The sequence below is a fragment of the Lycium ferocissimum genome, unplaced genomic scaffold (genome assembly GCF_029784015.1).
Source record: "Lycium ferocissimum isolate CSIRO_LF1 unplaced genomic scaffold, AGI_CSIRO_Lferr_CH_V1 ctg60, whole genome shotgun sequence".
NCBI lineage: Eukaryota > Viridiplantae > Streptophyta > Magnoliopsida > Solanales > Solanaceae > Lycium > Lycium ferocissimum.
In genome coordinates this window covers 492,414-564,502 of record NW_026726189.1, presented here as the reverse complement: position 1 = coordinate 564,502, position 72,089 = coordinate 492,414, and the positions used below count along the sequence as shown (strand labels likewise).

At 35.1% G+C, this 72,089-nt stretch overlaps 4 protein-coding genes across 6 annotated transcripts; 2 read left to right on the top strand and 2 right to left on the bottom strand.

Moving 5' to 3' along the window:
• Positions 1-36,574: 36,574 nt before the first annotated feature.
• Positions 36,575-46,528, top strand: LOC132045102 (uncharacterized). Of its 2 annotated transcripts, XM_059435631.1 has the most exons (12): positions 36,575-37,852; positions 38,053-38,187; positions 38,328-38,472; positions 39,025-39,327; positions 40,891-41,149; positions 42,970-43,136; positions 43,222-43,332; positions 43,891-43,942; positions 44,035-44,141; positions 44,221-44,349; positions 44,523-44,612; positions 45,714-46,528. In XM_059435631.1, the coding sequence occupies exons 1-12, from the start codon at positions 36,645-36,647 to the stop codon at positions 46,242-46,244; spliced, it is 3,237 nt and encodes a 1,078-aa protein (XP_059291614.1). In that variant the 5' UTR covers positions 36,575-36,644; the 3' UTR covers positions 46,245-46,528. The 2 variants fall into 2 exon arrangements, with proteins under 2 accessions (XP_059291614.1, XP_059291615.1); XM_059435632.1 differs by lacking the exon at positions 44,523-44,612.
• A 1,851-nt stretch (positions 46,529-48,379) lies between these two features.
• LOC132045092 (chaperone protein ClpD, chloroplastic) lies at positions 48,380-59,231 on the top strand. 2 transcript variants are annotated; one of them, XM_059435618.1, is made up of 12 exons: positions 48,380-49,355; positions 51,013-51,170; positions 51,247-51,476; positions 51,596-51,704; positions 51,778-51,908; positions 55,503-55,604; positions 55,693-55,974; positions 56,085-56,188; positions 56,268-56,562; positions 57,854-58,087; positions 58,244-58,480; positions 58,654-59,231. In XM_059435618.1, the coding sequence occupies exons 1-12, from the start codon at positions 48,694-48,696 to the stop codon at positions 58,978-58,980; spliced, it is 2,871 nt and encodes a 956-aa protein (XP_059291601.1). In that variant the 5' UTR covers positions 48,380-48,693; the 3' UTR covers positions 58,981-59,231. The 2 variants fall into 2 exon arrangements, with proteins under 2 accessions (XP_059291601.1, XP_059291600.1); XM_059435617.1 differs by having other exon boundaries at positions 48,381-49,355; positions 51,244-51,476.
• A 132-nt stretch (positions 59,232-59,363) lies between these two features.
• Positions 59,364-63,785, bottom strand: LOC132045093 (U2 small nuclear ribonucleoprotein A'). The gene is made up of 8 exons (XM_059435619.1): positions 63,622-63,785; positions 63,491-63,531; positions 63,273-63,402; positions 62,966-63,171; positions 61,516-61,683; positions 60,357-60,407; positions 60,052-60,225; positions 59,364-59,683 (listed from the first exon to the last, which is right to left on the bottom strand). Exons 1-8 carry the CDS (start codon positions 63,701-63,703, stop codon positions 59,678-59,680), a joined length of 858 nt encoding a protein of 285 aa, XP_059291602.1. The 5' UTR covers positions 63,704-63,785; the 3' UTR covers positions 59,364-59,677.
• Positions 63,786-65,856: 2,071 nt separating this feature from the next.
• LOC132045091 (protein FRIGIDA-like) lies at positions 65,857-70,809 on the bottom strand. Its single transcript, XM_059435615.1, has 3 exons — positions 69,773-70,809; positions 66,997-67,172; positions 65,857-66,900 (listed from the first exon to the last, which is right to left on the bottom strand). The coding sequence occupies exons 1-3, from the start codon at positions 70,662-70,664 to the stop codon at positions 66,124-66,126; spliced, it is 1,845 nt and encodes a 614-aa protein (XP_059291598.1). The 5' UTR covers positions 70,665-70,809; the 3' UTR covers positions 65,857-66,123.
• Positions 70,810-72,089: the final 1,280 nt, after the last annotated feature.

Genomic DNA, 72,089 nt, shown 5'->3' with positions numbered 1-72,089 from the left:
TTGGCCAAACAGGTTATTAGATTATCAGTTACGGTATGGCCAAACAGGTTATTAGATTATCAGTTACGGTACGCAATTGAATCAGTTCTTTTGGCTAAGATTTAGCATGGGAATTGTGTTGTCGAGCATAGGGATTAGGGCGTAGAGGAATTTGGTGTTGCAGGTTTGATGACCATGAGAAGGGTTATGAAAAGTTATTGGTGTTTGTGTAAATATATAAATATCTTAACATATAGTTACGGAATTACCTATTTAAAACTGCACAGTTGAACCAGAAAAACTTCTTTATAATGTGTGTATATTATAGTGCAGCCAAAAATTAATTCTTATTTTTCAGCAATAAACTAGAAAACCAGATTCCTTAAGTAGTTGGAGAACTCTTCATCGAACTCAAAGAAAATTTATCCTGAATTATTTAAGAAGAATAAGTCAACTTGTCAATTAAAAATGGTGGAGAGAAATACCCCTTTGTCATACTAAATTGAGTATTTTATATAAAAAAAATAAAATCGAATCTGTTTATTGTTCCATATGTGTTGACTAAGTCTTTAAAGAAAACATCATAATGCAAAATAATTGCAACCAAGGCTATTTACAGAGCACTAAATTCAATAAAAATACGTGTAACATGGAGGGTGGTTCATAGTGCAATTTTGGAGGGTGATAATTCATGTTGGTAGAAAATTACTAGAACCTTTCCCAAAGCAGCTTCATGTATCCACATATTTTGTTACTTTGAGGAACGGATGAGAAGGGTCAAAGAAAATGACCCGCAGATATACTTCTAAGATGAGAACTGGAGAACGGATAATGAATTTCACATTGAGTGACCTGAGGTAGGATAAAGTGAAAAATATCACAAGTCGACTACCTCAGGTTCAAAATAAGCGTCAACTTTGCACGCTCAAGAAAATCTTCATTTTAAAAAAATAGATATTTTGATTAAATCAATTTTAATTAAATATTACCTAATACTATAGTTTCTTGATTACATAAAAATTCATCTATCTAAATAGGGGTAAATTTGAAAGAAAATAATTCCTTCTTAATTATGTAAGTAGACACTTATTTTGAATTAAAATAAAAGAGCTAAGTGAACACTTATATGAACTAGAGTGAATATAAAATACAACACAAATTCACATGGTACACGAACTTTTAAAAATTGGGATAGATAATATGCCCAAGGGACAAATCTGTAAGGCCTATTGGGCCAAGGGGAGAACACGTGTCATGGATCTGGATCGAAACAAGTTGATATCAGAGCCGAATGCTCCTTTAATACGGTAGTCGGGTAAACCTCAATGAGGACGTTAAGTCCTTAAGGAGGGGTAGTATATATGGACAAGGCGGGGCCAACTAGAACGTGTTAAAAAGAAGGATTGGCAGACGTCTTAACTAATAATCAGAAGGAAATATACATAACATCTTAAGCGAATTTCATATCAAAATAAGAATAGGAATGAAAAGTAAAAGCCTTATACGATGTAGCCCAAATTAACCATGTACGATGTCCGATAATAGTGCTGTTTAGAATAAATACAATATTTGTCGAATGAAATTATAAGTGCAAGTTGATAAAAAGATAGCCTTTAAACAAAGACATTCATCACGTGTCCTAATTGGGAACACGGTTATGGTTTTGTCATCTTCCATCAAAATGTTGTAAGGAATTTTCTTACTGCTTTATTGGACTTTTCGTATGGGTTTGACCTATATCCAAATAATGATAAAGCTACCTCCCTCCATTTTGTAATTTTACCCAAGATAATAGCAAAAAAGACGCAACAAAAATGGATTCGACAAATTTTCAACGATAAATTAATGCTTTATGGACAGCTTAGGGGCAAGAACGTCCTATAATTCTGTCAAAAGCAGCCGCCTCGCTAATTCATCCACCTAATCCATTAATTTAATGTGAACATTCACTTTTTACTGTTGGTCGTCGTAAAATTGACAACTATTTTAGAAGTTGACCTATTATATTATCTTGGTTTTGAATTCTTGGATGGCGATATGCTTGCCAGTTGAGGATTGTGAACTTTGACGTTAAAACTTATATATTGATAGTATATTTTTTTAAAAAAAAATATCCATATGTTACCAAATATAGATAATCGTCCATAATAAATAGAATTAGTAATTTACAAAATTACGTATATAACCTGTTAAAATATATTAATAGTGCAATAAGACATTATATGACTTAATGCATAGCGGCCCTCTAAATTTGCCCTTTTTTTCTATTTTGATACTGCACTAAAAGTATTGTTTATTGAGCGCTTGCTTGCCGCTGTGTGTCACAATACTGTTATGCAGTTATGAAAAATATTACACTTATCATTATAATAGACCAATCGTAGCAAGCAATCTTATCATCTATTTTAGATTAACATATTAAAAAAATACGTTTTTTAAAAAAAATAATCTAATATTGTATAAGAAATTATAATGTTAACTAAGAAAAATATCCAGAATTGAAGTGATATGTCCAAAATAGAAATGCTTCTGGAAAGTGGAAACAACTAACTGAATAGGACGCACTCTGGTTAGTTTTGTACTGGTGAATGAGTGGGGTAATTCATGGAGACAGAGATTGCAACTTGGGTTATAGGGTCAAATAATGTGTACCCACTTGTTTAACGGCATTATATTTTGTTTGTCTGATCCGCCGCCCTATTTGCTAGAATAATTGAGATAATTTTATTGGAATTGAGTTACAGTGTAACGATTTGTTATACTATTACCGACTTTATGTGATAGCAAATTAATTGATGTTTCATTAATTTATTCGTAATTACTTAATAAATATTTTGATGATGTATATATTTTTTACATCATCAGGACATAGGGCTGAAACTCAATCAGCGTTTGGCCATACATTTCCAAAAAAAAAAAATGGATTTGAGTGAAATTTTTCAAGTTTTGATAATGTGTGTGGTCATAATTTTTCAAAACATATTTTACTTTTTGTTTTGGAAAACATGAAACATTACTTATACCCATAAGTTCTAAAAACTATCAAGAATACCCAATCGTACAAAACTTACATACTTGTTAATCCCAAATTATGCAGAATATGAAATTTTAATAACAACTGCTAGGGGTGTACATGGATCGGGTTGGTTCGGATTTTTTAAAAACCAAACCAAACCAATTTCATCGGGTTTTTAAATCTATAAACCAAACCAAACCAACAAAAGTCGGATTTTTCAACCTCGAGTTTTCTTGGTTTTTTTTAGTTGCTACGGAAAGTTTTCGGGTTTTTTAAGTAAGTCTTCATACAAAACATATAACTTATATTTCAAATATTTCTTTAGTCCTACTAAGATACGACTATTTAATTAAGATATTTATTAAGAAAATAACACAAAACGTGATGAGAGATGACATCGTACTAAAATATTCAACGAAAAAAATTAATTAAATTACATAAAATAAAATGATCATAATCTAAAAGTACTAAGTCATACTAAAATAAGTTCGGCTAATTAGTATTAATTACATGACTAGATATTAAATAAAAAATTAAAATTAAGTTATTTATTTTCACTTTCTAAACTAATATAAATATAAAGAATAGATATCAAAATTATTGTCATTCCAGTGTTAGATATAAATTTCTTTTGTTAGCATTAGTATTGATTTGATTTTTGTTGAGTTTTATTTGAGTTACTAATATCACTGGGCTATAAAACTTATTAGACCATTCAAAATTCGAATTCCAAGCTTGAAATAATATGTTAAAAGACAAAAAACTATGAAAAAGTTAAAAAAATATTTATAAATAAATATTTTTATATATAAAATATGTTTGAAATCTTTTAAATGTAATGCGGGTTGGTTTGATTCGGTTTGACTTTTTTTAGTTAAAACCAAACCAATCCAATAGTGTTTGGGTTTTTCTTTTTAAAACCAAATCAAGTCAAACCAAACCACTAGTCGGGTTTTTTTTCTCAGTTTGGTTCAGATTAACGGTTTAGTGCGGTTTGTCGGTCTGCTTTGTACACCCCTAACAACTGCTAATAAAACATTTACTAGCTACTACAATTCAAATTACAATATAAAGATCCATTTTTACCATGTTCCTCCATTAAAATCGTACTTACCATTTCCACAATTACTTATACAATACAAAGCAATATCTTCTTCTATTGTTTGAGCACAGCTTAGCTTGTTTCTCTATAGAAGATACTGCTTTAATTGTGGAAATATGGTAAATACGATTTGAATGGAGGAACATGGTAGATAGAATTAGTTGGGTCATAATTAGATGGGGGCTTTTGTATAAAATACAAAAGTTTTGAGTAGTTTTTAGAAGTTTTGAAAAAACCAAAACATATATCTTGGGCCAAAAACATATTTGAGCTAGAATTTGGGATTCGAAAATTTATTTTCAAAATCTGTTAAAAATTTTATGGCCAAAAAAAAAAAAATCTTCAAAATATGGTCCCAAAATTTATGACCAGGCGGGACCATAGTTCCATGAAAGTTACGTTTTTGGCAAATACTGTGACCTACAAACAGCATGTACTTATGTTATTGTGAATACCCTTTCATGAAGTCAGTGTTACTGAACTGTGTGACACCAAAAAAATGTTAGGTATACCTAAACGGAATCTTGACATGAATTAAAAATAATTCTTAGACTATCCTAAATAATGTTCTAATATATCACACACTCCTTGATCCTATCTCTTGGGTATTCCCCGCTGTTTCGTTATAGAGTAAAGAGAAAAGTAGTAAATAGTCACTGAATCTATGGGAGTAGGCTTAAATATTCACCAAAGTTATCTGTTTTCTAGGTTTAGTCTTTTTATTCAAAAAACATCGAATTTGGTCTCGCGTCTATTTTTTTTTATACAAACAAACGTACAAACTCATAAGCTATCAAAGTGAGATTAATCGTTAAACCATTCATCGACCTATATTTCTCTCTCCTGCTTCCTTTTCCTCAAGTTTGTTCTCTAACCTCAACTTTTTTCCTCAAGATCTCTCTCGCGTTTTGTAACCGACGGACCGCGTTGGTTAAAACCGATAAAACCGACCTAGTAGGTCGGTTTTGTTAAAAAAAAAAAAATTAAAAAATTGATCGGTCTCATTTTAAAAAACCGACGGTCTCATAAACTCACGAAGGTTTATGAGTTTGTTATTGTTTGTATAAAAAAATAGACGGAGACGAATTTGATAAGTTAATTTGAATAGTTAACTAAAAATAGAAATGTATAGTTCAGGGACCATTTTAGACCTACTCCCATAGTTCAGGGACTATTTATGGCCTTTTCTCTAGAGTAAACCAGCTAGTTTCTTACTTCATCTTTGTCAGTTTTTCCTTGAAATTATGAAAAAGTAAAAAGAAATTAGTTGAGAGAAGGGACAGTTTTAAGGTGATACTCTTATCTTTTCACCTAACTAATCCAACTAATCCTTTCTTTTTACTATCACATATTTTACTTTTTCAGTACATTATCATGCGATTTTAAATTTCTGATTGATTTCACGAGAGGTTACACTTTATAATAACTATCATATATATGAACAAAATTTCCTGTTTTTGGATATAAGGTTATCCATCTTTTATTACTTTTTTTTTTTTTTTTTTTTTGAGGAGTTCAATTCGAAAAGCTCCAGTTGAATATTTGCTATCGATCATTAAGTCTATTGATACGTTCTATAGCTACTTTCAAAGGCAGATTCAGAATTTGAACTTTATGAGTTGAGACAGATGCCACTGAATCCACTAACCGTTTTAGTTACTGGGTTCAAAATTTTACGTTTAAATATATTTGGTAAATTTCTTAATATTAATATTGGATTTAAATTAAAGTTATAAGGTTCGGTTGGACTCGTAGGTTCTACTCTGCATCCACTTCTATCAACTTCCATCTGAACTTTAAGCTTTAAGTTCTATGATGTTAAAATTTAAAAATATTGACACAAGCAAGTCATTTGTATGATAATTATAGGTAAATATTATTGGTAAGCAATAATTAGTAATATGGTAAAAATGACAGTAATTAATACTGTAGTTATTATATGTTAAAATAGTTACACAATCAATTTATGTAACTAAAAGTTCTAAATAATAATTTACGGTATCTGTTTTGGTCAAGAATGTGAAATTATAAGAAATAGTAGTACTTTAAACTTTCGTTCCACGATATCATATGACGACTACATATCCATAATCGAGATTTTTTGCTTTTCAATGTGTTTGAGTCAAAATTCGTATTTTACCCAAATAGTTAAATTTGTTTTAAGGTTAATCACAGTTGGTAGTAATTTGATACAGATGTTTGAATTAATGTAAAGATCAATAAAGAATAAGTAAATAAAAGGAAAAAGTAAACTTATGCCAATTGTAGATGAACAAATGGATTTCTTCGTTCCCCACAGAATGAATAAAAACTTGATGATAAAAGAATAATAATACTGCTAATGATAATGATAATAGTAATAAGCAGAGAATAATCAATAATCGTATATTTTTCAGTCAGTGTTGGCAGTGGCGGCTCCAGGATTTTCATTCAGGGTGTTCGGAAAAAAGAAGAAGCTAAATATAATTTATTCAGGGTGTTCAAAAGTTAATATATGCACATAAACACAAAAAATCTACCTTATATATATATACTGTAATTTGTTGCCGAGGGTGTTCGGGTGAACACCCTCGAAAACATATAGATCCGCCCCTGAGTGTTGGATGCCTAGATATATACAAGTGAAAGTCCTATTTATAGGTATCTGGTCCTATCTGGGGTTCTTCTTATATATATACGTATAAAGAATCATTAATTCTTAATTAATGATTGTCATTTAATTCCGACTGTCGTTAAAACCATTTTCGTCGATACTGTATTAACTCTATTTAATGCGCAATCAACAGGGTCTTGTGTGTTGTTTCCGTTGATGCTCTCTTCATTGATCACATCTTCGGTGTCAGCTACCTTTCCGCAAATGCTTTACTCGGCATTACCATCAGATTTCTTTGTCATTATATAAACTGACACGTGTCGACTACATGTTGGTCCATGTGTTAAGTGCGATTTTTTATTCATACACAATGTTAAATGAGAATATAGTTTAAAAAAAAAAAAAAGGAACAAGAGTTACATCATGAGCCCAAGCACTCACTAATCCGTTAACAGCTAGTGCAGTAACTTTTGAGGATATTTTCCGCCTCTTAACTTTAATACCTAATTGATTGTCATTCTGAGACCGTGTATACATCAATGACAATATTATATATTATCTAAGACCAGTAGAGCAACTTTTCTACCGCCTTAATATTTATACATAGTTATTACATTTCTTAACATGAATACATAGTCCAAGTCAAAGCTATTGTTAGGGGTGTACAAAGTAAACCAACAAATGAGAAAAAAACCCGATTAGTAATTTGATTTGACTTGATTTGGTGTTGAAAAAAAAAGAGAAAATTACACCATAGGTCACTATATAAAAATTAAGAACATAAATAGCACAACTTTTCATATTCTACAAAAAGAACACTATTTATTACATTTATAACATTTAAAAAATAAATATGTGACAATGGGAATGTCCCTAAATTAGGGAGTGATATCTTGTTTTCTTTATTTTCATTTATCCATCATTTAATAGACAAACCATCATTTATCTTTCTGATTTAAGGATAAACATCTACCAACTTATCTATCTTCTTCAACCAATATATCCTCCATCTCCTATTGCTCATTCCTCCATTCTTTCATTTTATTTATAAAAAACATATCCGAAAAATAATTATTATATGAGGTATTACTGCATATCACTATTATTTAGTTCACACAAAAAACTATACGAGGTAGATAAAATTAATTATACAAGGTATATAAGATTATTATACAAGGTATAACAAAAATTTACGAATATTATTCTATGTATATTATTAATTATACTATATCAATAATATTATGAGAATAATTATAATAATGTATATTATAATTATACCAGTAATATTTATGATTATAATAATCTATATTACTAATTATACCACTAATATTATGAGTATAATAATAATGATTGAAAAAAAGATGAACATATATTAAAGAGAGAGAAGGTTGAAAGAAGAGAAAGAAGGTAAAAATACAACTGTAAATAAAAATAGTCATCTCTCTGCAAGATTCTTTAGAAGAGAGAGAGAGAGATAATTCCATTGTACACAAAATCAGGGACAAACGAGGAAATTGGAGTCATTGCAATTTGTTTACAATAGAACTCTTATTTAATGTGTCATAGAATGTTAATTATATTTTCCTGCTAACAATATGTAAATATTATCATATTTTTGTCTACTTAAGTTTTTTTCCCAAAAAAAAAATCGACCATAATTGGTTTGATTTGGTTTTAACTAAAAAAAGTCAAATCGAACCAAACCAACCCGACATTACATGTATTCAATTTTTAAAATATTTTATACATAAAAATATTTATTTGTAATGTAGTTTATAAATATTTCTTAAATATTTTTGTAGTTTTTTTTTTATCTATTATCATATTATTAAAGCTTGAACTTAGAATTTTGAATGTCAATAAGTTTTATATCTTATGGATGTTAGTAACTCAAATAAAGTCCAAACCAAAACCAACTCAACACTAATGCTAACAAAAGAAATTCAATTTACCACTAGGAATGACAATAATGTTGGATATCTATTCTTTAGTTTTGCATAATTGATTTAGAGAGTGAAAATATATAACTTAAGTTTTTTTTGTTTGTCATGTAATTAATATTTATTAGCCGTACTTATTTTAGCATGACTTAGTATTTTTAGATTATAGTCATTTTCTTTATGGCTTGTTAATTAGCAATATTTATTTTAACTGATTTTATTAGCTTTTGTTGAATATTTTATACAACGTCATCACTATTCTCACATTTTGTGTTATTTTTTTAAAAACACCTTAATTATACATAGATTGTATCTTCACTAATTAAGAAATATTGAAGTAGAAGTTATATGTTTTGTATCAAGACTATTCCGAAAAAAACCCGAAAAATCTGAGAAAATCGAATAACCCGAGAAAATACGAGGTTGAAAAACCCGAATTTTATTGGTTTGGTTTGGTGTATAAATTTAAAAACCCGACGCAATTGGTTTGATTTGGTGTTTAAAAAATCCGAACCAACCTGATCCATGCACACCCCTAGCTATTGTATATGGCCAAATTCGTCGGTACTACGGATTACACTAAATATTTACAATATTGTGGTCACTGGTAACGATATAGGAGTATGAAATTGCAAGATTGTTCTACTATGCACGCCTGTGTCAACTTCCATATGAATTTTAGTTTTATGCGTTGATGGTATTAACAATATTTACACAATGAGACCACTAGCTAATATAACAATTACAGGTAAATAATATTTGTAAGCACTAATATCGGTAATATGATAAAAATAATAATAACAGTTATGAACACAGTTGGTATAAAAATATGTATAATTAAAAATCGTAAACAATTTACTGTATCTGTTTTGGTCAAGAACGTAAAATTATAAAGAAACAGTACTAGCAGTCAAAACTTTCTTTCCACTCTATAATCTATATATATCAATAAGGATTTTTTTCATTCTTCCCCGATATCATATGACGATTGTCTATTCAGCTTTTTTGCTTTTAAATGCTAAATGAGAATATACTCAAAGAAAAAGAAACACAATTTACATCATTAGCTCAGTTTATTAACACGTTAATTGCTAGTGCGGTACCTATTAAGAACATTTTCTTCCCCTAATGTTAAGTAGCTAGCTGTTGGTCATTTTTCTGCAGAATGTACACATCAATAACTATATTATCTCGACAAGTACTAGTACAACTTTTCTACCGCCTTAATTTGTTAATTAACCATAAACAAGAGAAAATCTTCAAAGGTTTTACGACAGATTGTCAGGTCTATTTTTGAAAAGGTTGGACACAATTGTCAAAAGTGCTGGTAGGTGAATTTCAAGGAAATTTCTTAGGGCTAGTAGCTCTACTCCTGTGTGGTCGTATTACTAAGAGAAGGAAGTAAAGAAAGAAGTTCTAATTTACTTTGGTTTCTATTCTCTTATTGCAAATACACCTAATAATTAATTAACGACAGTTGACTTTAATGGTCCTATTCTATTTTTCTAACTGACCCAACAAGTTGAGCTCATTTATCAATGTTTTTTGGATTGACCAGAAGAGGTGGCTGTCCTTAGAATTAATTAGAAGCCTTTTAGGGCTCTTTCGAACGGGCGCTAGCATTGTTGACCAGTGGTGTATGAGGAGTCCGGAATCAAAAGGATATAAAAATACACGGTATAAACTAAAAGGGGGTGACAAAAAATTTATATACCAAAAGAGGTATAACGTGGATCAGCCCACGTTATACCCCAACCTTTTTTTTTTTTTTTTAATTTGTCAGATTCACAAACAGAAAAAAAAAAAAAAAAAATTTACGTAAAACGTGGATCCCTCCCCGACTCTCATTCAGTTGTTGCCCTAAATTTTTCATCGTCTCCTCCGCCTCTTCCTCCATCTAATTCTAAACTTACAGAATTTTGATCTCCTTCTCCTTTTCCTTCTCCTCCATTTATTTTCTTTTAAAACCTTGATTTGATCTAATTTTTCAAAAACTTGTTCATTCTTATCTTTTGTTGCTATCTAAATTAAGGTATTTTTTCTAGCTCATATAATTGTATATTTCTAGTAGATGTAGAATATTTGTTTGTCTTATATATCTTAATTGTTATTTTTTATTTGTGTTATTTTAATACGTATAAGATATATGTTTGTCTTATTTGTGTTATTTTAATTTGAACTTAAGATATGATTGTTAGAAGCATTATTATATAAAAGGTCCGATTTGTTTAGTAGCACTTTTGAAGAAATTTGTTGTTATGTTACTTATTTTTGTGGATTGTTATATAAAATTTGGCTGATTTGGTGACACTCTTATCTGATAATACATGTGTTTCTTTTTCAATGCTCAACTGAATACTTATTTTCTCCAATTAAAAATTAGTGCGCTTAGATATTTACATAAGAGTTTTAGGAAGATCTACTCCTAAGTGGCTAACATTATCAACGGTCCAACATTATTTTTATGGATTGTTATACCTTTAATGTGATATTTATATAGTCAGAAAAGTGAAATTTAATTGATGCCTCAGTAGCCCAAAATAAAGATACTTAAAATGTCATGATAATGCTTTATTATATGGGACCTAAGTCTAAGTGGGTGGATAATTATTTTGTCTATACCTTATAGGCATTAATGTGGTCTACTATCCGTGGTTTCTAAATAAGGCGAATGGAAGTCGACTTTATCTAGCCAGTGCATATTTGTTCTGCTAAAATTGGAATAATAATTTTTTTTTTAATAGTAAGTTACTCCAAATAGCTTGCTGCGGACTTTAATTTTTTTTTTATCTAAGGTATGGAGCTTCCGCGGGTATGCGTACATCGGGCCGAGAATGTATGATGTGTTAACACTCCAGGAGAAGCATCGATCACAGGCTGTGTGGGATGGTGCCTTACCGACCGGATGCCTATTTCCACGCCGCGCGGATATCGAATTTTGGAAGCACGCGAAGCGTCATCCTTTTCATCCTCGCATCCTTGACTACTTTAGCCTGTGTGGATTTAGGGGAGTAGTAGAGGTAGGATGTGTATCATATGATGGCGATCATCACCGCACTTATGAGAGATGGCGTCTGAGACGCACACATTTCATGCGTACGGGTGAGGCGACCATCACATTACAAGATATTGAGATCATGTTTGGCATGGTTGTTGATGGTAATCCCTTGAATGATGTTAATGCTAGAAATATAGGTATTGTTGGGTGGCAACAATTAATCCACGTAGCTTATTGGTTGGGCACCGATGCAGATTGTTTTAATGGTGTTAGTAGGTTAGAACTAAATAAATTAATTGAATATGTTAGAGGCTTAGATGACATTACGGATCGGACCCCGAAATTTTTGTGCGGCAAGTTAGGTTGTACTTACTATGGCTTTGTGGCGGCACGATATTTCCCCGGATAAGTCGGTGGGACTTACTTAATTTAGACTATTTGCTTGACACGCGTGACCTTAGAGCAATGAGTAGACAAGCTTGGGAGCGATGCATTGTCATTGTTACATCCGTATTTTGTACCCTCGGGTAAGTCGAGAGCAAGTGACACAGTTGCGTATGGAAAATTGTAAAGTGGGAATATTAAGGAAGGCAGTGGGTAAAATGGTAAATTTGTAAAACGACTCATGGAAATATGGCGAAAGGCTAGGGGCAAATTTGGAACAAGGGAAAATATTTTCATGAAATTGGATGAAATTTGCTAGAATCTTCAAGAAAAAGGCCACTTGGCCATGGGCCCCACTTGCAAAACATGGCCAAATGAAAGCAAGCCAAGTTAAGGGGCTATATGCTCAATTTCAATTGGAAGGAGGCTAAGTATATAAGGAAAGATGACTTGATTCATCTTATTTTCCTAGAGTTTTCAAGAAACAAAGAACAAGAGAGAAAGAGGAAAAATTCTGTAGCCGTTCGGCCTTAAGAGAAAAACAAAACCGAAGGAGAAAAAAAAAAGAAAGGAAAGAGAGAAAGTTTCCAACTTGTTCTTCATAGCCAAACAACTCCTTGAAGGGCTCTTAACATAGTAAGGTGTATTTGGAGCAAGGAAAACACAAGTCTTGGCAAGACTTTAGTTGGAAGACAAGTGAAGAAGTAAGGGAAAAAGGTAAGGTTTAATTCTTTTCTTATATGTTATGCATGGTAGAGTATGTTGTGTGCATAGAAATGGATAAAAATTCACATGTTGTGGAAGAGTGAGTGTGTGCCGTGAGGGTGTGTGTGTGTGTTGTGTGTTGTGTTGTGTTGTGTTGTGTTGGTAGTTGTAATGTATGGAAAATATGGAAATTCATGAAAAATAGGTATATGGGGTGTGTTGGCCGAATTCAAGGTAGTGGAAGAGTGTAGTGAATTGATTTTATTTAGAATGGAAATTGTTGTTATGATGGGTTTTATGATGTTAGAATAAAGATTTAATGGTTTAGAAGAATGAAAAAAATTGGATTGTCGTGCTTGAATTTGAAAGAAGGAAGAAAATGTTGTTGTTGTCTCATAAATTGGAAGATGTGAGCAAGTAGTATGTTGATGGTATTGTTGGAATATTATGCGAATTATATTGTATTAAATTATATCGAATTGTATGGAAATTGTTGGAATTGTTGAATATTGGATATATAGTTTGAAATGCTCTTGGCTTATGTTTGAACGACCTTAAATTAGTATGTGAATATGAACATATTGATATTGGATTGTAAGTGTAAAGTTGGATTTGAAGTTGTTGGGTTATTCGGAAAATAAGACTATTTGCGCTAGAATGCGTTTTAGTCGATTGTTGATGTTGCTTATATTGTTGTTGGTATTGTTGGTTGATAGTTTGGCGGGTTTTGAATTCCCCGGATTGTTGTTGTTTGATATGGGCCAAGTTGAACTTGGTGGGATGGAGTATTTATAGGGAGAGTGTTTCCGAAATCTCGGTAGCCAAGTTTTATTTTAAGAATCCAATTCCAAAGGCACTAATCATGTTTGGTAAACATGACCAATTTGTAGATTTTGGCGAACTTGGAGCTTGAGTTTGGAGACGTGGATAAGGCGTAAAAGGTATGTAAAGCCTACCTCTCCTTAGATTTGGCATGTCCTAGTTAGTATAGGTCAAAATCCGACTCTCGGGAAAAGTCCTACTCCCCAAATGACACCTAAATTTATTCACTATTCATTCGATAGAATTGAACCCAAAACTTGTGCTTTAAGGTAAAATGAAGTTCAAACGTCCGAAACCTTTGGAAATGAACTTGAAACCTTCGTGGATGACCCAATGGGGTATAATGACCGTGTTTTCATGTTTGTCACTCGAGTCTCGATATACGTGCATACCGGATTCCCATCACTTGTTTTATTGAAACTTTATAATCTTATTTTATGTTTTCTTATGGTGTTGCTATTCATTGATAGTCTCGCCTTATAATGATTGTTCCTTCAAGGCGAGACGAGCCGACCGTGGTTATTCCATAAGGCAATCGAGGCTGACTCACCACCCTTACGTCACCCGATACACACGTGACTTTCTTTGGGTTCTTATGCATGCGCTATGTGATATGTATATGACATGTATATGATATGTATATGAAAATGGGGGAATTTTGGGGAATGGATACATTGCGCTATAGACGCATTGCCACCGGTCGGTGGCGTAATTCCATCCCGGACGCGGGATGCCGGACGCGGGACACATGTGGGAAGCCGACGTATTTCGGCGACATGACTTGTTATTTTCTCATGTATATGACACGAATTGTTTTGAATAAAAATATATGATAAGCAAGCATGACATCCGCCGAAAGCGCACTTTGCTGGTGCGCATTGTTCTTTTATCTCGTTATATGATCTTTGTACCCACATGTTATTATTGCCCGTATGTTACATGTTTCATTGTATTATTTCCATGGCTTACATACTCGGTACTTTACTCGTCATGACCCTTTTCTTCGGGGGGGGCTGCGTCTCGTGCCCGCAAAGCGGGTCGACGGTGTCGACGGACTCGATCACTAGGAGCTTTCCCATTTTATATCGAAAGGCGCTCCGGTTGTTTCGGAGCTTCTATTTTGGGTACTACTTTTATGTATATATTTGGACACAAGAAAATCGCTTACTTGTAATTATATGTATCGTGTTTAGAGGCTCGTAGACATGATGTGTACGGTCGATGTTCATAACCTAGTTGTCTTTGTCGCTTGTGGATATGTCAGTGCGGATCATTACTACTCGTTTTACATGTATGTTATTATCGGCGATGTTGTGGAACAAAAAGTGCCGTTGTTCATACGGCCCACTTAGTAATAAGAACGGAGACATATGACGGGGGGTGCCCGGTACAAGTATCGGTACTCGTCGCGGCCCATAGTTGGGTCGTGACAAACATATTTGTATATTTGTTTATGCCGCTTCGTTGAAGAAAGCCAAGGATGTGTGTGGATTCATTTCCTTATTGCGACGTGACCTTTAAAATTATATAATTTTATTTGGTTGTCCTATTTGGGAGTTATAAGGTTTTTATGTATTTATTTTAAATTTTTAATATAGGTTTGAGCTTGGGAGCGAATTATACCGACATGCGGCCACCACCCGAGTGTTCTTCGACCACACACGGCTCTTGCACGAAAGTGGACTCATCGTAAAGCTCGCGAAAATGAGGCACGTGTTGTGCTACCCATATGTAGGGATGTATTGGACAACCTAACGTACGGTCAGGTATTTTATCATAATTATGGTTGTTAATGGCGTTTTGATATAATTGTTACGCTTATGTGTAATTTATTTATTTTATTATCATGTAATTTTATGTTCTTTCTATAGTAGTTTGTGTGGCAGCCTTATTCAGAGGCCATCATTAATGGACTCCCCCGAGTGCGTCGAATTGTGGCCAAGATATTTGGATGGCGCGAGTTCCCCTTATTTGTGGGATCTATCGAGAGTGGCACATGCCGACGCGTTCTCGGATCGGTTCGGTAGGAAGCAACATATTCCTGGACCATGTGCTGAGATTGATCCTTCTCATTACAAACGTGACAAACGGTATGCTATAACAGTGGAGGATCAACAAAATTTTGCACACACGGAGCTTTTGTGGGAAAATCGTCGAGAAAGGGTAATTACGCCGAGTATGAAACTGAAGACCCAGAGTCATTATCAGAGTATTTTTGTTGGTATCGACGTCACTCGCGCACTTTTATAGGAAATCCTGCGCATAATGTGCATAGAGGATACCAACACATGGCAGGCAGGCATGAGGCACTGGTACGTACATTACATTCCATTAGATGTTTGATGTCTTTATAGGTGTCTTAGACCACTATCAAATTTTGTTATTTAATTCTTTTTTTTTTTTTTAGGCTTTAGGACATCAAGAATCGTACAGGTTGGCTGAGCAGACTATCCAAGATCCAACTAAGTCTAATGAAGTGAAGGAAGTAGCACAGATGTTTAGCCGCATTAGTACAGGGTCCATGGTCGTCGCTCTTCCTCTCGGAAAAAAAAACCGACATTTATTTGGTTTGATTTGGTTTGATTTTTAAATTTAAAAACCGACTATATTTGGTTTGGTTTTGGTTTCAAGTCTAAAAAAACGAAAAAAACCGAACCAAACCGACTTTATATATTATTTTAAAAATTAAATTTGTATATATATGTGTATGTATTTTAATTTTTTTATGAAAACATTACAATTTATATTATGTTTTTATACTCTTGGGCCATGCTTTTGAATTAAACTAATTGCTCTCTTTTCTTGGCAATACTACCAATTTGTTTTGTGCTTGCTCTCTTGTTCTTGGCAATACTACCCATTGCTAAGAATAAGTATGCTCCTGAGTTTAGTTTCAGGGGTGAGTGTTCTTGGCAATACTATTTCACATGAGTTTAAATTTAGATAGTGATTACAATGTATTTTAAAAAACCGACAAAAAAAATCGAAAAAATCGATAAAAACCGAATAGTAAAAACCGATATAGTTTGGTTTGGTTTGGTTTGACAATTTGAATAACCGACTCAATTGGTTTGGTTATTTTTTAAATAAAAACCGATCCAAACCGAACCGTGAGCACCCCTACTCACAATGTTCTCAAATAGTAAATATGCAATACTCCGACTTGTTATTTGAGCTACACTCAATCTTCTTATTTCTATAGATGAAAAACTATTTAGTACCATTCATTTGTTATAGAATTACGAGGGTCAACAATTTTAATTAAGGAATTTAACATATAATTTGTGTAAGAACGATTAGGCGAGCCCGAGCGTTGGGCGTTAGACGCGTTTAAGGCGTACAGTCGGGCGCTTAGGGAATAAGCCTCACGGGAACTAAGCCCCGCACGTGAGCCCCGGGGCGTTTTGTCAGTGCCTTGCCCCGAAGCGAGCCCTGAGGCGAGTCCTGAAATTTCCTTTTAAAACACTGGTTTCATCAAGCACCTTAAGTTTTGCATTGGGATTCACCATGTTCATCCAATCAACACCCATATTATACCCTTTTGTGAATGATGTAATAATAGATCCAAACCTTGGATCAGTTGCAACTAGGGGTGTACATGGACCGGGTTGGTTCGGATTTTTCAAATACCAAACCAAACCAACTGTATCGGGTTTTTAAATCGATAAACCAAACCAAACCAACAAAAGTCGGGTTTTTCACTCTTGGTTTTTCTCGGATTTTTCGGGTTTTTTCGGGTTTTTTTTTTGGTTCAATACGAAGCATCTTATAATAGCATTTGCTTGACCAAAAATAAGCATCTTACCCTTCTATTTCTAAATATGTAAAATGAAAAATGTGTGGTGAATTCATTGACTCATTAAATAAAAAATTCATAACAATTGAATCAAATAAGTATAGAACATGCATGTGATGTATAACTATAACAATCAAACAGAATGTAGTAACAAACAACTTGAATATTGTTTCGTAAAATGAGTTTTAGTTAGCTTTTAAACATTTACTTAAAAAGCCTATCGCTAAATGAACAAAAAGATTATAACTCAAACCTAGCGTTAAGAATTAATTATACACCACAAATACTTACAAGGAGGATCATACAAGAGGTGTTTGTTAGAGGTTCCCAGCGGACAACACTCACAAAAAAATTGGATGAGCTGATTTTCTACCCTTAGTCTACCAGTTTTGTTACTAGTTTTGTTTATTGTTTGAGTTGTTTTGATGTGATAAAGGCTAGTTTTGATCACTGCTGGGCTGTTCTGCCATATTAGTGTTTTGACATTGGTCAACAATAGCTATTTGTAATGAAAAAGTCTCTTTTAATTGCCAAAAAAGAATTAATTATACAATCGGATGGGGTACCAATTCTTAAACGGATTGCACCACGAACGAAGCTGACTAATCAATGCTTAAAAGTGATAAAGTTATACACGTATTTATAAATTATATATGTATAAAAATATTTATAAATTGTATATATATAATCGGATCGGTTTGGTCTCGGTTTGACTTTTTTTTAGTTAAAACCAAACCAAATCTATTATGATCGGGTTTTTTTATCCAACACCAAATCACTACTCGGGTTTTTTTTTCCGGTTTGGTTCGGTTTGTCGGTTTGGTGCGGTTTGTCGGTTTTCATTGTACAACCCTAGTTGCAACCATTTTTTCAATTTCTTTAGCAATTAGTTTAGTTAATTACGGTTTTATAGGTGTATTTCCACACATCATTAACCAACTTCATTTTGATTTGCTGATTTGTTTAAGAAGAGGAACGGGTTTATATGGGTTAGGGTTGGGGTAGAGTATTCAATTTTTGATTTGATGAAGAAGAGGGCAATGGGTTTATATTTTGTAATGGTTTAGGATTGGGTCAATATTTGTGTAGTTCACCACTAAATGAGTGAATTCCCTTTCCGGGCAAAAAACATATATGTACATGGTAAGAGGGTATATTTACAGAATATGTCGATATTTTTCAGTATACAAAATATATCAATAGACTTGTTACAAAATCTATACGAATTAGGTAAATTAAAAAGAAGCAAATAAAACACATTAAATAAGGTAAGGAAATCGTTTTACTTATTTTATCTGCTTTTCTCTCTCCATTCAAAATTTAGAGATATAGTTCCCTGATTTTCTCCAACTTTAGCTTCGTTTTTTCATCCACTTTTCTCTCTCCATTCAAAATTAATAGATATAGTTACCTAATTTTCTCCAACTTTTACTCAAAAAGTCCATTACATAATATTAATTTAGAGGTGAATTAGGACACCTATCAATTACATAATATTATCTCCGTTTAAAATCTACTAAACCTGATTCAAGGTAAGGGTTCAATTAATCTAAAGGGAAGGTGTCAAGCACACTTTAAGATCCACATTAAAACGGTTAACCAACCGGACTTAAATTAATGAAAACTAAGTGTGAGCACTTTTATAATATTGATACTAGATATATTCATTGGAATCTTACAAGTGTAAATATATAAGTAACAAAAAAAAAATACAAAGTAAAATAGCTAAGATATATAGGTTAGGAATTAGTATAAGGACAGTTAAGGATAGTGCCTAATGTAAGAAAAATCTCAACGTAGAAAGCTTCAAAGTTAGAACTACTCACCCAAATTTGAGTCTTTAAAAATATTTGACCAGATGAGAAACCAACTTGACTTAAAAGAAGTTGAATAAAGCAAGCAGAAAAATTATTCCTCTGCCAAATTCTAGAAAAAAGGCATTTTAGAATTTTCATAAAAATAAATTTGAACTTCAAATTTGACTAAAAATAAGTCATTGTTTGGACAAAAAGTTTGTTTATCAACTAAGAAGACTTACGAGATTTAGTTACCGATTTAAACTCTTAATTAGACATGGATCCTAAACACTAAGTAGCCAAAAGGTGTTCTAAATTAAGACACACACCAAGTACTAACTTATCCCAAGCAAACGTGAGAGTAGGGATGGGGAATATTTCCACTATTTTTGGTATCTTTTACATAGCTAAGCCAAAAGGAAATAATGGTTCCAAGAAAGTGAGTCCAAGTTCATGCTCGGGAAGAGTCTTGCGTTAAGACTCTATGTTTGCTTTCACGGGACCAATGAACTGAGGCTTTGAGGTTTGAGATCCACCACTACTCCACCAACAAAATGAGAACTAGAACTTGTAAATAACTAAGAAATAGACAAGAGTTGAAAGATATTTTATGGTTTCAAAAACTTGGTTTCGGCTGGAGCATTAAGTGACTATTTATAGGAAAAATATACGGTTCTTGAGGCTTTGAAATTCAACTTTTTTTTATGGGAAGAGTCACGGGTTGGGCTCTCTAAATGGCCAGAACAGTGGCAGCATATGGGTGGTGATTTTGCCTCTGGTAGTAGTCGTTAATTTCACCAAAATGACGAAGCCAATCTGCAGCTTGGGAAAGACAAGGGGAAAGTGATTAGAAAATGGAAACTTTTTGAAGTTTTTGTCAAAGTCACGTGAGAGAGAGAGTTTTTGGTCAAGGGTTGATTTTGAAAATAATAAATGAGGGCAATTAAATCATTTTGCCGATTTGGAGGGTTCTAGAATTGGGCTAGAGGGTTGAATTTCGGATCTGGGCCTATCTTAAAAGGGAGTAAGAGTGGGCTTCAGATGGCAGAGCCTTTTCTTCCTCTCAGTTAACTTCTTTTGGCTTCTTGTCAACAGCTTGGACTCAATACTCTGTATAATATTATATAGAAAATATGTAGTCAATTATAATGGTATTAATTAGCATAATAGCTATTATAATAGTAATAATACCAAAAAATAATACAAACATATAATGATAACAATAATTAATGTAACTATACTAATAGTAATACTATTATTTTATTATTAATAAGAGTAATGATAATAGTACTACCAATATATTTAATAGTAGTAAAATAGTAATAATCATAATAGTAGGTAAAAATACATTATTTATGACTAGTAAGCGTAAAGAAATTAATTGGAGGAAAAAGGGGATAAAATTGGGTGTCAACCCTCCTCAAAGCGTTGACCAAGCTTATGTGGCGTTTATTTTGCTGAGTCGGATAGAATGCATGGTTACACACGTTTAAAAGCAAGTGAGTACAAAAAATCTAATTTAAAAAAATATTAAAATTAAAAATAAAAGATAATAATAAAAAAGAAAATCCCCTCCCCACCTCCTTTCTCTCTTTTCTTCAATTTCCCTCCCCCAACCTCCCTCTTCTCTTCTTCTTCTTATTCTTCTTTCCCCACCCCATTCGACCCCCACCCACCCCTGACCCCCTTTCTTCTTCTTCTTCTTCTTCAGTTTCTCTCACCCACCCGACTCGACCCCATACATCCCTCCTCCTCTCTTCTTCTTCTTCTTCTTCTTCTTCTTCACTTTCCCTCCCCCACCAGGCTCTAACCCCTTCCTCTGTTCTTCTTCTTCTTTTTCTTCAGATCTGGCCCACTTAGATCTTGAAGTAGGTAAGGAAAACAGATTTTTTTATATATATATTTTGATTTGTTCATTCATAGAGGTGAAGGAACAATGGAGAGACGAAAATGGAGAAAATGGAGTGTTTGTGTCTTTGAAGATCTGTTTGTTGTGGGGGGGTTTACAGCCGGTGAGGTGACGAAGATGTGGTGGTCTTGGATTTTTTGTTGGCGGAGCTATCACTAGAAAAAATGGTTAATTTTTCTAGCCACTTTTTAACTTTTTTTTTTTTCATATGAAATTAAATTTTGAAAAGAAAATAGATAATAAAAATGTTTTTTGGCAGATGAATATAAAAATGACGTGGCCAATGATGTGAATATGATGTGGCATTACTTTTTCTGATGTTTCATCCATATCAGAGCAAGTGAGGAACACCTAGTGACAGATGGGTTTAAAATGCTCATTTTTTAAGGGTTTTTAGTTGGCAAACTCATGAGTACAAATACCGGCATGACAAAAGTGAACAAGTACAGGAGTCTCCCAGGCTATTGCGCCTTATTTTATACTTAATAATATGAAATAACGACCCCAAATCAACATCATGTCCAGGTTATGGGAAGATCGTCCCCAAATGATAAGCTCTTGCTTGGTCAAGCACTAAGAAGTAACAGCCATATTGTAGCTGTAACTAGAGATGGTACTAATGATGCTCCTACTCAATGATAAATCAATTTAAATTCATTCCAAATTAGTTAAGATTTTTAAATGTATCCAATACGTCATCACAAATTTTCATTCGAGCTTGATAGTTTGCTTTGACCATTGCAGTTAGGGAATAGAAAACAGTTGAACAAAATCAAAAACAGTTTGTTCTTCAAGTTTTTGTGAACAATGAGGCTATCCCTGAGACAAAAGACTTGTCACCCAAAAAAAGGAACCAAAAGTAAAAAGAAACATTAGACTATTAATTCTGAAAATGGGCATCGACTCTCCTTCTACTCCGTCTTCATCATCATCATCCAAGCGTAGATATCCTCCTTTTCAAATCTTGGCGTGTTCCAGTCATATAAGTCTAGTGGAACTCCCCTAGGCTTGTATGCCAATTTTATTTTCCACCCGTCAACCAATTCTTGAGTTGTGGACATCTTTATCTCTGGAAACAACTCTTTCTTGGTCATCGTTTCTTCTAGGTTATCCATCCTGTCCTCCATGTGGTGCATCCAGGATCTATCTTTTCTTATTTTGGCCATGATATCTTCTTTCATTGCTTCCCTACTTGCCTTCTGCTCTAATTTAGATTCTTCTCTTATTTTGGCCATGATATCTTCTTTCATTGCTTCCTGTTTGCCTTCTGCTCTAATTCGTCTTTATCTTTTTTACGGTCAAATTGTGCTTTACTGGCCTGCACAATAAATCAGTTCAGTCTTTTTATAGAGCAAAATTCAGATATGGCACAAAGCATATGCTAATGTTGATACATGGTCTTTTAGTTGGCAATCTAAGTTCTAAACAGATCTCACCTTTCTTTAAATTTGTGGCAATTCAAAGTAGTAGGTAGCCATTTTCCAATTCACTTTATCGCGTCGTTATTATGTATTCTAAGATGGCCTTGTGGTACTTGAGAGTAGCACACTAATTTGCAGCAATACAATAAATGAGAAATTTAATATGAACTAGTAGTAATCTATCCTCATGTCTAATCTGGATTATGCATTACCAGGATATTTCAATTGTCAGTGACGTTATCTTGTCAGTTGGATTTTTAAATAGAGATTAAGTGATATAGACTGTGAATTGAGTGAGCAGTAACTTAATTACTTTTTGTTTTCCTTGACATTACTGAATTAGACACACAAACTTGTGGAAACAGTCAAATAACTCTTAATTTTTCTTCTCTTTGTTAGGTTGAAAACTAGGAAGGTGTAGCAAATTTTGATGAAATTCTTGCCAACTCTGATGCATTTATGGTGGCAAGAGGTGACCTGGGAATGGAAATTCCAATTGAAAAGATATTTTTGGCTCAAAAGGGTAATAATTTACAAGTGCAACATCCAAGGGAAACCTGTTGTTAATTAGTTAGGTCTTTGTTGTCTATTTTCTGGTTATGATTGGTTGTTGAATAATGTATTCATTGGGTTACGTTCAATTGGTGAATTATTTTATACTTAATAATATGGAATAACAATACATGGGTTAAACATCAAAAGGCAAAATCACCATTTATCTTTACCTCAAATCCATCAGTAACACCCTTCCAATTCTATTAAGTTCAAAAAATTAAAACCACTCCTAAATATTTTAATTGAATCAGTTTAAATAATAATAATAAAAAAATAGATCTGATTCACACTAATCACAAATCATTAAAAAGGAAAGCTAAAATTGGAAGTGGGCTTACCATAACGATGAAAAGATCGACAATGAAACCAGTCCGAGAAGCTTTCTCTATTGCTTTTGTTTCATCCAGTGTTTTAAAAGACGGGGGCGTAAGGCGGGGTGTTTTACATTTGCCTCGGCGAGGCGTAAACCCTGAGGCACAGGGCGTAAGCCCCATGGGTATTTATTTTTAGTATTTCATAAAATATTATAATTACAATAAATATTTTTTAATTAGGTAAAATTACATAAAAAATAAAAGAAAACTGCAAATAAATGATATATAGTAACATTAGTATTTATAGTAGTGAGGATTAATTCAAGTTAATAAGATATTAGCCATGTGTTTTAAAGACATTACCTAGGATGTTATTGTAAAAACTTTATTTAATAATATGAAGATTTGAGTAATTTAGTTCAAAGCTTTAAAATATTGCTCTTAAAATGCAGATAGTGTTGTTTCTTTCTTTTGTTATATATATGTTGTAGTTCTTTTTACAATCTTCAATATTATCTAAGAGAAACTTAAAACATAAAATTCATCGGTAAAAATTTTTGGGGCTTCAAAAGTTTGATGGTCTAAAACAAAAGCTTTATTAGCTACAACTTGTAATTATATATAACATAATTTTGCAAGTATAAATAATCCAATGAAATAAAAGCTATTACGGAATACAAATCAACTCTAACATCTTAACTTTCAAACAATGAAATAATCACAATTTCTTAAAACAATATTGCTATCAGACTATTCATTTTATATCAATAAATTTTATTAGTATTATAATTAAAATGTAATTCCTTCATGAATAAAATTAAAATTACTTTTAAATAGCGAAATAATAAAATATGATAACTTTGATATATAGGACAAAAGACCAATGACAAGTGAAAATGTACAGTTCGGCTATGTATTTTAAAAAAAAACATTAAGTGATATTCACCCTCACAATTAGGGCTGAACACGAAAAACCGAAAAACCGATAACCAAACCGAACCGGAAAAAAAAACCGACATTTATTTGGTTTGATTTGGTTTGGTTTTTAAATTTAAAAACCGACTATATTTGGTTTGGTTTTGGTTTCAAGTCTAAAAAAACCGAAAAAAACCGAACCAAACCGACTTTATATATTATTTTAAAAATTAAATTTGTATATATATGTGTATGTATTTTAATTTTTTTATGAAAACATTACAATTTATATTATGTTTTTATACTCTTGGGCCATGCTTTTGAATTAAACTAATTGCTCTCTTCGTTCTTGGCAATACTACCAATTTGTTTTGTGCTTGCTCTACTGTTCTTGGCAATACTATCCATTGCTAAGAATAAGTATGCTCCTGAGTTTAGTTTCAGGGGTGAGTGTTCTTGGCAATACTATTTCACATGAGTTTAAATTTAGATAGTGATTACAATGTATTTTAAAAAACCGACAAAAACCGAATAGTAAAAATCGATATAGTTTGGTTTGGTTTGGTTTGACAATTTGAATAACCGACTCAATTGGTTTGGTTATTTTTTAAATAAAAACCGATCCAAACACGGTGATGATGCATATTACCCCGATAATGGATTTTGGTATGCCCGGCTCATCGACGTACGCTCCCGAGGGTCCCGATCACAGCCGAATCGGAAGTGAGGGGCTTTTTTTCGCTTAAACTAGAGACTTCTAACTAATTGTTTTACGAGATTTGAACCCTTGAATTTTCCTATGTTTGTAGATGTAACGATTTTGAAGAAAATCCGTATTAACTCGGCTCACACAAATTGTTAGCAATATTGATGTAGCTAATGATCACTCAGTGAGTCGGATAGTGATATCCCATTAGATCGCGCGAGAAACGAGACGATAATCACTCGTTTGATGATGATGGTCATTCTTGTGAGACATTCTTGCTCGAAGTGATGGTAACGTTAGCTACCATTCTAATGCGATTGTATTTGGATAACACGACGAAGAAGGCCGGATGATTTTGCTTTCATAAGAGATGACGGTCCGATTCGATGCACTTTGGGATTGTAAAAAACCTGAATTTATTAGATCGAGTTAGTATGGTGGCAATGAATAATCTTTTTATTTGTTGGCCCGTTTTTTAGGGGGTTGATAATTTTCCTTGTATTATGCAATTAGGTATGTTATTTCGGAACAAGCGAAATGAAAGGCGCGATGAGACAATATTGTCTCGAAAGAAAAAGAAAGAGTTCATTTGTGATCGATCAAGGTAAATTTTGGAGGGTTATTTGCAAGCGTCATATGTTGGGATGTGAGTGGATGATGCATTTTAGAGAAATTTCAAGTGGTATGTGGAAGGCGAGGCAAGCGGATCTCCACCACGGTTGTCTCACGGATGATTACGAAAAGGATCATTTCAATTTGAACGATCACCTAATTCTTCACTACGTTGATACCGTATATTATGGAAGATCCATACATCGGTATTAAGTCAGTTCAGGAAAAAATAAAAGGATTGCATTTGTTTACTCCTAGGTATAGAAAAGCACAAAAGGGGCGTAAGAAAGCTATTGAAATGGTACTTGGTGATTTTGAAACCTCTTTCAAGACATTGCCCCGATACATGGCTGCCTTAAAATATTTCAATCAAGGGGACCGTTGTTGAGTGGGAGCACGAATCAACTACAATGCGAGGTGAACACATCTTGAAGTTTCTTTTACGGGCTTATAAACCAAGCATCGATGGATTCAAAAGTTGCGAGGCCTATTATCTCGATAGACGGTACTCATACGTACGGTAAGTATGAGATGAAAGCGCTAATTGTTGTTGGAATTGATGCGAACAATAACATTTTTCCACTTGCATATGCTATTGTTGCACGTGAGAGCTTTGAGTCTTGGACGTGGTTCCTTGTGTTGTTGTGGAGACATATTGTCCATGAGAGACAAGGAATTGGACTTATTTCTGACCGTCATCGGGGGCATCTTGCAATATGTCCAAACACATGATTGGTTACAACCGCCGTCCAGCATAGGTTTTGCGTTCGGCATTTGAAAAGCAATGAATAAAAAGTTCCTCGACGGTGAACTTGAGAACCTAATGTGGTTGGCGGCTACAGAGCACCAGAAGAAGAAATATAAAATGAGGATGGAACAAATCAAAACAATGTCACCTCCAGCGTATCTGTGGACTCCAATTGCCCCGCACAAAGTCGAAGCCATCAACGGCACCCAATTTTTCCGAACGAATACAGAATCGGGAATCTCGCGGCTTGGCATGCTAGCGTAAAGTTCCATGACCAAATCAATGTTCCCGGGCCCTGGTTGTTCAAACATCGACGTCCACCCCATGGCGACGATGCGGTTGTATATATCCCAAAAAAATTTCTTCAAAGGGGCTCGACTGATCGCCCGCTTATAATTGTATCCCTTTGAGGTGTCAAACCCCGCATACCATTCTTTCCCGTCCCCAGAGAGATGGGGGTAGGGCGTCATTTTAGACACCGGAGGAATGACTACCGCGGGATGCTTGCCCTTTCCGGATGTCTGCCCTTTGGTCGCTTTGGACGGATTTTGTGCTCGCCCTCTCAATGCAGATGTTGTTATGCAGCTACTCCAGGTCAGGTATGGAGATCCAAAAATAATAATCTTAAAGCTAACCCTCAAGGACCCAAGAAAGCTTGGGTACCTAAAAGAAAGTGATTACTCATTTTTGTAAAAACACCACAAGGAGAAACCAAAGGGAAAATTGTATTTAGATAGTGTGTGTTCAAGTCACATGACAGGCGACAAAAGTTTGTTTAAATCAGTCACTGACTTTGATGATGGATTAGTGACATTTGGAGACAACTCCATAGGAGCCGTAACTGGTATAGGAACTATCGCTTTTAATAAAATATTACTAATGTTTATCTTATGAAGAGACTCAAGTACAATCTTCTGAGCATAAGCCCAATTACGTGACTCAGATCTTGAGGTAAGATTTAGAAAAACAGGTTGTATTATAGAAGACTCAACTGGAAAAGAAATCCTTCTTGGAAGCAGAAACAAGAATGTATATGTTTTGGATTCTGTCAAAAGCCTTGTTGGACATATATGTCTAGCTTTAATGGGAGAAGATCCTTGGATATGGCACAAAAAATTGGGACATGCTAGTATGACATTGATTTAAAAACTTGCAAGGTATGATTTGGTATTAGGCCTACCTAAATTGATTTATTCAAAGGATCATATCTGTGATGCATGTTAAAAAGGTAACCAAACTAGAAACTCATTCAATTCAACAGATATTGTTTCTACATCTAAGCTATTTCAACTACTTCATATGGATCTTGTTCGTCCTACTAGAACTACTAGCATTGGTGGAAAGAGGTATGTTTTTGTCATAGTTTATGATTTGTCTCATTTTACTTGGATTATATTTCTTGCTCATAAGAATGATAGTTTAAGAATTTTAAGTTCTTTTGTGAGAAAGTACAGCGCGAAAAAAGATACGACACTTCTATCAGAAGTGATCATGGAGGAGAATTTGAAAACAGAGCCTTTGAGCAATTTTACAATGAACAAGGATACACTCATAACTTATCCTCACCAAGATCTCCTCGATAAAATGGTGTCGTTGAATGAAAAAATAAAACTTTATAGGATGTGGCAAGAACTATGATTATTGAACATGATTTACCACATCATTTTTTTGAAATTTGAAAATTTGTCGGCATACTGTCATTTTCTAAATAGGTGCTTAATCAGGCCAATCTTTAAAAAAACACCATATGAGTTATGGAAAGGTAAGAAACCAACTATCATCTATTTTCGTCCATTCGGATGTAAGTGATTTGTTCATAATAACGTCAAAGATAATGTCGGTAAGTTCAATCCTAGAAGTGATGAAGGTATTTTTCTGGGATATTCTAACAATAGTAGATCTTATGGAGTGTTTAATACACATACTTTATCTATTGAAGAATCTATCCATGTAATATTTGATGATACTAATTGCTTGGTCGAGAAAGGTACTAATGCAGATGAGGACGATCATCCAAAGAATGATATTACTGTTATCCCTCTTGCCAAAAACAGTACTGACTCCAAGTCAACTACAGTACAGAAGGAGTCGACTGACTTGAAAATTGAAGTTGTTCCAAATGAATGGAGAAGTGAACCTGGTTAAAATCTCTTCCGGAGGAGAAATGGACATTGCATAAGGACAACGGTCATAGGTGGGGGGCTATGACAACGAATGTCTCCGAGTCTTACAACGGTTTATTGAAGAAAGCTCGTGGATCCGCCAATTCTTGCCATGGTCCGTTATACGTTTAAAAATCTTGTTGATCGGTTTGTTGAGAGAAGCACCGCGATTTGTTGATTGCGGATAAAAAGTTTTGGCGCATGCGCGGCATTGAAAAGAAGTTTGATGAATGCGGGAGAGGTCACACAAGCATCCGACATGCGGCAATACAATGCAATCGAAGGGGTCTTTGAGATTTTGACATTTGCACACGAAGGTAAGGGCGGAAATATCCATAAAGTCTCGAGGGAAAAAGTGTTCGTGTGGGAAATGGAGAAACTACCATATGCCATGTTCACATGCAATTAAATTTTGTGATATCCGCGGAATTCAACCAAAGGACTATGTTAGCAAGTACTACAGTTGCAGGTTTTACAAGCAAACGTACGATTGGAAATTTTTCATTTGTTGGGTGATGAGGCATATTGGCCACCTTCTCCCCGGTTTAATTGCAAACACCGAATACGAGCGAACTTCGAACGCGGACTACAACTAGAAGGAGGAATGAAATGGATATAGCTCCCTTTCGTATGGCTAGAAAGTGTAGTACGTGCAAGCAAACGGAGTCATAACAAGAATCGGCGCCCCACAGAACCGGTAGTTATTGTTGCTTGTTGGTTTTTATGTTTTTCTTAACTTGTACGATTGTTGTTTCCTTATGTAATCTTCCAAGAATATATAACATGTCTTGTGCCGTTTAATAGTTATCATGTAATTTAACATTTATTACTTAGTTAATGTGTGACGTTTATTTAACTTATATTTTATTTTTTATTTCTGTTCGCATATATAACACATTTTTAATTATTGCATGTGTTAAAATATTTATTTGAGTTATTCACTAAAATTAACTATATGCTTTAAAAATTTAAAAAATCAATAATTTTTTTTTAAAAAAACATAGCCGAATATGATTTAAATAGAGGCAACGTCTTACAAACTATTTGTAAAACGGTGCGGAAAAAATTACTGAAACGTATAACGTGGAGGGATCCACGTTTTACGTAATTTTTTTTTTTTCTGTTTGTGAATCTGACAAATTAAAAAAAAAGTTGGGGTATAACGTGGGCTGATCCACGTTATACCCCTTTTGGTATATAAATTTTTGGCCGCCCCCTTTTAGTTGATACCGTGTATTTTTATACCCTTTTGGCTCCGGACTCGGTGTATGAGCATCCTTTGGCCATGATACGATATCCACATACTCCCTCTTAAATTATCTGTTGTTTGTATTTTACACGTCTCTTAAGAATTAGTATTAGTTATGAGGGATATTTGACTAACTTTACCCTTTATTTATGTCTGAGTTATGATCTATCTGCATTAAATTTTTTCTCTATTTATGTGTCATCTCCATTAATGATAAAATTCTACTAAAAGTAAAATGAAAATATAATTAATTGGGCCTTAAACTTTTAATTAAAACGACAAATAATTTCAGACAACTATCATAATAATATATATAAGTCAAATTCATTTTGGATAACTGATCACGAGATCTAATCTAATACTGATTGTGGGAAATACGTGTGAGTTGTTTGGCAAATGAAAAGGGGTCAATCAAGAATATTATGTTTATCAAAATTAGAGGGGAAAGTGTAAACTGTAAAGTGAGTTCTTGAATTAATATGAGTTCTTGAATTAATTAGAAAACGCTCAGCATGAGAATTTAATAGTAACTTAGTGCTAAGCCTGTTACCTTGTGTATCCTAATCAGAGTTCGACTCTTGTTATAATCCTTTCTTCTAATTTCCCTTATTCAGATTACACAGAGAAAGAAAAAAAGAAGGGCTTAAAACCCCATTGTATATAAAGCTTATTTTGAGAGGTAGGGGAGAAGCTGCTTAGTACGTTACGGGTTCATTCGAACTCAGTAACTTTGGTTCAAACCTTATATTTATTTTAAGAAAATCATGAAATATATATATAAATTATTAAAGGACTAGAATCCCGAGAGGATAAATTTCAAATCTTGGCTCAACACTGCTTAGAGGGTCTCAAAACAAGAAGAGTAATCCATCAAATTTAAATAAATGTTAAAGAATTTTGAAATGGGCATAAAGTGAAGCAGCGACCCGTGTACGTACGTGTTAAATGTTACTCCTACTACAACTTATTGTCGGGTTTTTAAGTTTATTTCAAAACAATCATGAATTCCTTTCTGTTAGGAGTACTATAAAATAGTAGTATAAAAAAAGTTGATGGATCTTAAAGGGGCGGGCCTTACCATTTCTTCTCTACTTTCTTTTTGTTGGGTTATAAGGTTGACCAAAGTATGAAAGATTGACTTTGGGCGGCCGCTCTATACAATAGCGTAAAGCCTAAAATACTCACTGAAACGCGGCTTTGTTATAGAAAAGTCTGTATTCCAAATTTGGAAAGTGTTAAAGTTGGACCTTAGGACCTAAGACGAACTTGAGAATCCAATGCCAAAATGCTAATGTCTGTTTACATGGCTTCCACTTTATCCCAAAACGGAAGTTTAATAAATGGTCACTCCGACTTTTAATTTATTAGATCAAAATTCATGCATAAGGAATTCAACTTTGCTTAAGTATCATAAAAATATCGTCATTGGACAATTTTTGTAATCAAAATTTCACTAACTTTCCGTAAATTTCATTGAGAATATCTCCTTTATCTCCTTCTAATAAAGAAATAGTTTAGTGAACCTTAAGATATATTTAAGTAAAGTTAAGTGATTATTTCATTACAAGTAGTTTAATAATTTTGATGCAACAAATGAAAGTCGAATGATCATTACCCCGTCCCAAATATCTATTGACTGAATTTTTTTGCTAGACCTTTATATATACACACAATAAATTTGTACTATCACAAAGAATAGCAGGTACAATGATACTGTGCATCAAATGGCTTAAAATCTAATATTGCAACAATATGCAACTTGATGGAGAGGATTTATTTGAATATTTGGGGCCAATTTGTTCTACTAGACTAGATCATGAGAGCTTGTGCTGCACTTAATGCTCTCTCTTTCTCTGGTCTATTTGCATAAACTTGTAAGGATCAATTCTGCCATTCGTGATGAGTGGCCTGAAGGATTCTTCTTTGAAAAAGTTCCATTTAGTCTTGTATGATTCAATTATGTCAGGCAAAAATAAATTATAATTGAAGTGCTCTTTTTTCCTATTCAGAGTGCACGTTAATTAATGCCTTATTGTATGATGCGACCGAGTCAACAAACACAACTTAAATGCTTCGCTCTTTGTACTAACTCTTTAGTACCAATCAACATACACTGATACACATGCAATAATAGTGGTCGTTTGGTTCATGGTATAAGAGAAGTTATCTCCGTGGCTAATTTTTATCTGGCGTTTGGTATAAGGTATAAAATAATCCGGAATAAATTTATCCTTGCACCAAACGTGGATAAAAATTAACAATACTTTAAATAGCCCTTATACCTTCTTAACCCACTTATCTTGGGATTATTTTATACCATCTTTAGATGGTATAAAATAATCCCATTGTATGGGATAAATTAGTCCCGGGATTATAATCCCGGGACTATTTCGACCAGCAACCAAACGACCACACGTGTTTCAAAAATAAAAAGAAATTATCAAATAGTACTAATTATCATAACTTTGAAGCATAAAAGTTGGTGGAATTTTTTTTTATTGAAGGAAAATCCGTGCAGCATTTTTTTTTCCCCACAAAAGGGTACGAACATTGTTAGGTAATTTCTGCTACATTTCGTATGGACAAAGTAAACACATGTTTTTATCCAAGGGAATGCAATGAAATTGAAGGAAAAACTAAAAAAGCTTTTCTCAAAAGTAAAAGACAAGAAAGAAAAGGGTTTACACTTCACACTGCTTGAACCCCTACTACATTTTCCCATCTGCTTGATAATTTTGAATTTTGATCTCAAGTAGTGGACCGGTGGAGAGAAAAAGAAAAGATACAAAACAACAACAACATGCCCAGTATAATCCACAAGTGAAGTTTGAAGGGTAGAGTGTACGCAAAACTTATCCGTACCTCGTAGAGATAGAGAAGCTGTCTCATGTATATCTAGCTGCAAAACGATTTTTCACAAGCTTAGCTTGTTTAATACACATATACATATATACTGGCCGAGTCAGAATTTCACTAAGATAACTCAAAATATAAAGAAGAAACATAAATGACACGAATAAATCAACAGAACTTAACATATACTAACATATTCCGTGGCAATGATGTAAGGTATATATAAAAATATAAAACACATATATACTTTATGAGAAAATGTAGGGTGTGTATGTGGTATATGTATACATCACAAATCATTTATACATATGTTATAATACATAAAATATATGGTGATTATACATTATAAAATATGTACATTTAAAAAAAATTCAGATATATTTTGTAAGCTTTACCGATTCTTGGTAAGGAGGACTGGAAGCAAGTTCAATGCGGTGATTCTTAAGAGGCTCTTTATGAGCAAGATCAACAAACCTCCACTTTCTCTCTTGAGATTGGTTTCATATGCTGTTGTTATCGTGGGTACTATTACCGATGATGTTAGGGCGTGTGAAGTTCCTAAGTTGAAGGTGTGTGCTTTAAGGTTCACAAAGACAGCTAGGGCAAGGATTGAGAAGGCTGGTGGTGAATGCTTGACATTTGACCAACTTGCTCTCAGGTCTCCACTTGACCAGAACACGTTTCTCCTCAGAGGTCCTAAGAATGCACGTGAAGCACTTTGGTCCAGCTCCAGGTGTTCCACACATTTTTAGGTGCAAAATATGAGACACGTGAACACATGGTCTCTCCATAAAATTAGATAATTTATGTATATATTTTCTAAAATTAGTACAATATGTACTATTTGCTCGAACACATGCTTCAAAAAAGCTAAATGGTGCACTTGGTTGAAGGTTGACTTATTTACCTAGAGGTTTAGGGATCAAGTCCACTTAATGCATTTTTTCCTTCTATTTTTTAGCGGTGAACTTATGTTCCAGAAATTCTAGATTCGCCTCTGGTTCCACATGACCACACAGCCATACCAAACCATATGTGTGTGCCAAGGAAGAAAGTTTGAGAGAGCTAGAGGAAAGCGAAAGAGCAGGGGTTACAAGGTTTAAGTTGAGCTATATTATTAATCTCAGAATGTTTTTTATCATTTGTGATGTGGCAGTACAAGTTTTGCAGACACTAGTATGTAGTTGCTTATGTTTCTTGTTAAGGATATTGGATTCTATCTACTTTGAAGCTAAAGTTCTAGTCTCTAGTTTAAAATGAAGGATGAATGCAGTTCATCTGTTTGTGGCTTTTAAAAAAAAAAAAAAAAAAAAAAAAACACACCGTCGAAGCAGGTATCTGGCGAAGGTTCATATGATGGGCCCAATAGCATGTGACACGAGATTCGGACTTTTTCACTTTAGGAATTTTGGCAAGAACTCCACTTTTTGGACCATTAATTAAGTTTTAGCCATCATATTAAAACTATGCATTGTTTAGTGGAGTAACTTTTTACAGCAAAAAATATTTGGACAAACGTAATTACCTACGACACGGGAAAACTTCTTTAAAACGTGCTGGAGTTCGAAACTTTTACAAGTGAAATTCCATCACGCTATGTTGGAGTTTAAAATTTGCCTATAGGTGAAACTCAGGCACATTTTGATGGAATTTAAAACTTTTAACGGTGAAACTCCAAGATACTATGCTAGAGCTTCAATCTAATTTTTAAAACCAAATTCCCATCAGCAATTTTTATAGGACGACTTATATGAACTTTATGACACAATCATTGACCCCCGCTGGATTGTCCTAATTTCAAGTAATTGTATGGTTTGCCCTTCAAATTGACTGGTGTTTAAATTTTTCCCTTCAAATGGGCTGGTCTTTAATTTTCGCCCTTCAAAATTGAACTTATGCCTATAGGGGCATAAATTTTTTAAGGGTGCTGGCATAGCTTATGAATATTATAGGCATAAGTTAGATTTTGAAGGGCAAAACAACACCAAATATCCCTAAAATACAAAATAACTACCTGCCCCATGCCCCTCCTAAACTAATTCTCTTCTTACCCAACCAGCCAAAACTATTTACCCGACATACCCCCTCGCCCAAACCCCTTCCTCCATGATATCGTCGCAGTATATTTATATATCATGATAGTATCACAGAGGATTGAGAGAAGGACTGAAGCAGTCCTCCATAATACCATCTCATTATATTTATATACGACGACAGTACCATAGTCCTGTGGAGTGTCTCATTGAAGGACTGAAGCAATCCTCCATGATATTATCACAATATGTGTATATAAGATGATGGTATCACATATATTTTTTTTCGAGAAAAGTGTGTCTTTTTTAATAATTGAACATGAGCATCCATAATACCATCTCAGTATATTTATATACCATGTTGGTGTCATGATTTGGGGGCATACCGGGTAAATAGTTTTAATTTTTTTTTGAAAGTACGAAAGTAATTGAGGTATGGGCGGATAATTATTTTGGTTTGAGGGGGTACACACATTCTTTTCCCAAAATTAAAGACCAGCACAAAATAGGAACAAAAATGCAAATGACCCATTCTGATTTTCCCCAAATCTTTCATTTTTTTTATGCGGATTGCCCTTCAAAGGCACTGGTCTTTAAATTTTGCCCCTCAAATTGGTGGTCTTTAATTTTTGCTTTTCATCTAATATCCTGAGGTTCTGGGTTCGAACCTCAGCTCAGTAAAAAAAATAAAAAATCGCAAGGCAAAGGTTTGCGGCAAAGTTAGGCTTATTTGGGTAAAAGTTAGGCCTTAAGGCAAACTTTTATCCAAAAGTAGGCCTTAAGGCCTAACTTTTGCCCAGAATTAGGCCTATTCGGGCAAAATTTAAGCCTTAAGCCAGAGGTTTGTAAAATTCCAACTAAGTAAAAAAAAAAAAAATTGCCTGAAGGCAGAGTTTTGCCTTTTGAAACAAAACTCTGCCTTGCGAATCCAAACACTATCTTGCGATCTTTTTTTTTGAATTTTTGACTGAGCGGGGGTTCGAATCCGAAATCAAGAAATTTTTAGCGAATGACAAAAATTAAAGACCATCAATTTGAGGGACAAAAATTAAAGACCAGTGCCTTTCAATCTTGCAAATGACCAGTTATGGGCAATTCGCAGAATTGCCCTTCTTTTGGGGTGGTATTTAAATTTTGCCCCTCATATTTGTGATCTTTAAATTTTGCCCTTCGGCTAAAACCCATAGGTTCCCGGTTCGAACCCCCGCTCAGTCAAAAATTTTAAAAAAATTTGCAAAGCAGAGTTTAAATTTCTCTATGCCCCCTCCGGCAGACTTTGCCTTGAGGCATATATATATATATCTAAAAAGTATGCCCCAAAGACATAACTAAAAGTTTGCCCATAAGGCGAAACTTTTCCTTAAGGCATAACTTAAACTTTGCCTTATAAGGCAAAGTCTATGCCTTAAGGAAAAGTTCTTGCCTTATGGGGAATAATTTTGTTATGCCTTAACTAAAATTCGCCCCCTAAGGCATAACTAAACTATGTCTTAGGAAAAATTCTGCCTTATGGGGCGGACTTTTAGTTATGCTTGGATCGTGGCATAAACTTGGCTTTTCCTTAAAGATGTATCTGGGATCCGCATACACTCCCCCGATCTGCCTTGCGAAATTATTTTTTTTTTTATGCTTGAGCGGGGGTTCGAACCCGAACTTCATGTATTCGCCCACCTTTCCAAGCGAAAGGGCGCAACTTAAAGGCACAAATATGAGGGAATGAAAATTTAAAGACCACAAATTTGAGGGGCAAAATTTAAAGACCACCCCAAAAGAAGGGCAATCCGCGCAAAAAAATGACCAGTTATCAGCGTCATAGGGCCCAATTAAAATCCCAGTAATTTGTTGAAAGCCCAACATCCCTATATAAATACAAATTGGAGGGAAATTTTCAATTAGACCAAAGAACAGTTCTTGGCTTCTATCTACTCTTCAGGTTTCATCATTCTTTCCATTTTTTTTTTTTTTGGCAATTCTTTGTAATTCTTTACCGATGTTTTTTCTTACAATTGATAATTATTATTTACTATACTTCATTAATGAAATTGTATTCAGATTGTAGTCACCATACAAATTCAAAACGCCATAGACTCGATTTTTCTCTTCTACCATGCAAGAAACCTAGACCAAATGTATTAAATACAGCATATTTACAAATAAAACCACTTGGAATTCCTTTAATTCAAAAAACTACTGGTTCTTCCATTGATACTATACATCTCCAGCCCTATAAACCTTACTCTATTGGCCGTAACTATAGCCGTTGTGATTTCATATTCGAAGACAATCGAGTCAGTAATATTCATTGCCAGATTCTTTTTGACCCACTGAACAAGAAATTGTACTTGTGTGACGGGTTATTTTTTCGTTCGAGAAAGTTTAGGGTTTCATTGAATGGGGTGTTTGTTAATGGGGTTAGAATTGCAAAAGGTGAAGTTGTGGATATTTGTGTCGGTGATGAAGTTTCGTTTGGCTGTGGAAGTCAAGGGACTTGTTGTATGGGTTTACGGATAGGATTTTGTTTGCAAAAGGCGGTCTTTGTTCAGGAAGTTGTTGATAGAAATATAGATGGAAAAAACAATGTATTGCCCGAAGATTGTGCACCGGCTAGGTATGCAAGTTATGCACTAGTTGCTAAAGCAAATGTATTGTTAAATATGTGTAGGGAAATATTAAGTAGCAACTATCCTGTGTCGTGTATCCACAAATGTGTTATTCTTGATTATGGAAAGGGAGTTAGATGTCATGGTAGAATTGGAGTCGATGAGGATTTTAAGTTTCCAGTGGCTAGTATTCTTGGAGTACATTCTGGTCAAAAAACTTGTAGGAAAGAGGTATTGCTTGTCGAGGGTGAACCTGGCCAGGATCGGAAATGTGATCTCCCCAAAGATTCTGGACTTGCTATTGAGGTGGAAACATGTGATCTTGATGGGAAGGGTGCAAAAGAAGTGAATAATGATGGAGCATCTCATGAGAACGGCGACAATGCTAATGGGAAAGAGGAAGCTTTATCTCTGGGGTTTGTGAGCAAGGAGGTTGTTGGTCAACTTGATGATACGATGAAAGAAAAGAATAGAGCTGGTGTTGTTCCACCTCCAGGAAAGAAGTTCGTTTTGAATCGACTGGCTAGTGAAGGGCCACCAAAATTTTCAGAAGATCCTGATGCTGTATCATTGCCAGAGCTTCTTTATCCAATTGAGACTCTTGAACAGCTATTTATTGCAACATTTACTGCTGATATACCATGGTAAGTCAGACTTGCTTGGTTGCATTTTATTCAGCTTCTGCTTAAGCTGGAGTTTCTTGGGGCTCCCTAACGACCTGTGAAAAAACTGGCAACTCTCTAATAAAGTCAAGGTAGTCTATTACATAGTTTGGAATGTATATGGCCAAACTACATGTAGCTTTTGTGCTTTTCTTTTATTCTGAATGGATTTCTTCTTATAGGTTCCTGTCCTACTGTGAGATTCCAGCTGATCTACCTGTTACAATCGCTTGCCACAATGCTGAAAGGTGTTGGAGTTCCAGTCCTGATAAAAGAACCTCAAAGCCTTACTCAGATTTTCCAAAACTAGTTGTCGTGTAAGTTAACATAATTTCACCCCCTTTTTCACTCGGCTTTGCGAATTGTCAGGAGAATGCATTCGAAATGCTGGCTTTCTCTAACTGCTTAGGAATGTAACAATGGACAGCCTTTTGATCACGTGAATTCTTGATAATAGTTATCCCCCATTTCCTGAGGTGATAGCATTTGGTCAAGACCTGAGGAAAGCAGGCATTGGTTGCCATCATCCAAAGTTGCTTGTGTTGCAAAGGAGAGATAGTCTCCGTGTTGTGGTCACATCTGCTAATTTGGTGGCAGGACAGGTGCTTGTTTAATCACCTTTTCTCTCTGTTTACTTGTGTGAATCAGCTCATTCTTTCTCTTAGAACTTTTTTATAATTATGTTATTAATTTGTGAACTTGAAAGGAACGTGCTTTTTGGCACCACTCACTTAACTATTCAGTTTTTCCTCTCCGCATTTCCCTTTTCGTCAGTACACTTATTAATTTTGATAACATGTTAAAATAAATTGAGAAGAGGGAAAGAGAACAAGGTTGTGGTGCTCGCGGTAAGGTTAATTGCTAAAAGTTTGCCTAATTGAGCATATAGAATTTTTCTGACACCTGCAACGTCGTGTAGTGCTGCCAAGTAGAAGTTAAGAGTCCATCAGATATTCTTGAACAAAGAAAATCGTACATTAGAGATTGTCCTCAACTTTGAAGAGGGGTAATCTTCATATGCCGTTCCTTCTGAGGTTTAAAAAATAGTTTAAGAAGGGCCCTATATCTTATGTATATTTGTTAATCATCTAAATGTTAGCTCGAAGAACTGTTTTCGTCCAGATGTACTAATGTTTTCAACTCAAATGCTGCAGTGGTGCAGAGTGACGAATACAGTCTGGTGGCAGGATTTCCCTCGCCTGGATGTACCAGACTACTTGTCACTTTTCACCACAATATCTGAAGAGAAAAATAATGGACATTTGGTATCTGATTTTGCTGCTCAACTAGCTGCATTTATGGCCTTTTTGGTGGCTGATGTACCGAGTCAGGCCCATTGGATCCTGGAGCTAACAAACTATGACTTTAAAGGAAGTGCTGGCTATCTGGTCGCCTCTGTCCCTGGAGTCCACTCAAGTCGCATTCCTTCTATATCAAAACCAAAACATTTCTTAGGGGTCAGTACCCTCTGTCCTTGTGAATTTGTCTGTCTTGCCTGATATAGAGTTGGTATATATCTTTCTTACGGTATAGTGCCTGATTGAACTGTTATTACTAAAGCAATTACTACCAGTTAGTGTTAAATGTTTGAAAGCAAATATAAAAACCTTAGTACAGTGATCTGTCTTACTTTTGCAGCTTACATGTAACTTATATTATACTTTGTGGTGTTATTAAACAAGTATCACAAGGTATTGCCAGTTGATGTGCAAGGGAAAAGGATGCACTAGCATATCTATAGACATCAATATGGAATATAAAAGTGAGAAATTTAGTTGCTGATGAAATTTGCTTAAATAATGACAGAATCTCTTGCTTTTCTCTCTGTTCCCCTTTCCCTAAAACGATGAAAAGGTTTGTGATTCCCCATTTACCAAAGCAAGGTTCTGTAAATGCGTGTTCCAGCTTTTGTGGACACTATGGGGTAAGAGTTGACAGTACATCTTAAGGCTGAGATTTGAGAAATATGAGGTTTCTCAAAATAAAGAGTTGTTACATGAAATCTGTAGAAAGATACTACTACGCCTCGGTCCCAAGCAAGTTGGGGTTGGCCATGTGACCATATTTCTCCATTTAAGCTCAACTCATGTCCATCATACCAAATAAAAATAAAAGTGAAAAATAAGTTACATATATATATAAGTAATGGTAATAAAATATAATAAATATTTGTTAGAGTGGGTGATAGTCCCACATTGGTTGGGGAAGGGACTGGTGGTCTCCTTATACGGACTTGGCAATCCTCCCCTCATGAGCTAGCTTTTGGGGTTGAGTTAAGCCCAAGGGTCATATCTTCATAAAATTAGAAGTTCTCTATAATTTACTGGCATTTAAATCTCATTTGCCTTGGGGAATTGTAGAGTTCGAGTTTCTTGGCTGCATATTTCCAACAATTGTGTTAGCATTGTCTGTTCTCTTAACTTAATTTTGGAATAGCTCCCTGTTGATTGAGGGTGAGAAAGGTATTCATTTGAAGATTATCTAAATCAAACCCACCCCATTATATTCTGATACCAGTTAGGCCCAAGGGTCATATCTTCATAAAATTAGAAGTTCTCTATAATTTACTGGCATATAAATCTCATTTGCCTTGGGGAATTGTAGAGTTCGAGTTTCTTGGGGAATTGTAGAGTTCGAGTTTCTTGGCTGCATATTCCCGACAATTGTGTTAGCATTGTCTGTTCTCTTAACTTAATTTTGGAATAGCTCCCTGTTGATTGAGGGTGAGAAAGGTATTCATTTGAAGATTATCTAAATCAAACCCACCCCATTACATTCTGATACCAGTTGTCTGAATAAACCCATCCTTAAAATTCTGATATTATGAGAAAAGAGGTCTGTTATTATAGGTTTTTGAATCTTATGAGCTGTGCAGTTTTGTAAATGCCCTCTTTATATGTCACATAGTTGAGTATTCTTTCACTGTTTTCTCTCTTTTTGCACTGCTAGTAGTAAGCGCTTATCTGGAAGCATTTTCTTTGTGGTTGGTAAAGTTGAAATTTGAAGTACTACTACTGTAGGGTGATTGTTTGCCAGAGTTATGTCACTTTAAGTCAGTGGGTTCTGTTGAAGCATCAGTGGCTGGTCTAAGTCATCTCTTCCGTACTTCAGTCGATCTTAATGGAGCACGGCTGAAGAAACTTGCAACTTACCTTGGGAAATGCAGTGAAAATGTATTTGGAATGTCAGAGGTTATTCTAAAGCGAGTCTCACATATACCAGCTGATGCAAATGCTGTTAGCATTCTCATACCTAATCCTGAAAATCCTTCTTTAGGGGGTAAATTACTTTGCACTTCATATCTATATATTTGAATAGGAAGATTGGCTGAATTGTACTACTCTTTCCTTTCCAGCATAGGTTACACACTTTCCTTTTAGTCCATTCCAAAAGAATAACAAACTTCTAAATTTGGAAACAATTAACTTTACACTTTTCATTTTACCATTAATGAGAAGCTTTTATAAGCACAGACAAATGTTTTGGCATGTTTTAAGGCCACAGGTTTCAAAAGTTTTATAGCCACACAAATGCTATGTCATGTTGTAGGCCACCAGTTTCAAAAAGGCTGAATACATATGCAGCCCCTCAAACTTGTCCAAAATTTTCATTAAGACACTTTTTTTTTTGATGACATGGGAACCTGCAGCCGCTACCCTTCGGGTGCGCACTTAAACTAAGACACTTAAACTACGGGTTGTTCCTATTGAACCCGTGAACTCAAGTTAAACTGTGCTATTAGATACATTTTATTGACATGGCATAGTTTGTGTGTTTCACGATTTTTTAGCGGGTCAGGCCATATACAATTTTTTTTTTGTCCGTCTTAATTTTCTTTCCCAACATTTAGCTTGAATTATTCTTTCCCCTAGCAGAAGGGTCAAATTTAGGTTGTGAACAGGTGATGGCTTGGTTTTTTCCTGGAGATTGTTAACCAATCAAGAAAATAAAAAAAGTCCAAAGTCCATTAGTCCAGTTGACATCTAACCAAAGATATATTAACTGTTTCCTTTTATTGTTTTGGCTGAAAAAACAATAGCCAACGCCGGAAGAGTACTCGCCGGAAAATCAATCTTACCCGTTTCTTTGATCTTCTCCTCTAAAACAAGCTCCTGAAATCTTCAAAAAACATACAACCATAAGGAACTTTCCCATAAATCTTCACTGGGAAAAATCACCGTCGACCGCCGCCGCCTTGGCGCCTTCACACCTTCTGTAAAGCCACCACTGCTCCGCCTTAATTCTTCCCTCACTTCTCAAAAACCTCATCAGAACCAAGATTAGCTTTTGATATTATCCATTTACTCAAATGGAAAAGCTCTGCGCGAGGGAGGGGAGCCAGGGTGGAGGGTCAAGAAGAAGACTAATAATGACGGAAGATTCTGGAAATTTTTTGTGAAAGGGAGGTTTTTAAAAAAAATAAATTCCATGTGTCATGTATTTATTCGTTCATTTTGTCAAGTGATAGGCTTTAGCATCACGAGCTTTAGTTGTTTATGAGTGTGTGTAAGCCGAGGCTAATAGGCACAGAATGACTTGCGTTCAAGCGTTCAATAGGAACAATTTGTAGTTTAAGTGTCTAAATGAAAAATTCGGACAAGTTTGAGGGGCTGCATATGTATTCATAGTTCTTTCTTAAAAACTTTGTGCGTCTAACATTATGTCACGTATTGGAACGGAGGGAGTATTATCTACGGTACCTGTATTAAAATGTAATGATAAGAATCTTCACTAGGGTCAGTTTGGTTAGATGCATGTTTGGACTCCTTAATTAGAGGAAAGTTTATTATAGATGCCAGTGGTGGTGGCTGTGACATATTAATGGTCAGAGCAGCTTGAAGAATGGAGTCTAGAAGTAATTTTGGGTTTATGATAATAGTTTAGTAAAAGCTGAATTTCTCAGTTTACTTAATACCTATATAAAAAGGAGCTCAGTCTTGTTCTCACTGACATCTTGCTTTCTTGTCCACATTGCAAGAGTGGTGGACTATTAGATCATATAGTGCTGTAAATTGGATATTCATTTGCATTCTTCTTTTCACCGAGTTATTCTCTGGTTATTAATTTTGAACCATTTCCTTTGCTTTATTGTGTGCTAGATTGTGTTCAACTTGGGTTTCTTCCAAAGAATTTCGCGAAGTGGGTTGCTCCACTCTCGGACAGTGGTCTTTTTGTGTTTTCTGCATATATTTTCTCAAGTGAAGTTCTTAGTGCTGCTTTAGAGGGAAGCAGCAGCAAAATACAGTTGATACTGCATGTATCACAGGTATTCATCTGACTCTTTTAGATTAGGCTATTGAACTGATTTGTCATGTGTCTAGTAGAGTCATATTGAGATCATAACTTTGCAGGGTCCATCCTTTTCAGCCATTTCAGAAATTATTAGAGGTGAACATGTTTCTGCAATTTGCTCACTAATTGCATCCCTTCAAAGGTGTTGGGGAATCTGGCGGCTTCAAGAGGTAATTTTCTGAAACAGGTTGGACATACATGTCAAACTTAAACTGATTCTCATTTTAGTGTGATTATTAATGAATAGTGACTATATCTTGGGCCTGTGGACATTACTAGTAATCATTTTTTTGGTGTCAGCCCCATAGAATGCTCTACCATGGGTTTATGGGCACTACGTTTAAGTTGTGACATATGATGCTTTTAAGAGCCATGCTCTGTACCCTTCTCATGTTGCCAGCTCAAGTGTAGCAGTTATAGTATTGAAAAGTCACGATCGATATCACAAAATATAATTTTTTGTCTTCCTTCTTCTGTTTGAACCGTTGTTTTGATTCTGATGGCTTACGTTGAATACCATGGTCTAACAGCTTATGAGGCTTAGACACGAAGTCAATTTAATTCTTACTGCATTATCCTCACTTCCACGACCACAAGTTCTTCTAATTTTCTTCGAACAGTGTTTCGAAATGTATGCATAGGTGGAAGATGGAACAGACATCTTTATCTGTACCAGTTATTTGAATCCTGACTTTTTCACATTTCCTTGCATTGCATCTTGAGTTCAGGTTTTGGGCCAGTTCAAATGGCCGGAACATTTAGAAACTGATTTTGTATTTGGTGAGTATTTCATGGTTACTTGATGATCATCATGCTCTGTCCTTCAAATGTATTGATGTCTATGATTTATGATTATTTGCCGTTCTGTTAAGGTGCATCCTCAATTGGGTCCATCAATGCAAAATTTTTAGCTGCATTTTCAGCAGCAGGTGGAAAGCGGTCATTGAGGCTCTCTGAATCGGAGGAATCAGATCCAGATGTGAGTAGCTATCATTAAAACTTTAGCTTGAAGAATATATTGTTGTTAGGTTCAAGTTTCATCCTTACTTTCCTGTTAGTGGGGCTGCTGGAGTGTGAGCCAAGAGTTGAGGAGCCCATCCATTAGAATTATTTTTCCTACCATTGAACGAGTGAAAAATGCAAGAAGTGGAATCTCGGCATCCAGGCGTATATTGTGCTTTTCACAGGTAGATTAATTTGATCTCTCCTTTAGGTCTGAGAAACATATTTCTCTTTAGTTAATGCCTTACTGTGATTGTGCTTGAGAACCGGAAGAATGAATTTGCTCTTTCTTAAGTTATTGAGCAATCATTTACTCCAATTTTAAGTAAAAAAATTGTACTTGGTATTCGTTTCTCAGAAAACTTGGCATCGGTTGAAAACTATGCGCATTCTACATGATGCTGTTCCTTGTCCTGGCTACAGAATTGGGTATCCCATGCATGTCAAGGTAAAAGCTGCCAGAACACAATTACATAATTCTTCTATTACACATATGCAGTTAATTTTATTAAGTCCTAATAGGGTTCTTCTCAAAACTCAACGTCAGCTTGAAAATGCTGTGTGATGAGTTGAGTATAGACAGTTTTTGCCTCTGTTTTTTCTGTTGAGGAACAATGAGGAAATCAGTTATTGTTCTGTACAAATGGTCCAATTGCTGTTTCACTATCTGATGTTGCTATTCTGCAGACAAAATTCCTTTGAGATATACACTGAGTTAATTTGTTTCATGCTTTTCCAATTGCTTTTGGTGGTCTAAGCTTTTATTTGCTTGTCTCTTGTACTGACATTCTGGGAAGATCCGGATGCTAATTGCATTAGTAAGTATCTATTGGTGATTTTACTGCCTTATGGAGGTTCAATGTCTTCCCATAGATAAATGGCATGAATAGACTTTTGATGAGCTTTCTATCTTACTTAGATTAGCAATTTTCTATTTGATGTTTATGCTGGTCTGATCTTGTGGTACTTTTTAACCCGTGTTGGTTTTTATGGGGACAAATGGACATGTTTTTTTCATCTTCTGTAGAAGTCTCATCAGAAGACTTGTTAGTTTTCTGGGTTTTGGGTTTTCACGGCAGTGGAAACTAATAAATTTAGATTTGAGCAAAATATTTTAGATTCAAATGGAGTGCTTTTACATGCATATTATCATTATCTGTGACCATTTGTTGTTTCCTGTGCGTCGATTATCGTATTCATTTGTGGTAGTTACGGCTATTTTTTTCCAATAGTTTTATCATGCTTTTTGTAGTATTTTGCCTTGACTTTTTATACTCCTTTCTATTGCTTGTCCTTGTGCTGAGGGTCTACCGGAAACAACCTCTCTACCTCCTAAGGTAGGAATAAGGTCTGCGTACACTCTACCCTCTCCAAACCCCACTTTGTGGGATTTCACTGGGTATGTTGTTGTTGTTGTTGTAAGAGACCCATCACAATTTCTTTGGTTCATAACAGTGTCAATTTTTAGATTTAGATAATTAGTTCTTATTCATGTTCAGTACTCACTTAGAAGTCCTAATAACGAAAAGAAAATATGTGAGGTGAGCAGGTTGCTCGAAGAAGATTTCAATCGAGGAAAGATGCATCCTCCTTCGGATGGGTTTATTGTGGATCACACAATTTCAGTGAAGCTGCATGGGGGCGTCCGGTTTCTGGTTCACTTGACAAGAAACTCAATGGAAATAAAAGTTATTCTAGTTTATGTTCGAGACTTCATGTCTCTAACTATGAACTAGGTATCTTATTCATTACTCCCCCTCCAGATGCTGAAGGCAAGATGAACCAAAAGACGAACTTGGACGATATAGTTTTACCCTTTGTGGTTCCTCCACCAAAATACAGGCCTGTAGACAAACCTGCTACCCCACAGGAGATGAGGGAGGCATTGGCTGAGCAACTTCAGTTGCAGAGTGATGCATGTGAGGCAGCAAAAGAGGCAGACGAGTGTATGCAGGAAGAAATTCCTGAGGAGGAAGAGGAATTGATTGAGGCTACTGACTTTGTTGTTAAGGAGAAAGAAGATGAGAAAGCTTATGCTGAGAAACTATGGAGTCAAGTTGATTCCTCCGAGAACTGTTAGAATCTTATACAGTAAAATAGTGTGAGGACTAGATATGCTGGGGAGCTAGGTGCAAACCATTCTGATGATACTGAAGTTTTAACGCGTCTCCTTTCTTATTACTTTAGGGGTCACATACTGGTGTCGAATATAAAAATTGTTGTATGATTATAGTTGAAAAGGAGGGTTTAGAAATATAGTTTCAGTGATCTGGTGAAAATGTATGTGTGATGGTACTCGTAAAGTTATAGAAAAGGACAATGTATAAGTCATTTATTGAAGAAGAAATAAAAAGGTTTGTTGAAGACGGTTGTTTGGACAGATTCTTTCTTTTGATTTTTCTACCATTGACTTAAGATGTCAAAATCTGGCACGTTTTCCTCAAGTTTGGTACTGCAGAATTCTTCAATTTTCACTAACGCTGGAAACTCGCAGATATTTTATACAAGTATTGATTTTAGCATCTTGTACTGGTTACCTACAGTTGACATTCTGCTGTATCTAAATTCTAATATCTAAAAACGGCCAATTGAATAGCCGACTCTTTTCGTCCCCAGTTAATTCCTGAATTTGTGCACACACTTAATTACAACTTCAACTTCAGTGCCAGTTAGTGCAATTATTAGCTCTCCCTCTAATGTTGACAAGAAGAAACTTGTTACTCCCTCTGCCCGGATTTAGGTGAAATATTTGGAGTTTAAGAGTCAAACTTCTATATTTTAATAGTGAATTCGGATATATAATTTTTTTTTTCACCGCGAATGCAGACATATAATCTTTAAGTTTTTTAAAAAATAAGTTACATATTTAGAAATTACATAGAAGGTAAAATTTAATAATTTAAATATTTAAAAGGCATAAGAATAAATTCTGATCAAAGGTTTTTTTTTTTTTTTTAATTCTTAAAAAGCGAAATGGATCACATAAATTAAGATAAACAGAATACTATTCTACAGGAGATTAGGAGTAAACATTATCCCAATTCATGCATCTTGCTCATGCTTTTGTCCGACTTCATCAAGTCAAACGAAAGCAACTCTCTTCTTTGGGTGGAGGGTGACCAATAATGGGATGACACGATGTAGACAGAGAGAAGAAGCTTGGGAAACAGGATTGACACTAAAGTTCTGAAATGGAATTATATATGTCATATCTTTTTTTTATACTATGTGATTCCTTGAAAGAGATTATCCGAAAAAAGACTTTCTATCCGTTCAGGTACTTGAACTATTCAATACCCTTTAAAGGAAGTTATAGCTAATTGCCTAATTTTATCTAGAGTATTGCATGTTACTTATCCAAAAAAAATAACTACAAACAAGTAATATTTGGAAAAGTAAATTTGTAAGAAGCACGTAAAAAGGAAAAAAGAAAACTTAAAGATCGTTAAAAAAATGCGTATGGAGAAATGAAAATGGACATATTTTGTCCACAAGCCAAAGCCCCCTATGGAAAATGGGAATTTTCTTTGATTCATAAGCAAAGAAGCCATCCTTTCCGTAAGGTTCTTCTTCTCCTGTCTTCCGTCCAAGGAATTGCGTGCTCCCACTGTATTCTATTATTATTATTTCCATCCCTATTCACACAGCCCACCACCACCACCCTTCTGCTGGGACCTCTACTTGAATAATTAAATTTAACTATTACTTTGTCAAGTTGGATTAGGCATCATAATTGTTGTAGAAACATAATTAAAAAGTAAACTACACTCAACTGTGTGATTCAATGATTAATGAAATATGTTAAAATTTTGGGAGACTAATTGTACAATTCTCAATAGAGGTGTCTTTTTCTTTGTTTAATTCTTAACGGATGGAGCTATCCGATGTCTATATTGGCGACATATACTAGACATAATCAAGATATGTGTACGTTAATCCAAATATCAATTATCAAAAACTAGTTTAAAAAGTACACTTAATATACAAAAAACTTTATAATATCAAAGTTCAAAATTTACTTAGTAAATAAGTTAAAACTTTTTGTAGATTGTATAGTGTAATATTATTAGAGAAATAATATTACTATCATTTTTTTCGTGTACAAAAAGACACAAAAGATAATCTCTAAACAGGAAAGCCAACTTGTACTCTTTTCATTTCAAGTACATAAAAAGACAGGTTTGGGCATTGTCAGAGAAAAGTCATTTTTTTCAAGGCACAGACTCTATTGAACACAAATTTAACATTATTAACACATTTTCTCCCAATTTTCACCAATAAACTTGCCTTTGACGTGTTGTCTTCTCCAATCTCCAATTCCACCTCTCCTGTAAAACAAAAAAGAATCTTCCCATCTCACAAACTTCTTTTCATATATATAATATACACAAAATATACACTTTGTATATCCTTAAAAAATACTTCACCTTTCCCTTTTGACTTTCCATTTCTTCTTCTTCATCATCTCCATCTCCTTCTTTTCTTTCTCCTTGTGTTTTAAATTTTTTATAGTTTATTTTTTTTTCTGAATGGAATTATCTTGTTCATCTCCACTTTCTGTGAACTTCAATCCTCAACTTCGTCGCTATGTTTCTGTATATCCTCAAAGAAAACAAACTGTTTTTTCCATTTTCCCATATTGCCCTTCTTCAACTACAACAACTACTTGTTCTACAAGCAGTTCAACTTCATCCCTTTTTGGTATTTCGCTTTCACATAAACCCCACAACTCAATCACACGTAAAAACAAACGTTCTTTATATATAATATCAGGTGTGTTTGAAAGATTTACAGAAAGATCAATAAAAGCTGTAATGTTTTCACAAAAAGAAGCAAAAGCTTTGGGTAAAGATATGGTGTATACACAGCATCTTTTATTAGGTCTCATAGCAGAGGATCGTAGCCCTGGTGGATTTCTTGGTTCTAAAATAAGTATTGAAAAAGCACGTGAAGTTGTTAAGAGTATATGGAATGATGATGTAAATGAATCTGAAAATAATATAGTAAAATTGGGGTCTAATGAATCAGTTACTTCAGCTACTGACGTGGCGTTTTCGTCGAGTACTAAGAGGGTATTTGAGGCTGCTGTTGAGTATTCAAGGACTATGGGGTATAATTTTATTGCACCTGAACATATTGCTATTGGTTTGTTTACTGTTGATGATGGCAGTGCTGGTCGTGTGCTCAAGAGGTACTATTACATATAGTTACTTCAAGAAAGCTTTTTTTGTTTGTTTTGTTTTTGGGTAGTACTTTTTGTTGAAGTGTTTCACTTTATTTGGAATTTATGAAGTTGAAAGTTGAAAATGAAGTTGTGTTTGGTTATACTTTTTGCAAAGGAGAGAGAGAGAGCACTTTATTTGGAATTTATGAAGATGGCGTTGGAAAACAGGTTTGGAGCACTTTTTCAGATTTGCAATCCAACTCCAAGTTGGATTTGGAAATTTTATAACCTAACAATGATTTTGAAATGAAGTGAAAAGTTATTCCGGAAAAAAGTGAATAATTCTCATGGCTAAAGGGCTCCTTTGTTTTCAGTATATGAACTGTTGGATTCTTGGTTGAGCAAGCAACTAGTGGATGATGAGGATATGTATGAACAAAAGTATTAGGCTTTTGTGATTAGCAGAAGTGTATTGGGATCAGTGTTTTCAAAAGCGAAAAGCGCAAAAAAGCTCTAAGTTTAGCTGGGGCTTTAAGCGCAAAGCGCAAATAAAGCGTGGGCTTTAGTGAAAAAATGCGCAATGGTGCAAAATTACAGATATATGTATGTTTAGTCCAAGACTAATAAAGTAATAATAGTAAGCATGAATAACAAATATATGGACAAAGAAATTGTAAAAACATTACGATAAAGTGAAATATCAATCATCTAGTGTCACCTCTTCAAGAGAGGCTCAATGGCAAGGAAAAGTATGTCTTAGAGCCTTGATGACGACACTAAAGCGCACATAAAGCGAGGCGAAGCGCTCAACAAGTTTTGAGCCTCGCTTCAAGGCTTAAGCGCGCCTTTGACAACACTGATTGGGATCACAATTGATTAGCTAATGTTGCTTATTTTGAGATCCAAAACAGCTTCTAAAATTGAGGAAATGTTATCTGTGATTGTATGATAAGAATTAATCAGCTTACTTTACAATTCCAGGAATGTGGAGTTAGGGATTCGGTAGAAAGTCATCCTTGACTCATCTATCGTTGCTTGCCATATTTTACATTCTGGATACACTTTCCATTTTTAGTGGTGTTCTGGCTTCTAAGGTATAGAATATACCAGAAAGAGATATTCCTTTGTTTTCTTACCTTTGTATTCTGATTTGAACTTATAAATGGTATCTGCCTCTCTTTTTTGTCTATTTGTGTTTTATATGTATGTACATGTTCTTTTTCAAGTTGTAGGCCTGGGAACTAGCTTAATATTTTGACCTCCTGTTGATAAGCAATTTCTGTATTTTCGATGATGCACCTATGCATGAATGATTGTTCTGCTTTGACTCATGTGTTTTTCTCAAAGCTGCAAGTGAATATCGGTATAACATTGAGTTATTACTTTACATGCAAATATATTTCGCCATACTTTTGAACCCAGTATCAAGGTTGTGGAAGTCAATCAGCTCTTGAGACACTATACTGATTCAATTATAGATAAATAAATAAACAAACAATGCATACTGATTTCTTATTTGTTGTAAAATTTCTATTTTACAATGCAACCAGCTTGGTCAATATCCCTCTTTACCTTCCTGATTGAGTATTATATACTTTCTGTCTTGCAATATGATTATCTTTTTGTTGTCTGTTACACATTATGTATATAAGACTTTAATGGAGGTAGACTGACCTAATTTCAGGTTAGGAGTAAATATAAATCGGTTGGCAGCTGAGGCAGTTTCCAGGCTTCAAGGAGAGCTTGCTAAAGATGGTAGAGAGCCAATTTCATTCAAAAGGTCACGCGAGAAATCCTTTCCGGGAAAAATAACTATCGACAGATCCGCTGAGAAAACAAAAGGTATGGCCAGTTCCTGTTACTCTCTTGTTAGTGTTTATTTCGGCACATTGTCTCAGATGAGTTCCGTTTCCAGCAGAGAAAAATGCTCTGGAGCAATTTTGTGTAGATCTTACTGCCCGTGCAAGTGAGGGCCTTATAGATCCAGTAATTGGCAGGGAGACTGAAGTTCAGAGAATTATCGAGATACTCTGTCGCCGAACAAAAAACAATCCTATTCTGCTTGGTGAAGCTGGGGTTGGGAAAACAGCGATAGCCGAAGGGCTGGCGATAAACATTGCTGAGGGAAATATTCCTGCATTCTTAATGGTTGGCTTTTCAATGAATTAATATTTTGTTTTTCTTTTTCTTTCTTTCCTTTTTTTGGGTATTCTCGTTCCGCTAGCTACTGCACCAATTTAACTAGGGTTTTTTTGCTATGTACACAGAAAAAGCGGGTAATGTCTTTAGACGTTGGCCTATTGATTTCGGGTGCAAAGGAGAGAGGTGAATTAGAGGCACGTGTGACTACATTAATTAAGGAGGTAAAAAAGTCAGGTGAGCATAGAATGGAAGTAGAATTTGGTCAAACTCTTTGATCATCGGCTAAGCCTACTGACATAATTTGCAGGTCATGTCATTCTATTCATTGATGAGGTCCACACCCTTGTTGGTGCTGGCACAGTTGGACGGGGAAATAAGGGTTCTGGTCTTGACATGGCTAATTTGCTAAAGCCACCACTTGGCCGGGGTGAACTGCAGGTAATTTCCTATTCTGGTTCCCTGCATTACTCTATGTAGTTGCATTCATGACGGTGGGCTTCCATTCTTAGACGTAGAAAGTCTGATGAACTTGTCAAATAAACTATTTGTTAATCTGCAGATAGGGGACGAAGGTTTCTAGCCATTGATGTATGCGTATTTTCTTCAGCGATGCTAAATTAACTTTTTGAAGTTTGTTTTGGCGTAATTCTGCTGTATTCTTTGAGCATATGTTCTTTTATCCTCTTGTTGTCCCTTGACCTGTTTGTTCCTCAATGTTTCTATCAATATAAGTTTCTCTTTCAACATTAAATTTACAAAACGGAGAAAAAGATCCTGTGAAAAAACACCAATTATCCTTTTACGTAGATTTTGCTCCTAAGGTTCTTCCTATGCTTTGAGAAAGTTGGTGAAAAGGATGCCCCAACAGCACGCATAGTGCCTTCACACACAAAAGAACACAAATACTTTTATGCTTGTATGTCTTAATATGTGTGTTATACATCTATGTATGTACTAGCAACATATGCCGGTGCGATGCACGGGCCGAACATGTGTATTCACTTTAATTAGCCAGTCTTTAAAGTTTGTATTTTGAAAATAACTTTTAAAAACATTCTAAAATTGTTATTATATCTAGCAACATATACAAAATGTATTTTATGTACCATCACTTTAGTTATATTTCGAAAATGGAGTTTAAAAATTAAAAACATATGATGGAATTAAGTCGTTGAGATGGAAAGAGTCAGACTTTTTTCTCATTATCATGACAATGAAAGTTGTTCATCGATGTGAAATAGAAAATTAGTAAGAATATGAGAGAAAATTAATATTTTGAATCTAGATTTTTTCTTTTAAATTCTTTAATATCTTATATGTATACCGACAGGTTGATATCCATCTCAATTAATTAATTGTTCAAATCCAAACATAAGAACCATTGTTGTATATATTGGAGTTTTTAAAATCAAAACTAATAAAATATTTTTATTAAATTAATTAAAAAATATATTATAATTTTTTATATTAACAATTATAGATAAAAAGAATTGTTAAAAAGAAATCAAAATTAGAAAAATATACTCCCTCTGTTTCAATTTGTTTGAATCTATTTCCTTTTTAGTCCGTGCCAAAATGAATGAGCTCTTTCCTAATTTGGAAACAAATTCACTTTATGAATGATTCTACCCACACAAAATTTTCAAGGCTTATTTTGAACCACAAGTTTCAAAAGTCTTCCTTTCTTAAATGTCGTCTTTAAAAATGGGTTCATATAAATTGAAACGGAGGGAGTATGTTATATCGTAAATCACCAAATTTTAATTCCGAAATGAAAATATATCTAAGTGGGATTAAAAAGTAGTTACTTAACGTGTACAATTTATATAAATTTTGGTACAAATTTACATTGCTATTGTTCGTGCTCTCTTCACATTTAAAGTACTGACAAAGAAGGAAAACGGGAATAAAAGTCACTCCCTCCGTTCACTTTTACTTGTCCAGGTTAACATATCAAGAGAAAGATTTTTGTTCTTGTTATTAATTTTATCCTTCACATTAATTACTGATTTTTAAATTATTTTCCAAGGCTATTGAGACTTATACCAATAAATATGAATATTATGGTGAAATATATACTCCCTCCGTCCCACATTACTTGTCATTTTTCCTTTTGCACGGCCCTTAAGAAATCATAAATAAAAGATGTATTTTACTATCTTACCCCTATCTCTCTCCAATAAATACATTCTAATCAAAATTGACTATTTTCAAGAACATTTATTACTAAGGGTAAGATGAGAAAAATTTGATTAATTTTATCTTGATTTTGTAAATGAACAAGTAATTTGGACATATAATTTTAGTAATGTGGCCAAGTAATATGGGACGGAGAGGGTAAGATGGGAAAGATTTAATTAATTTTAATTGGCTTTATAAATGAACAAGTAATTTGAACATATATTCTTAGTAATGTGGCCAAGTAATATGGGACGGAGAGAGTACTTCATTTATTAATTCTTAAAAAACGTGAAAAGTCAAAAGTGAACAAGTAAAAGTGCACGGTGGAAATAAATGTGTCGGAGAATTAAAATTGAAGTGCATACGTGTATAGATGAGAAGAGAATAAATATTCAGTACTATGACATATGTCCACGTGGGATAAAAAAATAGTTTAGTAATGTGGCAAAGTAATATGGGACGGAGGGAGTACTTCATTTATTAATTCTTAAAGAACTTGAAAAGTCAAAAGTGAACAAGTAAAAGTGCGTGGAGGAAATAAATGTGTCGGAGAATTAAAATTGAAGTGCATACGTGTATACATGAGAAGAGAATAAATATTTAGTAGCTAAGTAATATGGGACGGAGAGGATAAGATGGGAAAATTTTCATTAATTTTATCGTGGTTTTATAAATGAACAAGTAATTTGGACATATATTTTTAGTAATGTAACCAAATACTCATTTTCATAAAAATGCATAACAAATTCGATGACCAATGAGATTGGTCCAAGTTTATAGTACTATTAATTTTGATATTGCTCGTAGTACAGTAATTGGAAATACAGTACATATTTTCTTAAAAATGCATAACAAATTCAATGACCAATGAGATTGGTCCAAGTTTATAGTACAATTGATATTGCTCTTAATACACGTTTTTATTAAAATGCATAACAAATTCAATGACCAATGAGATTGGTCCAAATTTATAGTACAATTGATATTGCTCTTAGTACAGTAATTGATTTGGACATATATTTTTAGTAATGTGGCTAAGCGATATGAGACTGAGAGAGTACTTCATTTATTAATTCTTAAAGAACGTGAAAAGTCAAAAGTGAACAAGTAAAAGTGCACGGTAGAAATAAATATGTGTCGGAGAATTAAAATTGAAGTGCATACGTGTATAGATGAGAAGAGAATACATATTCAGTATTATGACATATGTCCACGTGGGATAAAAAAGTAGTTTAGTAATGTGGCAGAGTAATATGGAACGGAGGGAGTACTTCATTTATTAATTCTTAAAGAACTTAAAAAGTTAAAAGTGAACAAGTAAAAATGCACGGAGGAAATAAATGTGTCAGAGAATTAAAATTGAAGAGCACACGTGTATATATGAGAAGAGAATAAATATTAAGTAGCCAAGTAATATGGGACGGAGAGGGTAAATGGGGAAGATTTAATTAATTTTATCGTAGTTTTGTAAATGAACAAGTAATTTGGACATATATTTTTAGTAATGTGGCCAAGTACACATTTTCATAAAAATGCATAACAAATTCAATGACCAATGAGATTGGTCCAAGTTTATAGTACAATTGATATTGCTAAATACACGTTTTCATTAGAATGAATAACAAATTCAATGACCAATGAGATTGCTCCAAGTTTATAGTACAATTGTTATTGCTCTTGGTACAGAAATTGATTGCATTGTTCGTCCCTCTACCACATTTATATATAGTAGAAATGTATGTATGTTGTCCATCTATGCATATCCTTTGATATTTAGTTGCTTAAATTCAAATGATCATTTGATGTTTAAAATCTGGTTGACTTTGCTCGTAAACTTTTTTCTTGCAACAGTCTATTGCATCTACCACCATGGATGAGTTCAGATTGCATATTGAGAAAGACAAGGCCTTTGCCCGAAGGTTCCAGCCCGTCTTGATTAATGAACCAAATCAGGTGAATAATAGTATAATACTGTATGCATATGTATGAACAAGTGGGTATGTAATGTCCTAACAGATATTCTTGTTCCTAAATTATATAGGCGGATGCTGTCCAGATACTGTTGGGGTTGCGTGAAAAATATGAGTCACATCACAAGTGTAGATACAGTCTGGAAGCCATAAATGCTGCTGTGCAACTATCAGCAAGATATATACCGGATAGGTATCTTCCTGACAAAGCTATCGATCTTATGGATGAGGCTGGTAGTAAATCTCGTATGCAAGCTCACAAAAGAAGAAAGGAACAGCAGATATCTGTACTCTCACAACCACCAAGTGATTATTGGCAGGAAATTAGAGCTGTTCAAGCCATGCATGAAGTGGTAACTGTACTTAAATGTTACACAATCTCTCTAGATTTTGCTTGTCATTAAAAGTTTGAACTTCCTTATGTGGTCTAAATTCAACAAACCCGTGCCCCCTCTACAAACAGATCCTGGCAAGCAAGCTGACTGAAAATGATGATGCGTCTCGTTTGAATGATGGCAGGGAACTTGATTTGCAGCCAGCATCGTCTTCTACATCTGATGAAGATGAGTATGTATCTGCAATTTGTCTGAAAGTCATAAATTTAAATCAGAAGTAAATTAACTTAAATTCTTTGATTTTACTCTAGACCCCCAGTAGTTGGACCTGAGGAAATAGCAGCAGTTGCTTCACTCTGGACAGGCATTCCCCTTAAGCAGCTTACTGTTGACGAACGAATGCTTCTGGTTGGTCTTGATGAGCAGCTTAAGAAAAGAGTTGTTGGTCAGGACGAGGCTGTTACATCCATTTGTCGGGCTGTTAAGAGATCCAGAACTGGCCTCAAGGACCCAGATAGACCAATTTCGGCGATGCTCTTCTGTGGTCCTACTGGAGTTGGAAAATCTGAACTGGCTAAAGCTCTGGCAGCATCTTATTTTGGTTCGGTAAGTATTAATAAAATAAGCTGTTTCGCATTATTCATCAGAAAGATGTGTCTCCAGATTAAACAAATGAGGAGAAATTTAAAAACTCTAAAAAGAAGTTGCTTCCCTGTGATTTTGGTCATCTAAATGTAGAGCATGTTGACCAGGAGCTGCATAATTCGGGCAAACAAAATCAAACCCCTATTGGTTTGTCTGAAATTTAGAAGAACTATGTAAACTAAGAAATCTGCTTCTATCTTTTCATTCTAGATGCCTTAATTGTTTCACCAGGCAGTCACCAAGTTTCTGCCAGTGAAGTTAAATTTTTTAAAAAAGTTGCAATCCAGCCATTTCGGTGGCAATGGTTAGATATTGGTGATAGTAACGATGTTCTCAGGGCCTTTTTGGTGCCTGGTGGTCTTGGGAATTTTCTAGGTTGCTGGTAGTGGTTATTCGGGTGAAGAAAGTATTAAACTATGATTGTAGGATGTGAAGATTGTGCTTTTGCTGGTTCTGAACACACAGAGTAAAAAAGAAACGAGAGAGGGACAGGGTGCCAGAGGCTGTGCTGTGTGGTCAGTCTAGGTTTCTTTGGCTATTGCGGGTCAAATGAGCAACCACCATTTAATCTTGTTGGAGCAGTTCTGATTATTAGTTGACTAATAAGTACTTCTAGTTTACACATACTAGGTAGTGGTCTTACTGGCTTATTTCAAATCTCTTTTACCATTACCAGGATCAGATGATCTTCATCCATTTCAATAATAAAATAAAGAAAAGCATTGCTTATATATCTCAAAAATTCGCTACATTAACTAGATAACGTCTCCTCTTTCTATATCCTTGCATCTTCCACCCCCTCCCCTCTTCCCCCACCACCACCCCAAAAGAAAGAACAAAAGAATTCTCTAATTGGCTATGGTGGAGGCACGTAATTTGGCAAAATAAATCAAAATTACTAAGAGAGATCGATAGTACATATATTTCATTAAAGAATTGGATCATAGTCGTTTAGGTAGCAATGGCTTTAATCTTGTCATCGCTTTGAATTTGTATCTCTTGGTCCTAGGCGGTTGGTGATTTCAGAGAAAGTATTGAACCAAATAAGATTCATCCGAACAACATCCTCAATCCAACCTTTTAGATGAAAATTGCGGATAAGACTCAAAAATTGTCATCTACTTTTTTTTTTAGAAGTTCATCATCTGGTTCCTAGAGTTATATTTGTTTTCTTCGGGTCGGTTTTGTTTTAACGATCACTAGGTTTTGTGAATTCAATGTACTCAGCAAAGTATCTTTTGGTGTTGTCCAGGAATCTGCCATGCTCAGATTGGATATGAGCGAATACATGGAGCGGCATACTGTGAGCAAGTTAATTGGATCGCCTCCTGGTTATGTAGGCTATGGAGAAGGAGGGACTCTTACTGAAGCTATCAGGAAAAAACCCTTCACTGTAGTGCTGCTAGATGAGATCGAAAAGGCTCATCCCGATATCTTCAATATTCTCCTTCAGTTGTTTGAAGATGGTCACCTAACAGACTCTCAGGTTTGATTTTAAATATTCCATAAGATAGATTGTAGAACTTGTCTCGGAACATCAGTACCAGTTTCTCAAAAAAACACTTGTCTCGGAACATTTTAATTGAAGAATTTCTTTATCCTTGGATGTTGGCATTGCTAATTATGGAACTTGATTCAACAGGGAAGAAGAGTGTCATTTAAGAATGCCTTGATAGTTATGACTTCTAATGTGGGTTCGACAGCCATAGTAAAGGGTAGACAGAATACTATCGGCTTCTTGCTTGCTGATGATGAATCAGCAGCCTCCTATGCTGGTATGAAAGCAATAGTGATAGAAGAGCTCAAGACATACTTCCGCCCAGAGTTACTGAACAGGATAGACGAAGTAGTGGTATTCCGTCCACTAGAGAAGACCCAGGTTCGTATTATAAACATCTACATCTTGTAGCCTATTTGATGACCCCTAGTTTGATTCAAAAAATTGCATTAATCTGAGAACTGAAATGGGCCATAGAGCGATCTTTTATTCTGGCACATTTCTTAGAAAGCAATCGGCTACTGTGAGTAACTGCTTTGTATGTTTCGTTGCAGATGCTCGAGATACTAAACCTGATGCTTGCGGAGGTAAGAGCTAGGCTTGTTTCATTTGGAATAAGTTTGGAGGTATCAGAAGATGTAATGGAGCTTATATGCCAGCAAGGATTTGACAGAAACTATGGCGCACGCCCTCTGAGGAGAGCTGTCACCCAAATGGTTGAAGATCTCCTGAGTGAATCTTTACTTTCTGGGGATTTCATGCCTGGTGATGTTGCTATGATTCATTTAGATGAATCTGGAAATCCTGTTGTCATTAACCAGTCAAGCCAGACTATCCATTTGTCTGATACGAACGGAAATCCAGCTGTCACCGACCGGTGAAGCCGGAATATCCATTTATCTGATACATCTGTACTGTAAGGTAATAACAGCACGATATAGCAACCTGTATATGAGTAATTCTTTGTATAGCTTTAGACATAGCTGATTCATACATGTAAAGACATGCCACAGAATTTTTTCAACAATGTATAAGCTCTAATGATCATTGTAGTATATTGATGATCATGTATTTAACGCTACAAATTTATTCTGCTAATAACAGATGAAGAAGCTTACCCTAGTTCACCTTATTTTGTCGATTCTCTTTTATGATGATAGACATTCGTTAATATTCTATCTATTGACAAATGCGCTTTGTCAATTATCACGAACTTCATTTAGTTTATCAGTCTGAAGGAAAGAGAATAAGAAAAAGACACCAGTTACCAACTCTGTTTACTACATTGTCTCTTATCCAACCGGACAATAGTACAACTTTTGACCCATAAATTCAGCTCGTCACCTGATGCTTCCAAGCTAAGATTTGATAAACTTGGCAGCTATTTATAGTCTTTTAAAATCAAAATGCAAGAAAATCTCAGTAAACAGCAGAATACAACGGCTTCAGTTACATGGATTAACTTAATTCCCCTCTGTTAAAAAAGAAGAGCTCCTCATACACAGATATACCGTGCATGGCTGAAAGATACTGACATCGGAATGCTCCAACTCAACTACACATGATAACCCTGAGTGTCTACTCCTGAAAAAAAAAAAAAAAACACAGGCAGAGGAAATTAGGTGACATAAACAGACCATGCAGTTTTTTGGAACACATAGTGAAAGTCAAAGGGCATAAACAAATAGACAAGTCTACTAATGCAACTAGGAGTCAAGATAGAAGATTAAACAATCAAGGAAAATTCTCAAAACCATGGCTCACAGCTCGAAATTTAAGCATGCAACGTTTATGTAATTATGTATGTTGGCCAAATGATATTCTTCTTCGTGTAAGCTAATGCAAATACAAACCAGTTCCAGATGATAACCCAGCAAACTTAGACAAGAGGAAGTATGACATAAGAGAAGAAGACATAGTCATTAAATTTTTATTTAGGATAAAATCTGTACCTGCTCCATATCTGTAGGACCATCGGTTTTCTGTTCAGGTACATTTTCCTCCGCCTTGTTAGCTTTATCATCACCATCTGTTACCATCTCGTCTTCTTTGGAGTCTTCTGTTTTAGCAGCAACATCGTAATCACCGATATTTAAATCTGCAGGAAGCTGGCCCGACTTCAATGCCTGCACAATTTTACACATAATTGTAAGTTTCACAGAACATGCTAGAAAAAGAAAGGGAATATGAGCAAGGTCTTCTAAGGGGGGAAATGATAAATACACTAATTTCAGTAAATCAGAACTTCATGTATCACCTGTTCAAGTCTAGCCACCTCCTCAAGAGTTTGGGAATTCACAATGGCAGCCTGCACGTGCAAAGAGAAACAATCAATTGAACCGGAGAAAGGAAAGGACTGTTCTATTCACTTCTGGAGTGGTCTCTTTTTCACAAATCCGTGAGAAGAGAGTTAGTCAGCAAGCTTGAATTTACCAGATACAGTTCCATAATCATGAAAATCCATATAGACCAAATTTTACCAATAATGAGAAAAGCTTAGCGCATCTAGGACAATAAGTATAAGCTCCTTCTAGCCTTTCTTTGGCAACGTTTCATTGACATAAGCAAGAAATCAGTGGACATGGCATGCTCCTATTAGAAATTAAAAAAAAAAAAAAAAAAAAAAAAAAAAAAAGCAAATTATTTGATTCTGACCCACAGGTCACTGGAAGAGTCTGATGACTTTTCTTCAGAGATTGAAATAAGTAGCCCCCCATCCACAGAAGGTACTGTGATTGAAATAAGTAGCCCCCTATCCACAGAAGGTACTGTGCTTCTATGATTCAATATGTGGGTTTGTTTCTAATTGTTCTGCTCTATATGACCTATAATGAAGATTGCTTTGCTAACCAGTGTATCTTCTAAGAAAATATTTCATTATATATTTGGTAGTGTTGCTGAAACTAGTTGAAGCTTTATATGGACAGAGAATTGTTCATAGAGCTGTACAAAGAGAGTACTCGAAACATAAAACAGATACTGAGTAGTTGACCTCTTGTACATAGACAGTGAATGGGTTGGTCCTGTACTCCTATCCATATTTCATGTTACCCTCGCCATATTTTTTTTTTTTTGTTTTTTTCAAACTGGTAAATATTGTATTCCTCAGCATTGTGGACATGCTGGAAACCTTCAAAAAGGAGCAAACAGAGGTATAAAAAAAAAAAAATTTAAAAAAAAAAAAAAAAACAACTTACAGTGATCTTAATAAATCTACAAGTTGATCTATATCTTCTAAGCCTATCTCTTTACACCAAAAATAAAAAGATACTATACAATTCCATTTGACTTTTTGAATGGAATTGGATCTATCTTCAAAATAATATGTTCCACCATCCTATTCCTTAAAATGCATTCAAAGAAGAGGAAGAAAGAATGGCTAAGAAGTAACAGAAACTGATAATGATATATTGTACCTTAATCGCTATAATTTGCTCGGGTGTAGGAGCAACTGGCTTAGGTGCTTGATCTTCCTTTGGTTCCTCAGCAGGCGCCTCAACAGGTACAGAAGGCTTCACTGATTCCTTTTTGACCTGCTCTTCAGCTTCTTGTGACGCAAATAAATTACTTGCTTCCAATCTCTCCTATAGCAACAAAATTAGATCCATCAGCTCAATATGCAGTGGTTTAAAGTAACTTTCTGGGTGCTTCCTCTCCCACACCGAACCCCACAGGAGAAAATATAACATTTGGATTTGATAATCATAAAGCCATGTGCAATACCAGCTTCAATGGCATGGAGTACAAAAGGCAAGGTTTTATATACCAACACTTGAGACAAATCTAAAGTACATGCCCTAGAAATTCTAGCATGAAGCTAGAAACAACCAGTTAACCATAGAGCACAGTGAATAAAGAGACGAGTGAGTATAAATTTTGTGGGAGAAAGTAGCTGTATGTTTTATATAGAGAAATAAAAGTGTATTTAACATTATACATATCGACATTGTGTCAAATCCCAGAATATCTCAAAAAAAGAAACACTTATATCATTGGCAACCTCATAAAGCAAACAACCACAGATTAAATTCAAGACAAGTAGGTGAGACTGTTCTAACCATATATTTAAGTTTTAGCAAATAGACATTGTACTAACATCTTTGTAGGAGAGCAGTCACGTCCTCTGCTTTAAGATAAGAATTACCATATACACTTTTTAAAAATGATAAAATTTCACATCAACAAGGCCATATACATAGATGGCTCCATAAAACTTGCACTATTTGTACTTAGCCACACCTTATCTTGGGTTTTGACCTATTCAAGGAGGCTTAATAGTGCTTTGATCTACTTGTCCGTATCTAACCTTTTTTGTCAAGCTTTCCCTTGAGCCGAGGGTCTTTCGGAAACAGCCTCTCTACCTTCCAAGGTAGAGGTAAGGTCTGCGTACACTTTACCCTCCCCAGACCTCACATTGTGGGATTTCACTGGGTATGTTGTTGTTGTAAGGAGGCTTAATGTCTGTCATCTCCATTTCCCTTTAATATTCTAGCAAACGGATTTAAAAGGTCTGTCATTTATCTATGTACACAAACTTGGTGCTTTTTATGCAACTCCACTGGTTCAAACAAAATGCCGAACACCTCCCGCTTAATTAAAGGAGCCTTTGCAAACAAAGAAGCAAAGGCTTATAACCTTCTTCAAGATTGGAAACCCATTCAATTTTTCTTTTTTATTCAACTGCAAGATATGAAATAAGATTTTATACAATTTCTTGCATATTTGAGCAAATTCTAGATGGCACCCTAGTTCAAGTCCAATTGAAGTAAGGACAAAGTTAACTAAAACCACAAGCTTTACTATCAACCTATTTGAAGAGTGGCGACATTATTCAAATAAAGAGATGAAAGGAACGAGCAAACCAACCTTTTGTTTGACTTTCCTGAAATCCAGCAAACGCAAGGACGTCAATTTGTGAATGACATAAAGGCGATAATTTGGTCTCTTTGTGATATTGTTATCAAGCAAACTAAGAAACTTGAGCTTCGGGAGAGACGCAAGCGGGTCAATTTCAACCAAATTGGTAAGTCTGTTGCTAGTAAGAATCAAAGTATGCATTTTTGGCAGAAACTCTGCAACACCACACATACAAAAAAGAAGAAGGAATAAATGTCTCGTTAAATAAAAACCCTAACAAAACAAATAGGCGTATGATAACAGTTTAATGTCTCACCTCCAATGTTGGGGTTGATACGTGTAATTCTATTGTTGTTCATTAGTATGGTTCCAAGTCGATTCAGATAGGGGAAATTCTCGAGTTTAACAATCTCATTATCAGATAAATCAATCGTGTCAAATTGATCCTGTAAATTCAAAAAAGCAATTTCAAAAACTAATTCCCAATAACTAAAAAAAAAAACTTGAGTACAAAAAAGAAATAAATAAGCTGACCTCAGTAGCACCCAAGTTCTCAATAACAGGAATCTTATTACCTGAACATAATAAAATAGTAAAAGAATAAAACATAAAGCTTTTCCGACAGAATGTTGAAAGAAGAAAAGAAAATAGGGTTTTGAAGGAACCTCGAAGATCTAACTCGCGTTCGCGAATGGCATTGAAGAAGTGAGGACTCTTCCAAATCAGGTCAGCCGTTAACCTCACCATTATTCTGTCTGCTTCTTTTTGCTTGATGTCTCTAGTTGCAGCTTATGCTAGAAAAACCCCCAATAAGGTTTTTGAAAGCCCCGGTTCTGAATACTGCAGAAACTAGGGTACGTTTACTATATTGCCCCCTTGGTCGTCTACGCCCTGCCGCTCTGGTTATGTGCACTAGTTATTTATTACCTCTAGTTCAAAATACGGAGAAAAGGCCATAAATAGTCCCTTATCTATGGGAGTAAGTATAAAATGATCCATGTAATATCTTTCTAGATTTTAGTCATTTCTTATCAAAACTTATCAATTTGAGTCTCTATATATTTTTTATACAAGCAGCGTACAAACTCATAAAACTTCGTGAGATTAATCGTTAAACTATTCCTCAGACCTATATTTCTCTCTCCCTGCTTCTTTTTCCTCAAGTTCATTCTTTAACCTCAACTTTTTTCCTCAAGTTCTCTCTCGCCTTTCGTAACCGACGGACTGCGTCGGTTAAAACCGACCCAGTCCGTCGATTTTGTTAAAAAAAAAAAATTAAAAAAAACTAACGGTCTCACGTCAGTTTTTTTTTTTTTAAATTAAACAATGAAATGTAGGAACTTAGAGTCAAACCCAGGTATGTTCCTTGGCATTAAAGGGCTTTATCACTAGACCACTGATATTTTTTGTTCATATAATTATATTAATTTAATTTATACTGTTTTTTCGCTCTAAAAACCGACGGACTCCATCTCCGTCGGTTTTTATAAAAAAATAAAAAATAAAAATAAAAATAAAAAATTGACGGACTCCATCGGTTTATTTTAGAAAATAATATAACAAATAATTATATTTTTTCGCGCATTTTTGTGCAAAAAATAATCGACGCAGTCCGTCGGTTTTCTTAAAAAAAAAGATTTAAAAAAATTATTGAAAAAGCGAAATGATCATCGGTCTTCCGTCGGTTTTTCCATTGATTTTTTTCCGTCGATTTTTACCAGTTTTTTAGTAGTGTTTGAGAAGAATGGTTATAGAAATTTTGTGCCTGAGTTTGTCTTTTCGAATTTTAGAGACTCGAGAGCGACACCAGTGCCAGAATGCTTTTTTTTTTTTTCTTTTTTTACCAGTGCCAGAATGCTCTTTTTTTTTTCTTTTTTTTTTTTTTTTTTTTTAACAAGAGGAACTTAAGGAAAAAGAAGCAGGGAGAGAGAAACATAGGTCTGAAGAATGGTTTAATGATTAACCTCACGAAGGTTTATGAGTTTGTACGCTGTTTGTATAAAAAAATAGACGGAGACCAAATTTGATAAGTTTTTGGATAGTTAAAGGACTAAAACCGGTAAGTGTATAGTTAAGGGACCATTTTAGACCTACTCCCATAGATAAGGGACTATTTATGGCCTTTTCTCTCAAAATACATGTCTACTTTAATGTTTAGCATAAAATAGGTATATTCATTAAACTACTCTTAATTAAATATTACTTATTTACTATAATTTCTTGATTACATAAAAGCTGACCTTTTTGAATAGGGTTAAATTTAAAAGAAAATAATTAATTCCTTCCTGATAATGTAAGGAGACACTTATTTTGAACCAAACTAAAAAAGCTAAATGGACACTTATTATGAAGCGGAGGGAGTATTTATATTTAAATCCATGTCCAACATCCAAAAAGCTCGACTATGTTATTTCGGGAGGTGAAAGCTCTATGTTTTTTATGATAAGGAATCTGCAACCACTACTCTTCGGGAGGGCACGGGATAAATCTCGCTATAGTGTAATTGTCCAATGACATAAGAGGTAAACCGTATTAGGCAAGCCCGTCTGAGAAAGCATGTAGGGAATTTCAAACCTGAAACCCCTATTTGGATGTTCCTGCTCAACCAACCCAACCACCCTTGCAGGCAGAGATGAAAGCTCTATATTAAAAGCGACTTCACTTACATCAATCGAATTCGAGACGTCTGGTTAAGTTAGAGTACTTTTCTTCTTTTTCCTTTGGGAAAATCTTTTCAGGAATATTTCCAAACACCCAAATGGAGTTTTTAATAATTCAATCAAATGTGTATATATACCCTACCCCTATACAACAAGTTGTTCCACGTTACTTTCCACTTTACTAAAATGGTCGTCTTAATTCATTTGAGAATGTGTGACCAAAAAAATTCAAGGAGAATGAGAGAGAAAAAAAGTAGTAATAGAGAAGCGGGTTTAAGTCATTTGGTCTCTAATTTACTCTCTGTAATTTTAAGTCTTCCAAGACAAATGAAAGTTCCCTAGGTAGAGCACTATCTAAGCTTCAAATTGCCCAAAGTTTCTTAAGCTAAGGTAACGCAAAACATTTTTGAAAATGCATCTTAAGAGACCTTAGAGAAATCACTTCTAGACTGGCTATACTACAGAAAGGGAAACTAATTTAGACAGTAATGCCTGTCCAAGGCAAAACTATCTGGGGTAGTACAAGTAAGACGAATGATGAGCAGAGGCAGCAGAAGGAATAACATCAACTCCTCGCAAGCCGCTGCTCCTGTAGAGTTCACTTGCTCTAACAGGATCATCAAATTGATAGGTAGCAGATGCAGAGCTCCGGCCAGCAATATCAGTTGGTATGGCGTTTGGTAACCCCCTAGAACCTTCCAAATATGATGATGGCCTATAAGTATCACCAGGTATGGAGTTTGGAAACCCCCTAGAGCCCTCCAAGTATGGTGGTGTCCTATAAGCATCACCAGGTTTGGTGTTTGGCAAACCTGTAGAGCCTTCCAAGTATGATGATGGTCCATAAGCATAACTGTGGGAGGGCAATCCATATAACTGACCAGTATGAGTTCCTAGTGAGCCAACATTTTCATGTATCGAGCCTCCAACAGGTCCATGCAATACAGGTGGAGACAGAGAATAACCATACATGTGGCCAGCAGTTCCACCTTCTAACAAGGTGTTGTTGCTATCGACATGATTAACAACTCTTTCCTGTTGTAGCCTTGGATTTGGAAAATGTGAGTGTTTCGCTTCTTTGTTGCTGAACCTTCCAGATGACTCAGTTTCATCATTTTTTCTCTTTTGTGCCATCTTCTCATCTGTTGAGATTTCTTTCTCCAAGCTCATTATTTTCTCATTGATTTGCCACCCGGGAAGAAGTTCTGAAAGATCAACACTGTGACGTCTTAAACATTTGACGGTAGATCTCAGCGCAGCCAAGTGGTTCTTTTTTGCTTCATTCTGTACGATATAACAAAATGCACGGTTAACTTGAGGAAACCAGGAAAGATATCAGGGAGAAAGAGCTATCAGTGCTGGAATAAATTCAATAATTACCACATCAGCAAGTGAACCTTGTGATTTTCCCTTCATTTTCTTCAGTGGCTTTTCAGACTCTCGTAAAAATGATGTCACAAGTCTCTGAGGGTTAAATCTGTCCTCAATTCCAAAAATATAGGCAATATCAACCGCGTCAATTTCCATGTTTTGCCTTAACATCCCCTCTATTATTTCTGTTACAAATTTACATAAACCAGTGTTAAGTAGGCAGATAATTAGCAACTACGACAAGGTCAAACATAAAATTTGGGACAGAGACAAGGTATCCAAAACTGCAAAATGAATCATCTTAAGATATAATCACATAATAAAGCTACATATCTGTAACCACAAACAACGGAAACAAACAATCAGAAGGTGGATTGTAACTTCCAAGTAGATATGAGGTTAAAATAGGCCCTTAGGCCCTTCACTTGAACTTTAAGTGCCCCAAAATTGAAAAGTTGCCACATAGAATGAGAAAAGAAAGGAAAGGCAAACATCCTCCTGTCCCAGTTGCTTGTTCCTGTCCATAAGATTTTCTATTTCAAATTATTCAATTACTTTGGGGCACTTGAACTTTAAGTGCTCCAAAATTGAAAAGTTGCCACATAGAATGAGAAAAGAAAGGAAAGGCAAACATCCTCCTGTCCCAGTTGCTTGTTCCTGTCGATAAGATTTTCTATTTCAATTATTCAATAATCCCCAAATGCTTAAAAATTTTGTCATTAAATTCAAACATAGAATATCCTTCCATTCTTTATTTGTGTCTATGAGTCTCAAGTAAAAAATTAGCACAATTATCCTCCCTGGCTAAATATATCACCACCAGATGCACATAAAAGTACTTATTCATATTAACGAACAATATTCAATAGTGTTATTCAATAACTGCAGACAAACTTCTTGTTCTTTTTTCTAAATCAGAAAAAACAGTGCGCAAACTTTTAAATTCATCGAAATTAGCTCAAGGATTGAGTGGCTTCGAATACTTATCAAGAAATACAAACAAAACAACAAGTGAATTAGATCATCTAGGATCACAAAAGTTATAGAACTTTCCACTCAACTAGCAACTCTTCAATATACTACTACTAAGCCCGTTCAACCTTATCACATAAATTTGACTCAGCAGTTTTGCATGATCTGTTCATTTCTGCTGAATTTCCTTTTAAACAGTATTAGAATCCCTGCAAGTTCAGATAGGAATTTCTCTTTTGGTTTTTCGCTCACCTGTACATATTTAGGCACTTTCTTAGTGCTGCATTTTCAATAGCATTACCAGTTCTCAAACCCAAAAAGAAAGTTCTTTGTAAGACGTTCTATGCATGAGATCTTAGCCAGGAAAGATATGAAGAAAGCATGAAAGCCATGTTCTTATACAAAAATAAAATCATCAGCATGGATCATGATTCATTGTGGACCTAGAAGGACCTTAGAGGATCTGGGAAGCTGTTGTCCTCAAAGACCTAAGGATGGTCCAAAGGCACTAGAAGATGGGAATTCTCATGCTCAGATTTGTGAAAATTTCAGAGGTGTTATTAGGCCAGTTACTAGGTGCCACAAAATAAAAACTGGCGTCTCAGACAAGTGTATTTTTTGGTGTTTTTGGAGTGAAAGATATGTAATATGCTTCGATGGAACATCAACTCCAAACCACCCCCTTGAGGCTAGATGCCTCTTTAGCTTATTCTGGTTAAATGTAACCGTGTTAATACCCTCCCCCATTTTCAGATTTCATCAGCTTTCAGCTCCCCGTCCTTAGTATAGACACATTGTAATGGACCTGATTATCCTTTTTCGCTTCACCTTGTACTCTGACTTTTGCATTCAGTAATGAAACGTATTATTACTTCATTAAAAAAAAAATAGGCGTCTCAATTTGGATAAATGAACAGAGTGGAAACTCTTGGGTAAAGCCCCGTCAAATTCTATAATTAGTTCGTAATAATTTCGAGAAAACTCTAATAGATTTACTTTGTTCACGAAAGAGAAAAGAGAGATAATTCATAGTTGGAAAGACTTTGTATCAACCATAGAAGAAAAGCTGCAAACTGAAGTGGCAGTTGAAGATCACCACACGCACAACTGTAATCAAGATCACAAGGAGCTAACAGAGAAAACCCTTGCAACCCAGGGGGACTGGACTAGGATTCACATTTGAATCCAAACCAGTATAAATCCGGTGTCATTTACTTTATTGCACTTTAATTCCTGTTCTTTATTGCTTATATCACTGTCTTATTCTTAGTCGACTAAAGAGAAAATTAAAAAGAGTACAACTCCCCCCCCCCCCCCCCCCCCCCCGGGGCAATTTCATTGTTTTTTAGGGGCACGATGAAGGAAAGGAAAAATGTGTTTGAAGCTGTTGAGATGAATAAAAAGGGGAAGGACAGTACCAGGAGAAAGCAAGCAACTTAAAATAGTGCAAGATACCAATAAATAGAAGGGAAGGATAAGTTCCTTTTAGGTAAGTATATTTTTTACAAAAGAACACACCAAGCAAATGCTGACGGTCTCCAAAATACAGCAGATTTGTTGTCCTTTCAAGTATGCAAGGAGTGAAGTCCATCATAGTGTCAAAATTATTTACATTTTCTAAAGTTATCCTAAGTTAGGCAAGCTTCATGTACGGCAATACAACCACATCAAACTACTTGTATCGGCACATCTTGTTCTATAAGACTAGTTAAAGGGCACCAAACTTCTTAAAAGCACGCCATATCACGTGAATAGCAAATGAAAATTTATGCAAATGTAGATTACAGACAAATTGAATTCATGAAAATAGGACCTGGAATCTTTGCCATGAAGACATTTGATCTCCTGAGAGCACCGGACATATTCTTCTTGAACGGACTTGCCAGAAGCAAATCCCTGATATCCTCATTTCTAAATCTTCCTGGAATCCCGAAACACCCAATAAGCAATAGCAAACCCCGCGCATCCATATCATAAGCCTTTCGTAGACCTCCTTCGACAACCAATCTCTTCCTCCATGCTAAAGCTGCCTGCTCCGCCTCTTCTTTCACCGCTTTCTCAATCTCAACTCCCTCGTCGATTCCCATCAACAAAAAACACTCCAAAACCAATATAGAAGCCTTCCTTCCAATGATGATCGGTGAACCCTTAACATACGCCTTGCTCCCTTGCAAATAAAACTTCCCGAGACATTCCAATACAAGTTTCGCTGGATTGGGCGAGAGTTTCAATGCCTTAGGGACTTCTTCCGTCAGTCCATTTATATCTGAGATACGTGATATCATGTACTTCCTCAAACCACGACCGTCCATCGTCTCACAGAGCTTTTCTAGTTCTGAACGAGTCGATTTCAGCTCTGAAAGATGAGGGGATTTCACTTCTTCTTCTTCTTCTTCTTCTTCTTCTTCAGAGGGGTCAGATTCTGAAGATGGTTCTGACACGTGTACAGGGGTAGTGTTTGTTGTATCTGGGGGTCGCATAGCATCTATTGCGGTCCCGATGAATTCTATGTGTTGTTGTAACTCAGCGAAGCAGCGTTGGAAACCGGAGAAAGCATTGGAGAGTTTGAGGAAATTGGCAATTGAGTCCTCCTGAGAATGTAGGTTTTGGGTTGGTTGCTGCTGAAATTCCGACAAATTCTGCTGTGAAGTGTTTAGTGTTTGTTGTTGAGATTGCCCTTGGATGGCTGGTGAGGGTTCAGCCATTGAAAGAATTGGAGAGAATCGGAAACCCTAATGCGTGAGTTCTCCGGTGTATCTATTGTTCATGCACAAATGATCGTTTACTTTTCAGATTACAACTAGACTGGAAGTTCTAATTTTCTTCTTGTTATTGGGTTATTTTGGACATGCGATGAAAATCGATAATGACTCAAAAAGTCATTCTCTGCTGAGTCTATGTTGGGTTAAGTGCACCAAAAGCCACTTTTAAGCCGACATTTATAAATTTAAAATATAACCATTTGCTTTTTGTTAGAGGGATCAATATTATCCCGGGTTAAACGTATTAGCAATGCTTCAAAAATGTCATCCTTCCGTTTGTACAATTAAATTTGTCAGTCCTTTCAGGCATTGGTTGTTTGTCCATGGTCATTTGGATGATCGGTGCAAGACCAGAAATTGGAACAAATTGATTCCGCTCGTTCCCGTCCTTCGCTTCAGGGCATGTCCCTTGATGTCATCAGTATTCCATATTGTCGGGCAGCAAAGCTTTAGGCTTGTTCACTAATCAGAATCTAAAAAAATGTCCTTCTACCACCTAGTGAATCAAATTCGCCCCTCCATTAAAGTCGCAATTATGTGACACAAAAGATGTCCTAGCAACAAGAATCCGTGCCCAGTTTTTTGCACGGATTATCCTTCAAAGGCGTTGGACTTTAATTTTTCCCCTCAAATTGCTGGTCTTTAATTTTTGCCTTTCGCTTAAAAAAGTGGTCGAAAATATCCTGAGGTTCTGGGTTCGAACCCCTGCTCAGTCAAAAAAATAAAAAACACAAGGCAAGGCTTAGCGAAAAGTCTGCCTAAATTTGCCTTTTTTAAAAAAAAAAATCTGGTGGAATTCTACAAAAGTTAAGGCCTAACTTTTGCCAAAATATGCCTAATTTTGCAACGAAACTCTACCTTGCGATTTTTTTTTTTTTTTGACTGAGCTAGGATTCGAACCCAAAACTTCGAGGTATTTTAGGCGAAGGACAAAAATTAAAGACCACCCCCGAATAAGGACAATCATGCAAATTGCCCATCAGTGCCTGCACACACAAAAGAATACAAGTACATTAGTACTTGTATGCATTAGAGGTCGAATCAGGACTTTTAGTTTATGGATTCTGAACCATAATTCTTTTTGCTTACTGAGTTCTGAATATATAATTTGCACATATTAGATGAATTTTTTAATATCAATACAGGGTTTGAGCTAAAGTTACTAGGTAATGCTGAACCTATTACCACTGCATTGGCTCCTCCCCTGGTGTTAGTCATACATTTATTTACTTATGTTGTCTATCTACGTATATCCGTTGATATTTATAATAGTTTAAATTCAAATTATAATTTAATGTTCAAAACTGGATTTTATGGACTCTGGCACTAAAATTTCTCTTGTGACTGTGTATCGCATCTGCCACCATG

Excerpts from the sequence above, each read along its gene's own strand:
- LOC132045102 (XM_059435631.1), top strand. The coding sequence starts at position 36,645 with ATGAAATTGTATTCAGATTGTAGTCACCATACAAATTCAAAACGCCAT. Across the intron at positions 43,333-43,890 it reads GAATCTGGCGGCTTCAAGAG|GTTTTGGGCCAGTTCAAATG; the intron begins GTAATTTTCTGA and ends TCTTGAGTTCAG. Across the intron at positions 43,943-44,034 it reads AGAAACTGATTTTGTATTTG|GTGCATCCTCAATTGGGTCC; the intron begins GTGAGTATTTCA and ends CGTTCTGTTAAG.
- LOC132045092 (XM_059435617.1), top strand. The coding sequence starts at position 48,694 with ATGGAATTATCTTGTTCATCTCCACTTTCTGTGAACTTCAATCCTCAA. Across the intron at positions 51,477-51,595 it reads ATATTCCTGCATTCTTAATG|AAAAAGCGGGTAATGTCTTT; the intron begins GTTGGCTTTTCA and ends CTATGTACACAG. Across the intron at positions 58,481-58,653 it reads GTCCACTAGAGAAGACCCAG|ATGCTCGAGATACTAAACCT; the intron begins GTTCGTATTATA and ends GTTTCGTTGCAG.
- LOC132045093 (XM_059435619.1), bottom strand. The coding sequence starts at position 63,703 with ATGGTGAGGTTAACGGCTGACCTGATTTGGAAGAGTCCTCACTTCTTC. Across the intron at positions 63,172-63,272 it reads TATCAACCCCAACATTGGAG|AGTTTCTGCCAAAAATGCAT; the intron begins GTGAGACATTAA and ends GTGGTGTTGCAG. Across the intron at positions 61,684-62,965 it reads TCAGGAAAGTCAAACAAAAG|GAGAGATTGGAAGCAAGTAA; the intron begins GTTGGTTTGCTC and ends TTGTTGCTATAG.
- LOC132045091 (XM_059435615.1), bottom strand. The coding sequence starts at position 70,664 with ATGGCTGAACCCTCACCAGCCATCCAAGGGCAATCTCAACAACAAACA. Across the intron at positions 67,173-69,772 it reads CTTCATGGCAAAGATTCCAG|AAATAATAGAGGGGATGTTA; the intron begins GTCCTATTTTCA and ends AATTTGTAACAG. Across the intron at positions 66,901-66,996 it reads AAGGTTCACTTGCTGATGTG|AATGAAGCAAAAAAGAACCA; the intron begins GTAATTATTGAA and ends TATATCGTACAG.